General features: G+C 37.2%; 1 long non-coding RNA gene across 7 annotated transcripts; it reads left to right on the plus strand.

Annotated features, from left to right (window-relative positions):
- Window positions 1-8,977: 8,977 nt before the first annotated feature.
- LOC110199847 (uncharacterized) lies at window positions 8,978-58,989 on the plus strand. 7 transcript variants are annotated; one of them, XR_013485366.1, is made up of 7 exons: window positions 8,978-9,217; window positions 15,093-15,315; window positions 18,692-18,776; window positions 50,751-50,839; window positions 52,595-52,726; window positions 53,007-53,080; window positions 56,307-58,989. It is a non-coding gene; the product is annotated as an uncharacterized LOC110199847 (long non-coding RNA). The 7 variants fall into 7 exon arrangements; XR_002322071.1 differs by lacking the exon at window positions 15,093-15,315; XR_013485368.1 differs by lacking the exons at window positions 8,978-9,217; window positions 15,093-15,315 and adding an exon at window positions 11,372-11,957.
- Window positions 58,990-72,089: the final 13,100 nt, after the last annotated feature.

The raw sequence follows: 72,089 nt of genomic DNA on the forward strand, positions 1-72,089 counted from the left end.
CCCGAAAAAACAATGAAAACCCTTTTCAGTTTATTTATTCCTCAACTATCAACTGATCATTCACTTTCTATCTAGGAATATTAGGGCCACAGTAGCAAAGATAGGATGCATAAGATAGAACATATTGCTGCATGGACCCCAACAGTGGTGTAAAAAATGAAAATGAAATTTAATGAAGCTAAATGTAAAGTCTTAATCTTGGGTTTAAAAAAAATAAACTTCCCAAGAACAAGATGTTAAGCATGGCTAGACTTTGTTTAATGGAACTTTGCTAATTTACAAAACTCTTCAGATTTTGGTGAAGTAGAAGCTCAACCCGAGTCATCCCTCCAGATGATAATCTGAGATTATCACCCATATTTTTTGTATTCATTATACATGTTTTTAGTTATTTTTATGTTGTCTTCCCCATTAGAATGTAAGCTCGTTGGGGGCAGAGACTATTTTTTACCTTTCTTAGCATCCCCAGCACTTAGCACAAGAACACAGGATTCACCAGGGCTGAGTTTTCAGGACTAGAGAGTTGATAGGTCCACTTTCTGTGGTCATAGTCAGACCACATATAGGGTACTGTATTAAATTCTGAATGCCACACTTTAGACAGAATATTGATAAAAATGGAGAGTGTTCAGAGGACAGTAAGAATCTTAAGATCATGCCATAATTTCAACCTAATGAAATAAATATATTTAGCCTAGAGAAGACTAAGGGAGGCATTATAGCTGTCACAAAGTTTCTGAGGTTCTATTAGGTAGAAGAGAAATTAGGCTTGTTCTGCTTGACCAATGGACAGAACTTAGGAGCAGTGGAAAGAAGTTAAAAAGAGATAAATTTAGATTTGATTTAAAGAAAAACTTCCCAATAATTACCCTATGTCAATCTGGTGAAACAAATGGAACCCTTCTCAGAATGTTTTTCAAATGATGAGAGAAGTGATTATATTAACATAATAAAGATTGAGGTTTTTCTCCTTTCTATTTCCTCATTTAGGTCATTCAGTCCCTGTTGGTCATTCAGCCAGTCTCTGAAGGACAAGGTTAACAGATAAGATTGGCCAAATTTTCTAGGTACGTACTCTGTGATCTTGGGCTGGACCCTACCCCACTAAAAGGCCTTATTTCTGTTTAGAGTGAAATACAGCATCTAATCTAGGTGTATTCCAGCCCTAAAGCACTGAGCCCATGCCCAACACCCCTCCATCACAGTCTAGGGGAAGTCAGCTCACAAAAGGAAATCAACCAGAGTGGTCTGGGTAGAAATGGATTCCTTTGTCCAGATTGCTAGAGGTGGCTGAGTCTCATGATCAAGTCACATTCTCAGCAGGAGAGCTAAGGACTTTTTATGTCTACCCCCTCATTTATTATTCAGCAATGAGGGCTGATTTTCACCTGTCAGAAGCACCTCCTTTTCCAAAGGTATTTGAGCATTCAGGGATCTACATGGTTTTGTAGAAACCACTGACCATCAATTTATTCTCAGCTAGACTAATTAACAAATTGATTATTAACTGCCCAGAAACTTTGTCTCTTAGGCTTTTCATTCAACTCAGAGCATATAATTTTAAAAAAGGTAGGGGGCTGCTAGGTGGCACAATGGATAGAGCACTGGCCCTGGAGTCAGGAGGACCTGAGTTCAAATCCAGTTTCAGACCAGACACTTGACACTTACTAGCTGTGTGACCCTGGGCATCTTATTTAACTCCAACTGCCTTGCCCCCCCCAAAAAAATTTTTTTTAAAGGTAATTACAGAAGAAACCAATTAAAATTAATGCAGTTAGCAAAATTTTACAAAAATAAGTGCACAGACCCCAAATTAAAAACTCCTAAATTAGATATATACCAAAATGAGGCAGCTAGTGGCACAGTGGATAGAGTGCTGGGCTTGGAGTCAGGAGGACCTGGGTTCAAATGTGGCCTCAGACACTTACTAGCTGTGTGACCCTGGGCAAGTCACTTAACACCATCGCCTAGCCAAAAAAAAAAAAAGGAACGTAAACAGTTCAACCTTAATTAGGTCCCTTATGATTTCTCTTTCCTGTTTACCTCTTCATACTTCTCTTGAGTCTTGTATTTGAAAGTCAAATTTTCTATTCAGCTCTGGTCTTTTCATCAAGAATGCTTGAAAGTCCTCTATTTCACTGAATGTCTATTTTTTCCCTTGAAGGATTATACTCAGTTTTGCTGGGTAGGTGATTCTTGGCTATAATCGTATTTCCTTTGCCCTCCGGAATATTATATTCTAAGCCCTCTGGTTCCTTAATGTAGAAGCTGCTAAATCTTGTGTTATCCTGATTGTATTTCCACAATTCTTGAATTGTTTCTTTCTGGCTGTTTGAAATATTTTCTCCTTGACCCGAGAACTCTGGAATTTGGCTACAATATTCCTAGGAGTTTTCCTTTGGGGATCTCTTTCAGGAGGTGATTGGTAGATTCTTTCCATTTCTATTTTGCCCTCTGGTTTTACAATATCAGGGCAGTTTTCCTTGATAATTTCTTGAAAGATAATGTCTTGGATCTTTTTTTGATCATGGCTTTCAGATAGTGCAATAATTTCTAAATTATCTCTCCTGGATCTATTTTCCTGGTCAGTTATTTTTCCAATGAGATATTTCACATTGCCTACTATTTTTTCATTCTTTTGGTTTTGTTTTACAATGTCTTGATTTCTCATAAAATCACTAGCTTCCAATTGCTCCATTCCAATTTTTAAGGAAGTATTTTCTTCAGTGAGCTTTTGAACTTCCTTTTCCATTTGGCCAATTCTGCTTTTTAAGGCATTCTTCTCCTCATTGGATTTTTGGACCTCTTTTGCCATTTGGGTTAGGCTATATGTGTGTGTGTGTGTGTGTGTGTGTGTGTGTGTGTGTGTGTGTGTGTGTGTGTATTTTTTTTTTGTGAGGCAATTGGGGTTAAGTGACTTGCTTAGAGCCACACAGCTAATAAGTGTTATGTGTCTGAGGCCAGATTTGAACTCAGGTCCTCCTTAATCCAGGACCAGTGCTCTATCCACTGCACCACCTAGCTGCCCCTAAGCTATTTTTTAAGGTGTTATTTTCTTCAGTATTTTTTTGGGTCTCCATTAGCAAGCTGTTGGCTTCTTTTTCATGATTTTCTTGCATCACTCTTATTTCTCTTCCCAGTTTTTCCTCTACTTCTTGCTTCTCAAAATCCTTTTTGAGCTCTTCCATGACCTGGGACTGATTCATATTTTTCTTGGAGGCTTTGGATGTAGGAGCTTTGACATTGTTGTCTTCTTCTGGTTGTATGTTTTGATCTTCTTTGTCACCAAAGGAGATTCTATGGTCTGACTTTTTTGGTGCAGTTTGCTCATGATCTCAGCCAATTACTTGAGTTTTAAACTCTTTATTAAGGTAAGAGTCTGCTTCCAATGTGGAGAATGTATTGTCCCAAGCTTTGGGGGTTTTGTACAGCTGTTTTCAGAGATACTTCTAGGGACCTGTAAGTTTTCAGTTCTACCAAGGTGCTATGATCAAGGGTGAGGTGTTTACTCCTTTCCTGGCCTGTGCTCTAGTCTGTGATTGACCACAAGCATTCTTTTCTGCCTTGGAACTGTGAGGGGGATTCCTCCTGCACCACCACTACACGCTGCACCATGCCAGCATTCCTCCTTGCCCCAGGACCACCACCCAGAACTGTGACGCAGATACAAGCACGGGCAAAGCAAGAGAATCCTGCCTCAGCACCAGCAAAGAAATCCCTGCAATCCCACTCAAATCCCCTTCAGTCTGTGGGCCAGAAGCTCTGGAAACAGCCACCACCCCAGGGCTGTGATTGATAAATCTTATAAGGAAAGATCTTCCATGTCCCCTGTATGACTCTAAACATTGGGCTATAAGCCCGAGTGTGGTTATCTATGTTGACCTGAGAAGTTAGCCAGTTGTCAGGAAAAGATGTGCTCTGGGAACCTGACCAGTTCATCAGAACATAACAAGTTAATTAATATTCTAGGATGTTTTGCTTGCGTTCCTGGACCAAGTGAAAACATCTACTAGAATCATGGACACCTCTGGCACAGGGCCTTCTTTTTGGTAGAGGCCCTATTTAAATCCTACTTGGGAAAGCCATCTTTGAATTCTCACCCATGGAGAGGACGCTCTGCCTGGGACTTTCCCAATGGGGCCCTGAAAGCTGTACCCCGGGAATCCCCAGCTTGGACTTCAGATGTTGGTGCTTCCCTGAATTGGTAAGGTTTTCTTATATTATTGCTATCCTTCATATTCTTAGCCTGACTATAGTCGTATTGCTAATTGTATGTTGCTGTAAATCTACCTTTTCTATACCTATATTATAATCTTAATTAAAGCTACCTTCACTTCTTTCTCTAGGAGTGTGTCTTACTGTAGGAGCGAACCTGAACCACATTTTTCTTCCTTAATCACACAGGCTGCACCAGGACTGGGGCTGGGACGGAGCTTCTCTCTCACCTCGGTCACAGACTTTTCCTACTGACCTTCTAAGTTGTCTCCAGTTCACGGATTGAGAAGTCTGGAAACTGCCACAGCTGCCTGTCCTTCAGTCCTATGAGGGCTGCTCCAGGTTCACTGAGGCCTGATCTTTCCCTGTGCACCTGCTCACGCTGAACTGCATTTCTCTCCCAGCCCAGTGCTATAGACTTTTCTAATCAACCATCCAAGTTGTCTTAGACTAGAAATTTGTTTCACTCTGTCTTTTTGTGGGTTCTGCTGCTCTAGAATTTGTTTAGAGCCATTTTTTACAGGTATTTGGAGGGGTTGGGGGAAGAGCTCAAGCCAGTCACTGCTTTCACTCCTCTATCTTGGCTCTGCCCCTCCCTTGACTCACTTCTTAAAGAGGCCTATTTACTGATGGGAATTACCTCACCTAAAGTGAGAACCTGAAAAGACTTTAGCTTAAAAGGGCCAAGGTCTCCCATTGCATCCTGAGTCATCTCTAGTCGTCCTGATGAGTATCTGGCCATTGGACCCAGATGGCTCTGGAGGAGAAAATAAAGCTGGTGACCTTGCACAGCCCTCCCTCACTCAAATCAAAGTCAATTGCAAGTCATGGTATCATCTCCCTGATGTCATGGTCCTCCTGAAGGACTAAAGACAAACACAACATATAATAGTATTGAAATCTGTAATGACCAAATACTTCATGAAATGTTCTTGTTGTCTCTGGGCACATAATAAAATTCCAGCTCCCAACTCCAAGGAATATCCTTGAGAAAGCTATCTATCTCATTATAACTTCCTTCTTTCTTCAGGGTCAAGTAAATGAAGAATGTTAGATTGATGTGATTTACCTCTTCTAGCAATGTGTTTCCTCATTGGCCATTGGATAAGGACATCACATTTAGGGTTCCAATAGTCAAACAGAGGTTGCAAGTGATCTAAAATGATAATTTTTGGCATCCTCTGTACTTTCCCCACCACTCTGCTTCTGCTGATTTTGCGTCTACAATATCTATTGAGGGGGAAAAAATGTTTTCATAAAGTTTGTCATGAAATTGCTGTCAGATTGTCCAAGTGCATTTAATTAAGGAAGACAAAGGAAATAAAACATGAAAAAAAGTAGAAAAGGTCTGTTGATATTTCTATAACAAACTAAATGACTATGGCAGAATCATATTTGCACTTTAACATCACTGCCTTCCCCCACCCCTGTGTGTTACATCAGGTAGAAGTAACAATTAAGAAAGTATGAGAAAGAAACACAGATTTTTGTAAAAGATATTGCTAACAAAACTTCTTTACAGTCACACAGTTGACCGAATGGAACAGAAGACACAAGAAATGCTTGAGAACCATTGCAAGAACTAGAATTCCCATTCCTACACATTTTATATCATATTTCAGAATGTACAATCCCTCATAAATTTTTACCTGTCATTTTTCACATCCAATGAGCAGCATCATAAGCACTGGTATATCCATTCAATACACAAGCTTCAAAGGAGAATTCTAGTGTCTTGTTTTAATACAAGCTTAGGATAAATCTGATTGAAATTCATATTTCAAATGTGGACTGACAAGCCAGATAGAATGAATTGACAGAAAGTGGCATTGAATAAAGCTACTCACTGTGCCTGAGTAAAAGGAACTTTCAGAGATAATGGTAATAATAGTAATCATTGCCATAATAACAATAATAATAACATATGTAATTCAGTGCTTGGGGGACAGCAAGCTAAAATCTGGATAAGCTATATTCACAACAATCCCCTGATCTACACTTAACTAAACCTGTCAAAAAAAAGTAAAGTTAGTCTGATAAGACTTCTTCTTAATGAAGTCATGCTGGCTTTTTTGTAATCACTGCTTCTTCTCCTGGACATTCACTTTTGCATGTGCTCTAGAATTCTGCTAGGAATCAAGTCCATTGACTTTCAGCTCCATTCTCCTTTTTTATTAAAATTGGGACAACATTTGAATTTCTTCAATCCTACAGAACTTCTCCTTTTTCCTTTGCTATGATTTTTCAAAAATTACAGATAGTTTATTGATTAATCAATAAACACTGAAATCACCTGGTCTCATTCTTTCAGTACCAAAGAATTTAATTTATCAGAGTAAGGTGACAGGAACTCATCAAGTACACCTTATTAACCTTCTTACTTTTTTTTTGGGGGGGGAGCATACTAACTCCTGGCCAAGCTGGAGTGCACCTTACAATTCAAGGCAACAAACATTTATTAAGTACCTACTTTGTGCCCAGGCAATGTGGTAAGTAAGAAGAGTTGGTTAAAAAAGGATTGCCTGGTATCTTGCAAATCAAATCAAAAGAACTTGTATATGAAAAAGAAAAAGGGAGGAAGAAAATTGCCTCTGTATATCTAACAGGCTAGATAGAAAGAGAAACTACAATTTAGGAAGAATGGTGGTTAAAAAAGTCAGAAGTTCACAAGAGACAAAAATCCAAGGAAGCGGCCTGTAATGAAAACCACAAATGTCTGCACATGAATGCATGATATGTTACAAGCAAGACGAACAGGAAATCTTATTTCAGGGAGGCAATTTTTTTTAAATTAATAGATGTCCTTAAGAATGTGGCTCCTGCCTGAAATACCTGACAGAGTATAAGAAATAAAAAAGAAACAAGTGAATGTGTGTGTGTGTGTGTGTGTGTGTGTGTGTGTGCATGTGTGTGTGTGTGTGTGTGTGTGTGTTGGGTGGAGGGGTGGTAGAGCGGAGAAGGGAGGAAACATAGAAACCAAAGTTGAAAAGCATATTGGAGCACACCTGGGTAAAATCAACGGAAGAAGAGGCAGAAGTGATATCATCATTTACAATAGCTACCATTTATATAACTTTTCAAGGTTTGCAAAGTGCTATACATATATATTTCATTTGCTTCTCAAAATGATCTTGGGTTTTTGTTGTTCAGTCATGTCAAGACTCTATTTGGGATTTTCTTGGCAAAGATACTGGAGTCGTTTGCCATTTCCTTTTCCAGCTTATTTTCCAGATGAGGAAACTGAGGAAAACTGGTTTAAGTGACTTGCCCAGGGTCACACAGCTAGTAAGTGTCTAAGGCCAAATTTGAACTCAGGAAGATGAATTTTCCTGACTACAGGCATTGCACTCCACAAACAGTGGCAGGTAGCTGGCCCAACCACCTTAGGAGGTAGGTGCTATTATTATCATCCCTATTTTACAGATAAGGAAACTGAGGCTGAGAGGTTAAGTCACACACTACTATCAGAGCAGGATTTGAACACAGGTTCTCAGGATTCCCAAGTCAAGCATTACTCTCTATGGAGGCCTATTGTTATCGAACCAAATAGTACACATCACAGGGACCTCCCAAAACTAGAGCAGCAAGCTGACACCCCTCCATCTCTTATTGGGTTCATCTCTAAGTATCTGATACCTCTAAGGTACCAATGAGGGCAGCCACTGTTGATGGGGTACTTGGGTGCTTGTGCTTGTACTTGTACCCCAATTTCTCCCTAGTCTCAGAAACACTATCCCTGACAGTTTCTCCCCAGCCTAAGGACACTATGCCTAGCAATTATTCATGCATGGGCCTCAGCACAACCCTTATCTCTCTCCCTGGTACAGCTATACAGAGCTGGACTGCTCAGGCCCTAGCCCTCAGATCATGTCTCTGGAAACCTCCCAATTCCTTAGTAGTTCCTGTATCGCAAGAAAGCTTTCCCTTGTTGCAGAACATTCTCTCATCAAGACAGAGGGAGAGGGGTGCCTTGCACAGCCCAAGGAGTTTTGTCCTTAGCCAGCCCAAGGACTTTTCCTCCTGCCAGACTCCAAAGATCCATACCTCTGTCATCTCCCTCCCTGTCCAGTATACTCCCTGTACTTTCCCATTATTGCCCCCAAAGACACCTGCACCTTTGGATTACCTCATCAGTGTCCCTGGCATTTCTTTGCCATGCTCTTTTCCATATAAACCCTAGCTGCATTCTCAGTCTCTTGCAGGATCCTTTAAGAATCCTTGCCCGCTGAAAGCGTAACAATAAATCTTTGCTACCTTGAATTAAAGAATGCTTGAGTCTGTGAATTCATTCCAGAGGATTTGTCCTGTATTCTGGTCTTTGAGGGGTCACAACCTCTCAACCTCTCACACCGCAACACGGTCACTGCACACACTTAAAGAGATCTGAAGCAGTTCCCCACGTGGGACTGTAATGAAGCAGGCCAAGTTTTTGGGATAATAAGGAGGGCAGGATCTTTAATGTCGCAGTAAGTGGGAATGAGAGTAGCATGACAGAAAGGATGGAACTTTCTAGAGCGGAAGATTTCAGCATGGGAGGCTCCCCAGTGGATGATTCCAAGAAAGGGAGAAGGGGTGGGGAAGTCAGGAGGAAAGAAGCACATCTAGGGCAGATCCAGCCTTATCACGTAGGGGTGAGGCAAGAGGAAGGGGTGGGCCTAAGGCAGAGGTAGCCAATCACGTGGATGTGGTAAGAGGAAGGGGCGGGTCAAGGGCAGAGACAGCCTATCCTGTGAAAGGAGAAGCCTAGAGACCAGCTGCACCTGTTTGCTTTCGCTTCAGTCTGCCAAAAGGCTGTACAGAAGTTCTTTGGGTATCTGTTGCCTGTGTCTTTTTTGGGGGGAGGGGGGGATGGATTGGGAATCTGATGTTGGTTTTCCCAAGATCTTCCTGATCTGGAGACACATTCCGCTTGGAGCCATGAGGGCAGCATTTGCAGAGCAGCCTCTCAGCCTCGAGAGCCTTTGAAATACCGCCCCTTTTGCCCCTTCCACCCCCATTTGAGGTAAGAGACTAGAGGAGGGGAGGGAAGAGATGGGAGGGGGACTCTTTCCTAGGGGTCCCAGTGTCCCCCCCTCCCCCCTTCACGGAGAAAGGAACGAAATCTAGGTGCCATGACGAACACGTGCCATTCCCGTGGTATCCAGACTCTGGACGCTGAGGTTAATGATAGTCGGCCTGGAGCAAACGTTTATTGATTGATTTCTCCATTCCTTCTGTTATTTATTCCACAACCACTGACCCAAGAACAGGATGGACCTTGAAGCACACCCAGCCTGGCCATTGGGCCGCCCTCTGAGAGCTTATAACTACAGGGCAGCCTAATAAATGGTAATAGTGTAGCCTTTGAGGTGACCAGAAAAGAGAGATGACGTCTAGTTGGTGGGATCAGGGGAGCCTTCCTGGAGGAAGGGACCTGTGAGAAGGTTCACTCTCCTAACCTGTGTTGAGTAGCTTCTTAAACAATGAGGGGGGGGGAAGCGTTTGATGATAAGAGTAGGGTCATTCCCCTGGGCTTCTTAAGGCATCACTGTCAAAGACTCACTGTCCAGGGCCCCAACTCTGAGAACTGAGCTTTAACGAACCCCTTTCATCTCTCCTTACTTTATAACCTCCCAGACTTGTATGTGCCTTGTACAAAGTAGGTACAAAGTAGGTAAATGTTTGTTGAGTTCTTTGTTGACTGAATCCCAGCTGGAGGCAGCCGATCTTCTTGGTTTTTAGAGGTGTGCCACACTCAAGTGCTCATTGCCTCCTTTCCACTCTGCTGCTGACCCCCATCTTGGTAAGGTATTCAGAAATCATTTCTTTCTTTCATTGCATTCTAGCAACTGCAGTGTTCCAGATCACAAAAATAGAGGGTGCTTTCTGAAGCTTTATTTTTAAGTTTATCTTTAATTTAATAACCATCAAACAGTTAAGATAGACAAAAAAATAAAAATCAATCATGCATTTTGACATAAATTTATTTACTTTTGGCTTTAAATGTATATATTGATTTTTTTCAAGATAGTATTAAAATCTGAAGTCTCATTTTATTTTTAGAGGTGTTTCTTGCTGTCATTGTTTTTATTTGGAATAGTTGTTAACATAAGCATTGTTATTACTATGTTCTTTTTATTTTGCATCATATTTGCTTTACTATATTTATTCATGTTCTTCTGTATTTGTCATTTGCTGTGATTACAGAAATCTATTCATATTCTACAATTTGTTTAGCCAGTCTCCAGTCATTGAACACATAGGATGTTTCCATTTTTTTGCTGTTATGAATAAAAGTGATTTTTTTGTGTAGATTAATTTTTTCCCACTAACCTAGTTGGTGTATATTCCTAATACAGTATGATTACCGTGTAGGTAGGAATAGTTTTGTTGCTTATTGTTTAATGCCCTATTGCTGTTCAAAAAGGTTACACCAGTTCGTACTTTTACCAGCTATGTAATGTCCTAGAGTTCACTTAATTTTTATCATTTTCAGCTATCATTGCTAGTTTACAGGGCATAATGTAATATCTCAGAATTGCTTTGATTTACACTTCTCATTAGGGCGTTTGAAAATGCTTCAGCTATTTATTGATAATTTGTGTTTTTTCTTTAGAAAATTGCTTGTTCATACTTTAAGCACTTATCTATTGGGATCTGTATCTTCTAGAAATTTTTGTCTGTTATGTAGTTGCATTATCAAATTGTTACCAGAATCTTTTATTTTTAAATCCCCAATCTGTTTATTTCCCATTTTTCCTTGATTCATTGCTTTTTTTGTAGGAAAAAAAAATTTTATATCACTAAATCTGACTTCTTTTCCTCCTATAATTTTTTCTGTTTACTGGATTAGAATATCTTTCATCTTTAGAATTTTCTTTAATCTTATTTATTTATTTACTTATTTATTTAATCTTATTAAGACTTAAAAGGAAACAGCTTTGGATGATGGGTCCGTATGGAATTTATTGTAAGTACAAATGGTGTGAGATGTAGATCTAATCTCAGTTTTTGCCATATGGCTATCCAATTTTCTTAACAGTTTTTATTGATTAATATATTTCCTAAGTGTTTTGTGATCTTAAATTTATCCAAGGCTAGTCTTTCTTTGCCTTTTGTTCTAATTCTGAGTTATATTTGTTCTATTGTTATGTTTTTCTATTTTGATTTAATATGTGTAACTTTAATAATTACTTCTTAATATGATTTTATATCCAGCAATTCAAGTCGTTCTTCTTCCCCCTCCTCAGTCATTCTTGTTCACTTACTCTTATGTTTAAATTTTATCACCATCAAATTCTGTGAAGTGGCCAACTAGTATTTTGTTTGTTTTAGCTAAAATAATTTAGGTAATATTGTTAATTCAGTTTTGATGAATGTTGCTACTCTTAATAACCTTGTACACAGCCTCAAAAAAGGAAAGCTAAGCAGGGCTCAGTGTAATGAACCAAGGGAGAGACATTGTGTGTAGGGATTGGAGGTGGCACCAAGATAACTTTCACCATTATTTTTTTCAGTGAAATGGTTGAGGAGTTTCTTTTGCTTTTGCTTTTAGTTCCTGTTTGTACATATCAGGAAGATCTAGGACAGCATCAGCCAGAGTGACTAGGAGCCACACTGAAATAGACAGTGTGCGGCTTGTGGGTGTGGAGCATGTTCACTGAAGGCTTCTGTTCATGATCTGTCCAAGATTTAAGGAGTCACTAAGCCAGACTGTTTACTTATGAGCCTCTGAGGAAATCATTTTCCAAACCACTCTGCAGGTGAAGTGAAAGGATACATACATATGTGGGAACATGGCTGATACTTTTTGTTACTTTGTTATTCATTTCTGTCTCCAAATATTTGTTTACCATTTTTTCATTGCTTTGTATTAGAATGGTGAGCCACTGAGTATATTTGACTTGAATTGGCTTCATATGGTTGCAGTTTTGGGGGGATGAAAGAGGACAAATAAGTTGGAGAGGTAAGATAAGTTACCATAGAAAAATTTTAAATAGAGCCCATAACAATGATGAGCAAGTGGGACCTAAAAGGTTTACTTAAACATTTCAGGAATCTGTGATTTCATTACTATGAGTACTTACTCAACCAATTCAAATTACAACCCCTGTCACTTAGTAGATGGTCTTTGAGAGTTGTTGTAGTTTGAGAGAAAGAAGGAATGAAGGGAGGAAGAAAAGAATCACCCTGCAGGTAACCTGGCAACTAGGTAGGCACTTTTTACTCAGTGTGGTCCTTTGGGGGGCAGCTAGGTGGCACAGTGGATAGAATGCCAGGCCTGGAGTTATGAAGCCTTATCATCCTGATTTCAAAGCTGTCTCCAGATATTTAGTAGCTGTGTGATCATAGGCAAGTCATTTAATCCCGTTTGCCTCAGTTTCCTTATCTGTAAAATGAACTGGAGAAGGAAATGGCAAACCACTTCAGTATCTTTGTTAAGAAAACCCCAAGTGGGGTCATGAAGAGTTGGACACGACTGAAACAGCAGTTCTTGAACAATAGATAAGTCTATCTTTGAGCCTATATTCAAAATCTTTCTAGCTTGGTAGGGTCTACTAGAAATGTTATCTTCTGGCATTGTCTTTAAGAGCTAAGCATAGCACAGAAAGCATTTTAGCAGGTGTTGGGGGTAGATGGGACATACATGTGTAATATGTACCTATGTGTAGTTCATGTCATAAGCTTAGTTTTGAAGGTAGCTAGTGGCGCAGTGGATAAAATGCTGCACTTAGAGTCAGGAAAACTTGAGTTCAGATTCCGCCTCAGACACTATCTGTGACCCAAGAAAATTTACTTAACCTCTGTCTCCTTTTCCTCAACAGGGTTGTTGTGAGGATCAAGGGGAATAAATAACTATCTTTAAAGAGCTATATAAATGCAAGCTTTCATTACATAGCTACATTTATCAGAATCTGGTCTTTTATTTGTTTGTTTCACATCTCCCCTCCCCTTTTTTTTTGGTAATTTGTTTTTTCATATGCATCCTACGTGATTACATTTGTGAATGTTTTAGCAATTCTGTTGGTTGTTTCAAAAGCACTGGATCTTTATTTTATGTACCAAGTTAATTTGCTTATATTTTATTGACTTATTTTAATGACTTCCCTTCCTGATTTTGGCTTGCTTTTGCTGTAGCCAGAGGTATTAAATTTGCTACAAGGCTGCCTGAATCAGATTAAAATATAATTGGGAAACGTTTAACAAAATAAGTAAAAATATAATACAACATAAATAATATTAATTTGAGGTTTTCTAAATCAATATGCAGTTTTCTATTTGAGTTTGACACCACTGCTCGAATCTATTAAACCAGGAATTTTATTTTCTGTTTTTCTCCCTTGTTAATGTAGGTGTTCAGGAATATAATGTTGGTTCTCAGTATTGTTTTGGCTGAATTGCTATATATTTTGACATGGTGTATTTCTTATTGTTTGTTCTATTTCATAGAATTTATTATTTTCAAAAGAAGGCAAAGTATAATAAGTTGATAGTCTGATTGCTCTGTAGCACAGGGAAATGTTGTTAAAAAAAGACTTAGAAAGGGCCTTATAGTACAATGGGTTGATGCTCTGTGTAGGATTTTTGTGAGAACATGGATGAGAAATATCACAGTGGGAAAGCAAGGCTGTGTTATGATCTGTACTAATAAAGGAAATAACCATATCAATGACGCTTTGAATAGTCCATCAAGAAAAATGAACTTGTTCTTTTGTCTAAAATTCATTAAATAAGTCATTTTAAAAATTTTATAAAGGTTTGTATTTTTCTATCATATTTTCCTTACAATGCAGTTTTAATCCATAAAGGAATTGTTTCCAGTGCGTGATTTTATACATTCATAAGTAATTTATTTGTGTCCTAGGATTTGATCAAGTTTTATAAACATGCCCTATCTTTTTTTTTTTCCATTAGTGCTTCAGATTTTTGCAAAGCTCTTTGCTGTTAACAGCTCTGTTGGGTAATAAGCTAAAGTATAGTTATTCTTATTGTACAGATAAGTAAATGGCCTCTTCTGAAGTTTAAATACCTTGAATAGGGTCATGCAGCTAGTGTTGGAAGCAAACTTTAAACCAAGACTTTCAGTCTAAATAATAGGATTGAAAGACAATCAATTCAAGAATGTTTAAAGTACAAAAGAAAGATCACTGATCATGGAGTCTTAAGACCTGCATTCCTATCCTTGCTGTGGTGCTCACAAGCTATTTATGGCCTTGACCTACTCACTTAACCTGAATGAGCTGCAGTGTCTTCACATGTAGAATAAGAAAAATAACATTGAAACCTACAGAAGTTCCTTGTCTATTTAAAAAAGAAAGTATATCCTATTTTAATTTTTCTTTATATATTCATCCAATCTATAGTCTTCAGCATTCTGACCAAATATATTATAAATTCTTTCTTAGATTTATTTTGATTTATAACAGTTCTACTGCATTGGAATATTTAAATCTCTCATTCTTATTGATTTTCTATTTAATTATTGTATCTGATTAACTTTTTTTTATTTTTAGTGAGAGCAGTTGGGGTTAAGTGACTTGCCCAGTTTGTGGTATGAGGGTTTGTGTGATACTATGAACTAATAAGTAATCTTAGCTATACATTAAAAATAACAATTATTACATTATTAGTTTGAATATAAATGTAGCTATTAATCTCCTTTTCGTGTTATTTACTGTTTTCCTTATTTTACACAAATAATTTTCTTTTAAAATCTCATTTTCAAAAAAATAGAAAGGTATCTCATTGCAGAGCTTTTATATAACAAACTATTCTCATGCCTCAACGAATGGCTCATACTAATAGTGGTTTATTGATTTGATTATGATAAACTAATGTTTTCTCTTACTCCCACTCTATTATGCAAAAAGAAAACAACTGATTTTTCACATGATCAGTTTCAGAATCGGAAAGGACTTCAGGGGCTACCTAATTCAACCCATACTCAACAAAAATCTTCTCTACAAGACACTTGTCATTTGGTCATCCAGTCACTATTTGATGATTTCCAGTAAAGGGAGATCTGCCTCCCTTCATCAGCACTACATCCTGAGCCAGCCCATGCCACTTTGTTGTTCAGTTGTGTACATCTCTTTGTGGACTCCATTTGGGGTTTTCTTGGTAAAGATACTGAAGTGGTTTGCTAATTCTTTCTCCAGCTCATTTTATAGTTGAGGTGCTGAGGCAGACAGGGTTAAGTGACTTGCCCAGGGTCACACAGCTAGTAAGTGTCTGAGGCCACATTTGAACCCAGGTCCTCCTGACTCCAAGCCCAGCACTCTATCCACTGTGCCACTAGCTGCCTCATTTTGGTATATATCTAATTTAGGAGTTTTTAATTTGGGGTCTGTGCACTTATTTTTGTAAAATTTTGCTAACTGCATTAATTTTAATTGGTTTCTTCTGTAATTACCTTTAAAAAAAATTTTTTTGGGGGGGGCAAGGCAGTTGGAGTTAAATAAGATGCCCAGGGTCACACAGCTAGTAAGTGTCAAGTGTCTGGTCTGAAACTGGATTTGAACTCAGGTCCTCCTGACTCCAGGGCCAGTGCTCTATCCATTGTGCCACCTAGCAGCCCCCTACCTTTTTTAAAATTATATGCTCTGAGTTGAATGAAAAGCCTAAGAGACAAAGTTTCTGGGCAGTTAATAATCAATTTGTTAATTAGTCTAGCTGAGAATAAATTGATGGTCAGTGGTTTCTACAAAACCATGTAGATCCCTGAATGCTCAAATACCTTTGGAAAAGGAGGTGCTTCTGACAGGTGAAAATCAGCCCTCATTGCTGAATAATAAATGAGGGGGTAGACATAAAAAGTCCTTAGCTCTCCTGCTGAGAATGTGACTTGATCATGAGACTCAGCCACCTCTAGCAATCTGGACAAAGGAATCCATTTCTACCCAGACCACTCTGGTTGATTTCCTTTTGTGAGCTGACTTCCCCTAGACTGTGATGGAGGGGTGTTGGGGCATGGGCTCAGTGCTTTAGGGCTGGAATACACCTAGATTAGATGCTGTATTTCACTCTAAACAGAAATAAGGCCTTTTAGTGGGGTAGGGTCCAGCCCAAGATCACAGAGTACGTACCTAGAAAATTTGGCCAATCTTATCTGTTAACCTTGTCCTTCAGAGACTGGCTGAATGACCAACAGGGACTGAATGACCTAAATGAGGAAATAGAAAGGAGAAAAACCTCAATCTTTATTATGTTAATATAATCACTTCTCTCATCATTTGAAAAACATTCTGAGAAGGGTTCCATTTGTTTCACCAGATTGACATAGGGTAATTATTGGGAAGTTTTTCTTTAAATCAAATCTAAATTTATCTCTTTTTAACTTCTTTCCACTGCTCCTAAGTTCTGTCCATTGGTCAAGCAGAACAAGCCTAATTTCTCTTCTACCTAATAGAACCTCAGAAACTTTGTGACAGCTATAATGCCTCCCTTAGTCTTCTCTAGGCTAAATATATTTATTTCATTAGGTTGAAATTATGGCATGATCTTAAGATTCTTACTGTCCTCTGAACACTCTCCATTTTTATCAATATTCTGTCTAAAGTGTGGCATTCAGAATTTAATACAGTACCCTATATGTGGTCTGACTATGACCACAGAAAGTGGACCTATCAACTCTCTAGTCCTGAAAACTCAGCCCTGGTGAATCCTGTGTTCTTGTGCTAAGTGCTGGGGATGCTAAGAAAGGTAAAAAATAGTCTCTGCCCCCAACGAGCTTACATTCTAATGGGGAAGACAACATAAAAATAACTAAAAACATGTATAATGAATACAAAAAATATGGGTGATAATCTCAGATTATCATCTGGAGGGATGACTCGGGTTGAGCTTCTACTTCACCAAAATCTGAAGAGTTTTGTAAATTAGCAAAGTTCCATTAAACAAAGTCTAGCCATGCTTAACATCTTGTTCTTGGGAAGTTTATTTTTTTTTAAACCCAAGATTAAGACTTTACATTTAGCTTCATTAAATTTCATTTTCATTTTTTACACCACTGTTGGGGTCCATGCAGCAATATGTTCTATCTTATGCATCCTATCTTTGCTACTGTGGCCCTAATATTCCTAGATAGAAAGTGAATGATCAGTTGATAGTTGAGGAATAAATAAACTGAAAAGGGTTTTCATTGTTTTTTCGGGGGGAAAAAGAAGAAACTTCACCCTAGCCTGCCCAGAGAAATCACGTAGACCCAGAACTGCAGCGTCACGTTTGTCCCTTCTGTACTCCTTTAACTTCCCCTAATTAAATCTAAAAGAGGAATCATTGAGTCTCCTGCAATCCCAGATTCAGAAAAAGAAAATGAGTTAGTTGTGCATACTATGCCCATGACCAAACTGTGAAAGTATAAAGGGTCATTTGGAGACTTGGGATGGATTTTGGCATATTTTAAAATAACTGTGGTCACTTGGGTAGAACTGCAAGAATATAGTACTATTGCTTTTAATCTGAGCAGCACTGTAACAGTTGTGCCTCAAGATAATGACAAAATATCCATTGAGGAGCCAGCCCTGCAAGGAGCCCAAAGATGATGAAACATACCTGGAATCTGCCAAAAGAAGAAAAAGACAGAAACATGTAGCATCTAGACTCTTAACTGCATGTCCTGCTGTGGGACATTTGTGGTATGAGGTAAAGAAAGTTTTCAATATCTTAGTGAGAACAAGATAGAGAATGTGAAACAAGTAAGAAAAAAGGACGATGGACTTCTCATGTGGAGGCCTCCAACACATTGTGAGGCTGCTATGCTTTTGCTTGCTCTGCAGGGGGGAGGTGCCAGAGCAACAAAATCAGGGAAATACAGGGTCTTTTCTCTGGACAGATTGTATGGTGAACACAGTACTTCTATATTACCTTTCACTCATGTTATCCCATGAGCCACAAAGAGGGTCTATCACAAGAATCAACATAAGAACAAAGGAAAGAGTCTTTGTGCATAAGAGAATTTGAGGACATAAAGAACGTGTTTGAGATATCATACGTGCTCATTGGCCTCACTGAAAGGTTTGTTTGGCTGGGTTTTTTTTTTTTAAAAGAAAATCATCAAATTGCTATTCTAGCAAGTGCCTAATGCTGTGTGAGATAACAAAGAAATGATTAGAGTAACAAGAAACAGTTCTTATCAATAGAACTTCCCCTTCTCCATATATGAATTTGGCTTTCCAGGCCCATTGGTGTATTCATTTAATACCTGAATACCATGAACACTGCCACATCTTGCTTTCCAGTTATGCTCCCTCTTCTCCTGCCTGTAATTGCTTTTGCTGCCCTTTCTGGACACCTGAATTCCAGTTTCTGGTCATGACTGAAAATAAATTCAGCTTCCTTCATATACCATACATAATCCAAATTTCCTTTAGGGCATGAGACCCCCTTCATTTCTTAGAGATAAGAATAGAAATGCACCAGTGGGGGATGAGTAGGGTTAACAAACATCTAGAAGAGTATGACTTTTACTTTTTATTCGTACCTTTCCTCCCTCTAGCTGTGTACTGCTTTGCTTAATGAGACTGAGACTGTCAGCAACAAAAGAGTAGTGATGAGCCAAACAAGTCTTCTTGGAACCTATGGTAAGTCCGTTCTTCAACCTCAAGAAACCTAGCAGAATCTGATAACTAGTCTGGCAATTCTAAGAATAGAGTAAATAAAAAACTACAACCAACATTTATTATGCATTTATTTTGTGTCAAGCACTGTGTTAAGCACTGGGGATACAGAAAGAAAAGTGGGCAAGAGGGGTCAGCCGCAGGGTAGATGGTAATATATTTTATTTAGTATAATTTTTATTAATTAAAAATCATGTCTATTTCCAACACTGAACTATTCAAAAGAGCAGTAGACTTGAAGAACTTGCTTTCAAGTCCCAGCTAAAATTCGGCTTTCTGCAAGAAGCCTTTCCTGATCCTTTTTAATCCTAGTGATTTTCTTCCTCTGTTGGTCATTTCCAATTTATTCTGTGTATATAGATAAGATAGTTTGTATAGTTGTTTGCATATTTTCCCACCCACTAGACTGTGAGCTTCTTGAGAGCCTCTCTTTGTATCCCCAGTGCTTAGCATATGGTAGGCACTTAATAAATTCTTATTGACTGCCCATCAGTGGCAGTGATTGGTAGATTGGCAGATAGTATTGAGGATAATGGCAGTCCTTTTTCCAAAGGGGTTGCTCCATTGGGCAGTAGCTTTAATCCAGGAAAAGCGGTGAGTTCTCCATTGGAGGATGTTATTTAAGGGTGACTCAAGACATCAGCAGTGTGCCTAAGGGATTTAGTGTGATCTTGCTGAGTGCAAAGTAAGATCCACTGATTGCCCTTTGGCCTGAGCTTGGTGCTTTGACAACGATTCTGTGTAAAGGGGATCACTACTAGAGTATGAACTGGCAGAGTTGGCTAGCTGGAGTCAACAACTTCTAAGACAGGAAGTTGGCTTCTAAGTTAAACTTACTTTGCATATCTTTAGAGAACATATCTGAAAACAGTTCTTTTCTTTAGGTGTAACAAGAAAGATGAAGGGTCAGAGCTTGTAGCTAGCACAGTATTACGAAAATTAGTGTATTAGATATGCTGAGTGATGAGCAAGGGACAATGCATGTCAACTCAGGAAAAAAAAATAATTCTTCTGTAGTCAGAACTGTGGCTTTTTAGTGCAAAAGTGAGAGAGAATTGAACATCAGTCGGCCTCAAATAAGGTCATATATTAGCAATATATCTTAGTCAGCCTCTTAGAAATCCTTCAGAGGAAGCTCTCAGGCTTCGGGTACTTTCCAAAGACAATGAGCTTTTTTTAACAAGGACCTTGTCTATCTGGGCAGAAATATTTTTTTCCTACTTGAAGTCATAAGAAAGGTGGGCAGTGGCTTCCGTGTTAGGGATTTTTTCCTCCCACTGTAAATTCTCTCACTTTCTTTCACTGAACAGTTTGTTTGCTGTTTATAGCTGAGGGTCTCCAGCTTTACCTTTTAGAAGAGACTGCAAATCTCTTTCCAGCAAGTACAACCAAAGTGGGTAGAGTAGTGTCAACATCAAGGTAGGGGTTCTTAACCGTTTTTATATGTCATCAACCTCTTTGGTAGCCTGGTGAAACCTGGAAATAATGTTTGTTGTTGACTATGATAATTGAATTTTTTTTTTTTTGGCTAGGCAGTGGGATTTAAGTGACTTGCCCAGGGTCACACAGCTAGTAAGTATTATGTGTCTGAGGCTGGATTTGAACTCAGGTCCTCCTGAAACCAAGACCTGTGCTCTATCCACTGCGCCATCTAGCTGCCCCCTGACTATGGTAATTGAAGAAAGTGATAAATTTCAGTTAGAAGATGTAATTTTTTTGTTCAGAGACTTCCAGAAATCTATCTGACAAGGTCTCCCTTGCTATCAGTAGCACTGTAATCTGTCAGCCAGACTGGAAACCTCTGTCTTTTTTTTTTTAACTTTTTTTTTTTGTCACCATAGTCAATCTATTGAGGAATCTTTGGTTTTTTATTCATTTTGTCCCCCATCTTACCTTAACTCTTCTTTCCTATTTTTTCTATGTTAATATTTGTCCTGATGACCCCAAGCTTAGAATGTTATTAAACATGCTGATAATTTACACTTTTGTATGGTGCTTTAAAATGTTCAAAGCTCTTTTACATTGATACCTTTACTGCTCACAATACCTTTGTATAGCATGAACAGTATTTATTATTCCCACCATTTTACAGTGTTTTATTTAGTGACAAAATTTCTAGAAGTATTGAATATCCAACTATAAGCCATTTCTTTAAGTTGAAATAGAAAAAAAATTGTGGACCAATTTCCTTAATGAGCATTGATGCAAAAATTTTGAACAAAATGCTAGCAAGGAGATTACGACAATATAGCCCCAAAGATTATATACATGCCTGGGTGGGATTTCTATCAGGAATGCGGGTTGGGTCAGTATTAAGAAAACTATCAATATATAGTTGACCATATCAATTTAAGAAAACCACAACAGAAATCATATCATTATCGCAATAGATGCTGAAAAACTTTTGACAAAATAATGTACCCATTCCTATTAAAACCACTAGAGAGTTTAGGAATAAAGGGAGCATTCCTTAAAATAATAAGTAGCATCTATCTAAAACCATCAGCAAGCATCATCTGTAATGAGGATAAGCTAGAAGCCTTCCCAATAAGATCAGGATGCCCATTATCACCACTATTCAAAATAATACTTGAAATGGTAGCTATAACAATAAGAGAAGAAAAAGAAATTGAAGGAATTAGAATAGGTAATGAGGAAACCAAACTTTGCAGATGACATGATGATATACTTGGAGAACCCTACAGCTTGAAATAATTAACAACTTTAGCAAAGTTGTAGGATATAAAATAATCCCACATAAATCATCAGCATTTCTTTATATGACCAGTAAAGCCCAGCACCTAGAGATAGAAAGAGAAATTCTATTTAAAATAACTGTAAACAATATAAAATACTTGGGAGTCTACTTGCCAAGATAAACCCAGGAAACTATATGAAAACAATTATGAAACACTTTTTACACAAATAAAGTCATATCTAAACAACTGGAAAAATATCAGTTGTTCATGGGTAGGCTGAGCTAATATAATAAAAATGACAATTCTGCTTAAATTGATTCAGTGCCATATCAATCAAAATACCAAAAAATTATTTTATAGAGCTAGAAAAAAATAACAAAATTCACCTGGAAGAACAAAAGGTCAAGAACATCAAGGGAATTAATGAAAAAAAAAATTCAAAAGAAAGGGGCCTATCAGATCTCAAACTATATTATAAAGCAGTAATCATCAAAGCTGTCTAGTACTGGCTAGGAAACAAAGTGATGAATCACTGGAATAGATTAGGTATACAAAACACAGTAATCAATGACCATAATGACCTACTGTTTGATAAACCCAAAGACCCCAGCTTTTGGGATAAGAACTCACCATTTGACAAAAACTGGGAAAACTGGAAAACAATAGGACACAAAGTAGGTGTAGACCAACATCTCACACTGTATACCAAGATAAGGTCAAAATGGGTGCACGATTGAGACATAAAGGGTGACACCATAAGCAAATTAGAAGAGCAGAATAGTCTATCCATAGAATTATGGGGAGGAGAAGCATTACAAATGTAAAATAGATTATTTTGATTATATTAAATTAAAAAGCGTTTGTACAAACAAAACCAATGCAAGAAAGATTAAAAGGAAAGCAGAAAGCTGGGAAACAGTATCTACAGCAAATGTCTCCAATAACGGTCTCATTTCTGAAATATATAGAGAGCTGAGTCAAATTTATAAGAATACAAGCCATTCCCCAATTGATAAATGGTCAAAGGATATGAACAGGCAGTTTTCAGATGAAGAAATCAAAGCTATCTATAGGCATATGAAGATGTGCTCTAAATGACTTTTGATTAAAGAAATGCACATTAAAACAACTCTGAGAATACCGCCTTACATCTGTCAAATTGGTTAATATGGCAAAGAAGGAAAATGATAAATGTTGCATAGCATGTGGGAAAATTGGGATACTGATGCACTGTTGATGGAGTTGGAAACTGATCCAACCCTTCTGCAGAGCAATTTGGAACTATGCCCAAAGGGCAACCAAGCTCTGTATACCTTTTGATCCAGCAATACCAGTACTGGATCTGTATTCCAAAGATACCATAAAAAAGGGAAAGGGACCTGCATGTGCAAAAATATTTACAGTAGCCTTTTTTGTGATGGCAAAATATTGGAAATTGAGGAGATGCCCCATCAGTTGGGGAAAGGCTAAACAAGCTGTGGTATATGAATATCATAGAATGCTATTGTGCAATAAGAAATGATGAACAGGCAGATTTCAGAAAAACCTGGAAAGAATTGTGCAAACTGTTGCAAAGTGAAATGAGCAGAATCAGGAAAATGTCCACAGTATCAGCAACACTGTGTGGTGATCAACTATGAATGACTCAGCTCTTCTCAGTGACACAATGATCCAAGATAAGTACAAAAGACTCAGGAAGGAAAGTGCTATGCATATCCAGATAAAGAACTGATGGACTCTGAATGCAGACTGAAGCATATTTTTTTTCAGTTTGTTCTTTCTCATTTTTTTTGTTCTTTCACAGCTGTGATTAATAGGAAATATTTTTGCATGATGGCACATGTATGAGCTATATCAAACTGCTTACTATTTTCAGAATAGGAGTGGGGAGGAGAGGAGGGAGGGAGAAAAATTTGAAACTTAAAATCTTACAAAAAATTAATGCAAAAAATTTTCTTGACATGTAACTGGGAAAAAAAATAAAATACCATTAAAACATTTAAAAAATAAATTGAAGCCTCATTTGCATGGTGAAGTACCATGTCACTAACAAGCAATATAGTGAAGTTCATAAGGAAATAAGCAAGTGAGAGACTTATATCTGAGAAAGTAAGAGAAGTGAAAGTGCTAAGTGTGGGGCAGCCCTTCCTATACTCCATTTGCTGTTTTCTTCATAGCATGGTCTGTCTTTCTTTGTACCATGTGGGAGTGCCTACTGTGTTTTGAAATTTCTTTTGCCTAGTGGGAGAAAGCTTCATGCTACCCATGCAAGTAAATTTTGCCCTTACAGTTCTTTAAGTATAGTTCATGCACTTGATCTATACTTTTGATCCATGTACCGTTCAGATCCATTCTGTGTTAAATGGTATGCAAGACACACTATGTTTTATTGCTTCCATGTTGAATGAGTTTTTAGTTAAAAGAGGTTAAGAGAAAGGAGTCTTTATCATAGCTTATATAAGGTAAGAAAATTATACATTTTTAACTAGAAATATAAAATTATAAATAATTTTTTAAAACTTATTTCATAGGAAAAGCATAAATCATGTCACATTCTAAGAGTAGAAAAAAATATACAAGAACAGAATTTTCAGACAATGTGGGAGCTAGATTTCTTCTTTTCTGAAGTAAAAGACAAAATTTTATGTTTTATTTGTAAACACAGTATTAGTGTCCCCAAGGAATATAATTTAAAATGCCATTATGAAATATACTGTTTTGATACAATACTTAGGAATAAGGTAAATTAAGAAATTTGAAATAACTTAAAAAAACCCAAAAGTAATAACAAAAATCTATAAAGACAGCGAAAATGTAGTGAAAGCTAGTTACACTGTTTCAAAACTTGTAGCTAAACATTCAGTGTTTTAGTGAAGGTGAATTTGTGGAGTGTATAGTGAAAGCCATTGAAATTCCTTTCCTGAAAAAGTTAAAACTTTTCAGAATATTTCATCATGGAACACTATTGTAGAATTAACAAAATTTTCACTGATGTCAATGGAAAACAAATTAAAATTGGAAAATTTCTGACTCTGACTCCTCCTCCTCTTAACACCAATTGCCTCATGAAAAAAAAAAGTTTAGTCACTTTATTTGTATAATTCCAGATTGCTTTCCAAATGGTTATGCCATTTCACAGCTCTACCAACAGTGTGTTAGTGTGCCTGTCTTTCTGAGATCTCTCCAACATTGACTATTGCCATTTTTTTTGTCATTTTTGCCAATTTGCTGAATATGAAGTGAACCCTTAGGATTGTTTTAATTTGTATTTCTCTTATTGTTAGTGATTTGAAGCATTTTTAATGTGTTGTGAATGCTTTGCAATTCTTTTGAGAACTGTTTGTTTACATCTTTTGGTCATTTATTTATTGAGGAATGTCTTTTAGTCATAACAGATATAACTAGATATCTGTGGATAAATAGATATCTTGGACACCAAATCCTTATAAGAGAAATTTGATATAAAGATTGTTTCCCATTTGACTGCTTCCTTCTTATCCAAGATGCATTAATGTTATCTGTGCAGCAACTTTTTAGTTTACAATAATCAAAGTTGTCTCTTTACCTTTTGCAATTGCTTCTGTGTCTTGGTTGGTTAAAAATACATCTCCTACCCATAGTTATAAGAGTTATATAATCTGTTTCTCTTCTTTTTTATAGTATGATATTTAATATTATCATGTATCTATTTAAAATGTATTATAGAGTGACATGTAAGATGTTGGTCTAAGCCTAATTCCTGCCAGATTACCTTTTAGTTTTCTCAGATATTTTCTCTATATTTTTATCAAATAGGGAGTTTTTCCTATTATTTTGTTTCCTATTTATCAAACACTGAGTTATTGAGTTCTATTATTTTTAAGTCTCCTTTTTCCCTCTAATCTATCCATTTTGTAATCTATCCATTGATCTACCTCTCTATTCTTTAACCAGTGCCTGCTGGTTTTTTTAACTGCTCTATTACAATATTGAATTCTGGAAATGCCATTATTCTTTAGTCCTGACTTTTTTCATCATTTATCTTGATATTCTAGATCTTTTGGTTTTTTTTTTCTCATATGAATTTTGTTATTATTTTTTCAAATTTTCAAAATTTGATTGAGATAGCAGTAAAATTATAAATAAATTTTGGTAATGTTATTTTTATCATGTTGGTATACTCTAGCCATGAACATTGAATAATTTATTTTTTTAGCTATTTAATTTCTTCCATTTTTTTTTTAAATTTCTTTAAGGAACAATTTGGATCAGATCCTTACAAGTCTTTTGTGTGCTTTAGGAAGTTGATCACCAGATATTTTATGCATTTACAGTTATATAGAATGAGATTTTCCTTTCTAGCATTGTTCCTTGTGTTTTCCTATTATTATTTAGAAATGCTGTTGATTTTTGAGAATTTATTTCATAGTTTGCAACTTTGATGAAGCTATTAACTCATTTAGGACTTTTGCATATTCCCTAGGATGTCCAAGTAAACCATCATATATGTTCAGCAGACAGGGATAGTAGTGTATATTTTGTTTTAACCTTTACCTACCTTTGTTCCTTTAATTTTTTTTCTCTTATTGCTATTGCTAGCATTTCCAGAACTATATCAAATAATAATGGAGAGAAAAGGCATTCTTGCTTTACTCTCTCTATATTGACAAAAGTTTTAGTGTATCCCTATTGCATATGATAACTTACTTTTGGTTTTATCTAGGTACTTTTTATTGTATTTAAAGTTCTTTCTATGCCTATACTTTGTAGGATTTATAGTATAAAAGAGTGTTTGTACTTTGTCACAGGCTTTTTCTGCATCTGTTGAAATGATCATGTGGTTTTAGAAGTTTTGGTTTTTAATATGATTAATTATGTTAATTGTTTTCCTATGTTGAAGCATCTTTGCATCTCTGATATAAATTCTACTTGATCAAAATAAATGTTTTTGGGGGCAGCTAGGTGGCTCAGTGCATAGAGCACCAGCCCTGAAGTCAGGAGGACCTGAGTTCAAATGCGGCCTCAGACCAGACACAGTTGACACTTACTAGCTATGTGACCCTGGGCAAGTCACTTAACCCCAATTGCTTAAAACAAAAAACAAAAAATAAAATAAATGTTTTCTTGGATAAATCACCATAGTCTGATAGGATTTTGGTTTTTGAGTCAATGTTTATTAATAATACTGGCCTATAACTTTCTTTCTAACAGATCATCCCCTGATATCAGGAGCGTGTAAGTCTTGTAAAAGGATTTTTGTGGGGTGTTTTCCTTTCTCAGTTTTGGAGAGTATTTTGTGAAGTCTGAATAGTATCTATTCCTTCAAAATTTGATTCTCCTGTGAATCCATGAGAAGCAGGAGGTTTGTTGTTTGGTTTTTAGTAGTTCCTTTATGGCTATTACTATTTTCTTTACTTTCATTAATTTATTTCAGAGGTCTAGGTATTCTTCTGATAGTTTGGGTATTTTACATTTTTGAATATGTTGTTCCATGCTATTATGTTATTGGTTTTGTTAGCAAATAATTGAATAATATGCTCTGATTATTTGTTTTCTTTCTTTTTATTTTTACTTATGTTTTTTCAGTGTTTTCACTTTACTCATTTACTATTTTATTGGTGTGATTTTTCTGTTCTCTTTTTTAATCAGATTAGCTACGGTTTTTTTTTTAAATCACTTTAGTCTTTTCAGAGATCCAGCTTTTAGTTTTATTTAGTATTTCTCTGTGTTTTTTATTTCTAATTTTACTGTTTCCCCTCAAATTTTTAATACATCCTCTTTTGTGCTTATTTTAGGTTTATTTGTTGGTTTTCTAAATTTTAAAATTACTATTCAGTTCATCAATGCTCTCTTTTTCTATATTGTTAAGTCCTCATTTGGATTTGTAGCTTTTATTTGTGATCCCTGAACCAATTTCTACTTTTATTGCATTATGGTCTATAGAGGATATATTAACTATTTCTGCCTTTTTACATTTGTTTGTAATATCCATCATGGTATATAGTCATTTTTTGTAAAAGTTCCATGTGATGCTGAGAAATATGTATATTCTTTTGCTGTCTCAGAAGACTCTAAATCTTCTAACTCTAGTTTCTTAAGCCATTTGTTCAGTTCCATATTTATCTTTTGTTTATCTTTGTTAGATTTATCCAAAACTATGAGAGATATTGAAGTCTTCTGTCACTATTATGTTACTGTTATGAATTCTTAAAGCTCAGATAATGTTTCCTTTAAGAATTTGGATGTTAAGGCATTGGAAGGATATAAATTTGTTACTGATATTGATTTTTTTGTCTACAGTTCTCTTCAGCATAATACAGTCTCCTTTTTTTATCTCTATTTTTTGAAGGCTTGTTTTTGCTTTTTCACATAACATGTTTGCAACTTCTACTATTTGGGATTTACTTGATGCATAGTGATTTTTTTCCCATTTCCTCAGGGTTTTTTTTTGTGTATGTCTTTGTTTTTTAAATGTGTTTCTTATAAACAGTAGATTGTATAGTTTTGTTTTCTTTCTCAATGCCACTCTTTTTCATTTTATTGGATTGTTTAATCCATGCACTTTTACGCTTACAAGACTATTACCCCCACCCATTCTGCTATAAAAACAGTCTCATGTTCCTTTAATTTCTTTAATCTTTTTTTAAAGGTGGTCCCCTTCCCACTGGCTCTTTTTGCTTCACCCTGATCCCCTCTTCTCATTTGTTATACCTTTCTTTATGGGGTTTTGCTCTTTAGTTCATTTTTCTCTTGCTTTTATCTGGTTATATAATTTTCCCATTTTCCACCTTTTCCTTTTAGTTAAGCAAGTCGATTCTCCCTTCCTCTACTCTCCTTCAACTAGTCTTATTCATTAGCTTTTTAAATTTATTGTTGGTGATTCTTTTCATAAAGTATTTCTCTCTCTATTACCCATCCTCACTTTCTGTCTATTCTAGACCTTCATTCTCTGATTCATAGCCCCTGTAATTATCTGGCCCTCTTTTTTCTCTGTATTCCACATTTAATCAAAGCTTCTAAGGTATATGTTCTAGTCCCTCCCCTCTAAGCACTTTATGTCACTGACTTGAAGGGCTTGTCCTGTGGAGTCTCTCTTTACACTTTGTCTCACTCTTGGAACAATGCCAGTTAGTGTAGGTGTCAGGACACTGCCCCATTGTAGAGCCCCTCACCCTTTATGTGCCTGATAAAGCAGCTCACCACTGAGCTATACCTTTCCTGGTTACCTTTTTCTCCCATTTGCCTCAAAATCTCTTTCTTGGGTCCATGGTCTCCCCGAGGTGCCTGTTATCCCCAGGAATTCCAACTCCCCCCTTTCCCAATGTAGGAAAAACACACTTTTCAAGCACTAAATCTCACAGGCCTCACCGAGTGTAAGGTCCTTATTCCCCTTCACATACCATCTCTCTTCACCCATAGAAACATTCATCAGTGGAACCCCCTCCTACTTCCAAAGTAAAGCCTCATTCCTTTTCCCTTCTTTTCCCTTTTTGCCTTCTTACCTGCTAACCTGTAGGCTGTCTTTCTGAGGTCCAGGGGTGACCTTTCCCTCATTGCTAGCCCTTGATTTGACCCTGGTGCTTCAGAGTCTCTTCTGTCCTCTTGCTCTCTGCTCCCTCCCCTCATACATACCCTCTCATGTTATAATGTCCCACCAAAAATAGAAGCATTGATTCATGGGTAGGCAAGATATCCCGTTCGGTCCACGATGCCCCTGTCTGCCTCTTCAGTGTTAACCTTTACCAGATTTCCACCTTCACCTCTGTCTCCTTGTGTACATTTAGAAAGAAATCTCTTACTATTCTCTCTGTTGTCACTTTGTGGTGGTTGTCACCTTTGCCTGCTGCATTTGTTCCCTTCTGCACTTTGTTGTTTGAGATGTTCTAGAAGCAAGTAATCTCTTCAGTTCTTGTTTTATTTCTAACAGTGTTTCTAACTCTTCTTTATTACTGAACGTCCATCTTTTGTGCTGTATGGTTAAGCTCTGATCTGCATCCTAAAATCTGGTGCTCTTTGAAATACGTTATTTCACTGTGCCCAAAAGGCTATAAAAATGTGCATACCCTTTGACCCAGCAAGACCACTACTAGATCTGTATCCCAAAGTGATCATCAGAAAGGGAAAAGGACCTACATATACAAAAGTACGTGTAGTAGCTCTTTTTGGGGTAGCCAAGAATTGGAAATTGAGGGGTTGCCCATCACTTGGGGCACGGCTGAACAAGTTGTGGTATATGAATATCATGGGATGCTTCTGTTCCATAAGTGATGAGCAGGCAGATTTCAGAAAAACCTGGAGAGACTTGCACAGACTGGTGCTGAGTGAAGTGAGCAGGACCAGAGCATTGTACACAGTAATAGCAACATTATGTGATGACCAACTTTGATAGACTTGGCTCTTCTCTGCAATGCAATGATCTAAGACAGTTCCAAAAGATTCATGACAGAAAATACTATCCACATCCAGAGAAAGAACTATGGCGTCTGAATGCAGATTGAAGGATACTATTTTCTTTTTCATTTTCTTTCTCATGGTTTTTCCCTTTTGTTCTGATTCTTCTTTGACAACATGACTAATGTGGAAATATGTTTAATATAATTGTACGTGTATACCCTATATCTGATTGCGGGCTGTCTTGGGGAGGAGGGAGGGAGGAAAATTTAGAACTCAAAAACTTATAAAAGTGAATGTTGAAAACTAAAAATAAATAAATAAATTTTAAAAAGAAATACATTATTCCATTCCTTCGTATGTTTTCTAGTGAGTCCATAATACTCTTGTGTTATTTGAGTTAACTTTCATTTGTATTTGAATGTCTTTCTTCTGATTGCTTGCTGAACATGTTGTTTCTGAATTGAACTATTAAATTTAACCACTGTGTCTTAGAGTTTGCAGCCATGTATCTTTTTTTTTTTTCCCTGGGGGCAGTCTTTTAATTCTTTTGATTAGAATTTCATTTTCTGTGTTTGGAAGGTCTGAACCATTTTCTTCTGTTATTTACTTCATTATGGTAGTAAGGTTTTTTTTTTTATCCTGTCATGTTCTTTTGGGAGACCTAGAATCCTTAGCTTGTCTATGCATCCTGTCTGCAAAATCAGTATGTTGTACTTGTAGAGTGAGTATATTTTTAAAATTTTTTTTTACTCCTCTTCTAGATTATTCTTCACTTCTGGGTTTTTGCATTCCAAATTTGTTGTGCTCTCTTTTGTGTCTTTGGTGAAGCTCATGGAAGAAAATGATTCTTTAAAAATTAGAATGGAGGAAATGGAAGCTAATGATTTTATGAGAAATCAAGAAATAATAAAATAAAACCAAAAGAATGAAAAAATAGAAGATAACATGAAATATCTCAAAAACAACTGACCTGGAAAACATACTTTGTTTTCTCACCATGTTACACTGAATTTCAACGAGTTCCATTTGAATACTACTTTATAATCTTATCAACATAAAAAAAATGGGACAGTGAATAGTAAAAAATTATTTTCACACATTTTAAATCCTTAAAATGAACTTTCAAGTTCAAATTATAATTCCTGAGCATTTGAGGCAAACCTGCTGAAATCAGAAGAACCAAATGGCTTTTGGTAATTTTTACAATTAGGAAAATGAGTCAAAAAAAATTGTAGTTGCCTTTCCTAAAGGTAAAGTTTTATATCAAATGATTTCAGACAGTCGTATGTAGAAATGTTACAAACTGATTTTGACCCCTGAAATTTTAAATTCAACTCATATTTAAATACTCTATAATATTTACAATGAAAGCCAAATCCTGAAATCAGTTCTTATTATTAAGTTGTTCCAGTGACTCGTATTTCTCAAAGCATTTTGCTTTTATGGCGAAGTCACCAAAATCTCTGCAAAACCTTATGACAGGGAATCACTGGCAGCAGTGGTAGTTTCCAGATCTCTCAGCCCACAGATAGCAGACAAAAGGTCAGCAGGAAGAGGCTGGTGCACCTGGGTGAGAGTGGAACACTGTCCAGTGTAAGCCAATCCAGCACAGCCTCACCTACAGCAAACCAGGAGCAGCCTTGGGAGTGAGTGAATCAGCAGTGGCAGCAGCTACTTCTGGAGCACTCAGCCCACAGATACTAAGGGGGTTGAACAGCTGGTCAGAGGGAGATCATAGGGTTGGGTTTTTTTGGGTTGTTTTTTTTTTTGCTAGCTCTGGGGCAGCACTTTGTTGCTTAGCTTATCCTTGGATCTGGGTAGTAGTTTTGAGTGGCAGCCCTATGGCAAGGAGGAGCATTAGCACAGCAGAGTTCGTGGCAGCAGTGGACAGGGAACCCTCCTCACAGTTCCAGGGCAGAAAAGAGTGCTTGTGGTCACTCACAGGCCAGAGCACAGGCCAAGAAAGTAGTAAACACCTCTTCTTAGATCATACCACCTTGAAAGAACTGAATAGTCCCCACAAGTATCTCTAAAAACAGCTGCACAAAACCCCTGAAGCTTGGTACAGTGTGCCCTCCATCCTGGAAGCAGAGCCCTACTTTAACAAAGAGTTAAAAAAAATAGGCTGGGAAAATGAACAAACAACAGAAAAAAAAACTGGAAAATTACTATGGTGGCAAGGGAGATCAAAACATACATTCAGAAGATGACAACAAAGTCAAAGCTCCTACATCCAAAGCCTCCATGAAAAAATATGAATTGGTCTCAGGCCATGGAAAAGCTCAAAAAGGAATTTGAAAATCAAGTAAGAGAAGTAGATGAAAAATTAGGAAGAGAATTGAGAGTGATGCAAGAAAATCATGAGAAAAGAGTCAGCAGCTTGGTAAAGGAAACAAAAAAATACTGAAGAAAATAATACCTTAAAAACAGACTAGGCAAAATGGCAAAAAGAGATCCAAAAAGTCAGTGAGGAGAAGAATGCCTTAAAAAGCAGAGTTGGCCAAATGGAAAAAGAAGCTAATCCACAACTCTTATTTCTCAGTCAGTACCAGATTGTTTTGATGACTTACGGCTTTATAATACCGTTTGAGATCTGCTGTGGATAGGCCACCTTCCTTCATGTTTTTTTATATTCTTGACCTTTTGTTCTTACGGATGAGTTGTGTTATTCTTTTTTTCTAGCTCTATAAAAAATAATTTTTGGTAATTTGATTGGTATGGCATTGAATAAGTGGATCAATTTAGGTAGAGTTGTCATTTTTACTATGTTGGCTTAATATAATGAGCAATTAATATTTTTCCAGTTGTTTAGATCTGACTTTATTTGCGTGAAAAATGTTTTGTAGTTGTGTTCATATGGTTCTTGGGTTTGTCTTGTCAGGTAGACTCTGAAGTATTTTATATTGCCTACAATTATTTTAAATGGGATTTCTTTTTCCATTTCTTGCTGCTGAACTTTCTTGGTAATATATAGAAATGATGATTTATGTGGGTTTATTTTGTATCTTGCAAATTTGCTAAAGTTGTCAATTGTTTCAACTAGTATTTACTTGATGTTCTAGAATTCTTTAAGTGTACTATCATATCCTCTGTAAGGAGTGATAGTTTTGTTTCCTCATGGCATATTCTAATTCTTTCGATTTCTTTTTCTTCTCTTATTGTTGTAACTATAGTACAATATTCAATAATAGTTATGATAATGGGCATCCTTATTTCACCCCTGATTTTATTGGGAAGGCTTCTACCTTATTCCCATTACATATATGCTTGCTGATGGCTTTAGATAAATACTACTTATCACTTAAAGGTAAACTCCATTTATTCCTATGATCTCTAAGTGTTTTTTAATGTGGATGGGTGTTTGTCAAAGCATTTTTTCTGTATCTATTGAGATCATCATAGGATTGCTGTTAGTTTTGTTATTGATATGGTCAATTATGTTGTTAGTTTTCATAATATTGGTATATATCCTGCCTGGTCATAGTGTATGATCCTCGTGATATAATGCTGTAATCTCTTTACTAGTATTTTATTTAAAATTTTTGCATCAATATTCATTAGGGAAATTTGTCTATAGTTGTCTTTCTCTGTTTTGGCTCTTTCTGGTTTGGGTATCAGCACCACATTTGTATCATAAAAGGATTTGGTAGAACTCCCTTGCCTCTTTTTCCAAAAAGTTTATGTAGTATTGGGAGTAATTATTCTTTAAATGTTTGGTAGAATTCACTTGTGAATCCATCTGGCCCTGGGAATTTTTTCTTAGGGAATTCATTGATGGCTTGTTTAATTTGTTTTTCCAAGACTGGGTTATTTAAGTATTCTGTTTCCTCTTCTGTTAATCCAGGCAATTTATATTTTTGTAAATAGTCATCCATTTCATTTAGATTGTCAGATTTATTGGCATGTAATTGGGCAAAATATCTCCTAATAATTGTTTTAATTTCCTCTTCTTTGGTGGTGAATTCACACCTTTCATTTTTGATACTGATAATTTGGTTTTCTTTTTTTAATCAAATTAACCATTGGTTTATCTATTTTATTGGGTTTTTTTTTCATAAAACTAGCTTCTAGTTTTATTTATCAGTTAAGTGATTTTCTTATTCTCAATTTTAGCAGTATCTCCTTTGAATTCATTATTCCTAATTTGTATTTAATTGTGATTTTCAGTTTGTTCTTTTTACAGTTTTTTTAGTTGCATGTTCAGTTTATTGATTTGTTCTTTCTCTGTTTTATTAATAAGTGATTACAGATACAAATTTTCCTCTAAGTACTGCTTTCGTTGCATGCCATCAATTTTGATGTGTTGACTCATTGTTGTCATTCTCTTTATTAAAATTATTGATGGTTTCTATGATTTGTTCTTTGACTCACTTATTCTTTAGGATTAGCTTATTTAGTTTCCAGTTTATTTCTAATGTCTTTCCACTGCCCTTTATTGAATGTAATTTTTATTGCATTATGGCCTGAAAAGGATGCATTTAATATTTCTGTTTTTCTGTGTTTGTTTGTGAGGTTTTTATGCTCTAATACATGGTCAGTTTTTGTGTAGGTGCCGTATACTGCTAAGAAAAAGGCATATTACTTTATTCCCTTTCAGTTTTCTTCAGAGATTTATCACATCTAACTTTTCTAGAATTCTATTCACCCCCTTAACTTCTTTCCTGTTTATTTTTTTAGTCAGATTTATCTAGTTCAAGAAGAGTAGTGTTTTGTACACCTAATTTTGCTCTCTATCTCTTGTTTATTCATTTTTTTTTACCTATCCATAAGTGTGATAAGTGATATGTTTCATGTACTTCTAATTTTCTTGTGAAGTCTCTCTTTATTTGCAAGTCATTTTGATTTATCTTGGGAAATGGTGTAAGTTATTGGTCTATGCTCACTTTCTTCCATACTGCTTTCCAGTTTTCCCAATAATTTTTACCAAATAATGAATCCATATTCCAAAATCTTAAGTCTTTACACTTGTCAAATATAAGTTTATTATGTTTATTTGCTGGTGTAAATTGTATGTCTGTTCCATTGATCTACCTTTCTATTTCTTAGCTAGTACCAGATAGTTTTGATAATTACTGCCTTATAATATAGTTTAAGATCTGGTACTGCTAAACCTCCTTCCTTTACTTTTTTTTCATTATTTCCTTTGATATTTTTGACTTCTTGTTTTTCCAGATGAATTTTGTTATTTTTCTAATTCATTTAAAAAAACTTTTTGCTAATTTAATTCAGATGGTGTTGAAAAAAAATTATTTTGGGTAAAATTGTTGTTTTTATTATATTTCACTGCCCATGCATGAACAATTAATATTTCTCCAGTTATTTAAATTTGATTTTATTTGTATAAAAAGTTTTTCATAATTTTGTTTATATAGTTCCTGGGTTTGTTTTAGCAGGTGTAGTCCCAGGTATTTTATAGTGTCGAGAGTTATTTTAAATGGGATATTTTTTACTATCTCTTCTTGCAGAATTTTGTCTGTGAGATATAGGAATGCTGATGATTTATATGGATTTACTTTATATCCTGCTGCTTTGTTAAAAGTATTAATTGCTTTGCAGACTTTTTGGCTGAGTCTTTGGGATCTTCCAAGTATATCATCACACCATCTGCAAAAAAACAATAGTGTTATTACCTTATTACCTATTGTGATTCCTTCCATTTCTTCTCTGCTATTGCTAGGATTTCTAATACAATATTGAATAATGTTGGTGACAATGGGCATCTTTGTTTCACACCTGATATTACTAGGAAGGCTTCTAGATTATCCCCATTGCAAATAATGCTTGCTGATGGTTTTAGATAAATCCTTTTTATCAATTTAAGGAAAAACCCATTTATACCAATATTTTCTATTTTTTTTTAATAAAAATGAATGTTGAACTTTATCAAAAGCTTTTTCTGTACCTGTTGATATAATTATATGATTATTTTTACTTTTATTATTGATGTAGTCAATTATGTTAATAGTTTCCGTGTGTTAAACCATCTCTATATTCCTGGCATAAATCCTACTTGCTTTTAATGTATAATTTTTATAATATTTTGTTGTAATATTTTAGCTAGTATTTTGTTTAGAATTTTTGCATCCATATTCATTAATGGAATTGGTCTATAATTTTATTTTTCTGTTTTTACTCTTCCAGGTTAGGTATCAGTATTCTATTTTTTTTTCCATACAATTTTGGTAAGATTTCTTCTTTACCAATTACTCCCAATAATTTATTTAATATTGGAATCAGTTGATACTTAAATGTTTGATAGAATTCACTTGCAAATCCATCTGGTTCTGGTGCTTTTCTCTTAGAAAGCTCATTTATGACATGTTCAATTTATTTTTCTAAAATATGTCTAGATATTTTATTTCCTCTTCTGCTAATCTAGGCAATTTATATTTTTATAAATATTCTTCCATTTCACTTAAATTGTTAAACTATTGGCATATAATTAGGCAAAATAACTCTTTATAATTGCTTCAATTTAATCTTCATCAGTGGTTGGTTTTTTGGTTGCTTTTTGCTTAGAATAATGGTTTTGCTACATAAATAGAACATTTGTTTGTGAGGAAATAAAATTAAATTTTGCCCCAAATACCAAAATGATTTTAAGCTATTTTTCAGATTACCTTATTATATTTTTCTCTAATTCTCTAAAAACATGAGATATTTTCAATTTCAATCCATTTCAAGGTTGTTGTTGAACAGATACTCAACTAGAAAATCGACAGGGATCATCTGGCCTGATCTTACGACATTCATTCAGGCCTCGCATGAGTGTTGGCATCATATTTGTCATCAAATAGTTCCTAAGTGGAAAAGACTATGCCTTATGTAATTCTCTTTCTTTTCTTTTTGCTTCCTCTAGTTTTTTATTCCACTTCTCCCAACACGCTATCTTCTCTGTTGTTTCAGTAGCCTCCTTATGCTCCCAGCTCTGCTTTCTCTGTAGCTTCCTTTGTTAGACATTCTTCTGCAGCTTTATACTCTTCTGAGTTTTCTTCATCTGTTAAGCCATGCTTTCAGGGCTTTCCAATATCTTTGATAATTTGATTAATGGCAAGTTTTTTCTGAGGATAGTCAAGTTTTCCTATATCAAGATAGTGTGGGTGGTTTTCAAGTTCATCAAAATAGTTATAAACAGTCTCATCTTCAGTATTTATGTCATGATAGTTACTAAGAGATCTCAATAATCTGTCCTGGCCATAATGGATTCCAACTACAATAGCCTCAGAAAGATTAAGAATTCATCAGATGCATCCAAAGCAAAAACAAATTCAGACTTGGTTAATTTATCAAATGGAGGAATTTTGCTTCTAGATTCTTCTTCCTCTTCTTCTTGATTAAACTAATCTTTTGCTTGATCATAAGTCTTTGGGCATCCTTCCAAAATGTAACCTTGGTTTTTGCATGGCATAGACTTAGGTATAAAATGGATAATTTTTATTGCATTGAATTGAAAAGTTTTTGTATAAATAAAACAAATGTAGCCAAGATCAGAAGGAAAGCAGAAAATTCGGGAAAAAATTGTATAGTTTATTGGATAAAGGCCTCATATCTAAGATATATAAAGAATTTTGTCTAATCTGTAAAAATATGAGTCATTCCACATTGATAAATATGAACAGGCAGTTTTCCAATGAAGACATCCAAACAATTTATAGTCATGTGAAAAAATGCTCTAAAATCATTATTGATTAGACATATTCAATTTAAAACAACCTTGAGGTATCCTTTCTCATCTCCCAGATTGACTAAAATGATAGAAGGAGAAAGTGATAAATATTGGAGGGTATGTGGGAAAATTGGGACACTAATTCATTGTTGGTTTAATTGTGAACTGATCCAACCGTTTTGGAGAGCAATCTGGAATTATGTCCAAAGAATTATTAAACTACCTTTGACCTGTCAATATCACTGAAGGTCTGTTTCCAAAGATGATTGGGGAAAAAGGAAATGAACCTATGTGTTCTAAAATATTTCTAGCTGCTGTCTTTGTGGTGTCAAAGAACTGGAAATTACAGGGTTACCTGTCAGCTGGGTAATGACTGAGGAAGTTGTGGTATATGATTGTGGTAGAGTACTGCTGTGCTATAAGAAATGATGATCTCAGTGATTTTAGAAAAACATGGAAAGATTTGCATGAGATAATGAACGAAATGAACAGAACCAAGAGAACATTGTAGACAATAACAACAATATTGTTTTAAGAATGACTTTCAGTGAATAAGTTATTTTGACTATTATACCCAAATTAACTACAAAGGACATATGAATAAAGAAACTATCTGCATCTAGAGAAAGAACTGATAAATAGAAGTATGTATAGAACAATTTTACATAAGTACATATATATGTGTTTATATATATATATATATATATATATATACATACACACACATACACACATATATATATGTATACACACACGCCAATTTATGTCTAATGCTAGCCATCACTAGGGTGGGGGAAAGGAGAGAGAGAAGGAAAAAAAAGGAAAGGAAAGAAAATTTACAAATGAAAGTTACATGATTGTATATTAGAAAGGAAAGCATATTGTGAATAGTAGACTTCAGTTTCATATGCAGTCATCTTTTTTATTGTACTATGTTATGGAAATGCTTGTTTTATTCCATAAATTAAAAAAAAGAGGTACTCTTGATCAACCTTGTCATGAAGGATGAGGATTGAGAAATAGCTATTTAGATTATACATTAAATCATGCATACGTACATGCATAATATAATTTGTGTGCATATATAATATATGAATGTGTACACATTTGCTGTGTACATATATGTTAGTAAATACAGATGCCTTTACTCTTTAGCATTTAAGGGATATATACATTCAGTGTTGTGGGTATTCTCAGTATTGGGGCGGATCAGATCTTTCCACTATTATGTTGATTGTCTTCAGGAGTTGTAGCTGAGAAAAACTCTTAACATGGAAGCCATATTGTGGGAATAAATCTCTCAGAAATTAACTAGGCTGTTCCTTTATCTATATAGATTTCTAGTCTGTCACCAGTCAATACAGTAATAGTTTAGTAGAGACTCCTAGCTCTTGTGATCCACTGTAAGCTATGGTGGAGTATTAAAGTAGGATTTTTGTGGATAATACACATGTACACATCTATACATGTAAGGCTAGGCACAGAGACAGAATAAAAGAAATATAATGAATAGCATAATTATCCTGATTATCATTTTTGGTCATTTTCAGGTATGGAGACTAGGATGAGATCAGTCCATAGAAATTTGTGTAGTATTCAACACCAGTGTCAAGCAAAGAAACTAGATTCAACCAGTCCATCTCCATGAAGCATCTCTTAATTCTCTCTCCCCCTTCTTATTCTGCTCTACCTCCACCAATTATGTTGTATGTACTTAGCTTTGTACCTGTTAAAGGTCTAATCCTCAGGGTACTTTCCAAAGACAATGAGCTTTTTTTAACAAGGACCTTGTCTATCTGGGCAGAAATACTTTTTTCCTACTTGAAGTCATAAGAAAGGTGGGCAGTGGCTTCCGTGTTAGGGATTTTTTCCTCCCACTGTAAATTCTCTCACTTTCTTTCACTGAACAGTTTGTTTGCTGTTTATAGCTGAGGGTCTCCAGCTTTACCTTTTAGAAGAGACTGCAAATCTCTTTCCAGCAAGTACAACCAAAGTGGGTAGAGTAGTGTCAACATCAAGGTAGGGGTTCTTAACCGTTTTTATATGTCATCAACCTCTTTGGTAGCCTGGTGAAACCTGGAAATAATGTTTGTTGTTGACTATGATAATTGAATTTTTTTTTTTTTGGCTAGGCAGTGGGATTTAAGTGACTTGCCCAGGGTCACACAGCTAGTAAGTATTATGTGTCTGAGGCTGGATTTGAACTCAGGTCCTCCTGAATCCAAGGCCAGTGCTCTATCCACTGCACCACCTAGCTGCCCCAAACTCTTTACGTTCCTACATGGAAAGATGATATTTGTAACACATGAGCCCTTTATCAGTATTAGAGTAGTTGGAAAGGAAAAAAAATTACATGGATAGATTGATAGAAGGCACAGAATGAGTTGAAGATTAATGGGTGATAGCTGGAGAATAAAATTAAGGAGTGAGAGAGGATTATACCGGGAGAAAGAGAAACACAAGAAAAGGCTTTTACAATGGAAGGGAAGTGGGAGAAAGTGAGAGGGAATGAGTGAATCTTATTCTCATCAGATTTAGCTTAAGGAGGGAATAACATATACATTCAATTGGGTATGGAAAGCTATCTTACCCTACAGGAAAATAGGTGGGAAGGGAATAAGAAAGCAGGGGGATGATAGAGAGGAGGGTAGATTGGGGGAGGAGGTAATCAGAAGCAAACACCTCTGGGAAGGGACAGGGTCAAAAGAGAGAATGGAATAAACCAGGGAGGGGGGATTGGAGCAGGATTAGATGAAGGGAAATATACTTAGTTTTTACAACATGACTACTATGGAAATGTTTTGCATGAGTATACATGTATAACCTGTATCGAGTTGCTTGCCTTCTCAATGACGGTGGGTGGGGAGGGAGGAAGGGAGAAAAGTTGGAACCCCAAATTTTAAAAACAAATGTTAAAAATAATTTTGTTTTCACATGCAACTGGGAAATAAAATATACAGGCAACGGGGTATAGAAATCTATCCTGCCTTACAGGAAAATAGAAGAGGAAGGGGATAAGAGAAGGAGGAGGGGCAGATATAAGGGAGGGGAGATTAGGGGAAAGTGTATTCAGAATGCATGCTAACAAAATAAAATTTAAAAAAATAAAGAAATGAGTCAAGGGATGGCCTCTTTAATTTAAAAAAAAAAAAGCTGGGAAGGGAAGACCCTCAGGGTTGTTGGCCAAAAGAGAAACAGATACTATTTACACTCACTTTGAGTGAGGAGATCCCAAAGAATAACTATCAAGTGGTGCTTGGGCAGGGACCTATTGTTGTTCAATGTATGAGCTCCAGAGTGAATTGGGTTTAAGGCTTGCTCTTTGAGAGAGAAATTTAGCCAGTAAACCCCAAGTTTAACTAGGCAGCTTTCAGCCATCAAAATTTATCTTCCTTTGGGCAGAACACCTTCAGGTAAGAGGAGAGGGAGAGGGAAAAGGAGACAAATAAGTCATTAGAATCTGTGTCCAGTATGTGGCACATACCTGATATCCCTTGTTTCTGGGGAGGCTGAAGCTGGTAAACTGAGTTCAGGAGTTCTGAGATGCAGTAGGGCTAAAGCTGAAGGGGTATTCTCCCTAAATGTGGCACCAATATGGTGGGCCCCTAGCAGCACAAGCTGCCAGGCTGCCTAAAGAGGAGTGACCTAACCTAATCCTTTTTATTTTAAAAAAATTTTTTTTTGGCTAGGCAATGGGGTTAAGTGACTTGCCCAGGGTCACACTGCTAGTAAGCATCAAATGTCTGAGGCTGGATTTAAACCCAGGTGTTGCTGACTCCAGGGCAGGTGCTCTATTCACTCTGCTACCTAGCTGCCCCTCCTAATCCTTTTTAGAAAAAAAAAATAGCAGCTTAAAGCTTCCATGCTGATCCATGTTGGTGTTGGACCCATGAATGGTCACTGTATTTTCAGCCTAAGCAAGATAAGAAGACCCAGTCTAAAAGAAAAAAAAGAAGGAATCTGCAAAATAAATGAAAATAATTGAGGTATATGGGCCACTTAATAATAATAAAATTTATATAATACTCTTAAGGTTACAAAGCACTTTATAAATATTTTATCTTCACAGTAACCGTAAGAGGTAAGTGGTATTATTATTCCCATTTTACAAACAAGGAAACTAAGGTTAAGAGGGGTTAAATGACTTTCCCAGGGTTACACTGCCAGTGAGTGTCAGAGGCCATATTTGAACTAATGTCTTCTTGATTCTAGGTCCAGTGCTCTATCCACTGTACCACCTGATAGCCAGCACTTCTATAATGCTTCAAAGTTTGTAAAACACACACACACACACACACACACACACACACACACATATTTATATAATATAGTATAATTATATTTTACAAATATATAATTATATAAGCTATAATAATATATAATTATATTATCGGCCAAGGTTACATTATATGAACATATAATATATAAATATATGTGTACTATATACAATTATAAATATGATTGCATATAACATAGAATATAATACATTATGTTTTGCTCATTTTGCGGAGAAAGTAGAGAAAGTCTGAAGAACTTAATAAGTCCTTCCTGGCCAAATCAACAGATTCTCTGATAATTAATGACTTCATTAAAAAGGTAGAAGGTAACAATAGTAAGAAATGTATGGGAAAGCATGGTTCAGGATGAAAGAATGAAAGAAGCTAAAAACTTATTGCCTCACACCTTTATGTCATGAACACTTTCTTTGTAAAAAGAATCTATAGGCATTTGATATGATGAACATGAAATAGTACCATAAAGAATAGATTATATTTTAACAGAAAAAGAAAAGACCCATTCTGGAAATTATCCCTGAGTCACCAAGTATAGTCATGAAAGACAAGATTAGAATTAATAAAACCACAATAACAACGATGAGGATTAGAAAAAAGTTGACTAGCATGTACTGAATGCCTACACCATGCCACTCAAAACTAAGTGTTGGGAATAAAAAGGTCTCTGATCTCAAGAAGCTCATAGTCTAATGGGGGAGGAAACATGCAAAAAGGAAGAATAACAACATGAAAAATATATAGGGAAGAGAAAGTACAGTTGGATCCAAGCACAGAATAATAAAAATTAACAAAACATTGTACTTGTTAGAAGTTCACAGTTCTCACCCCTATCTTCATATTTTGAGACTGGTTGTTGATGACTGTTAGATTCACAATAAAAAAGACAATAAGGAAGTAGATATGATATAGAGTTAAAATTATTTAAACAAGTAATTGAAAATTTAAAATGGGACATGTACAACAGAAACGATATCCACACCAACAATAATAATTTAATACAGAAGTTCTTGGATAAAGTTCTGCAGACCTGGGAATGAAGTCTTGGCTTTCCCTGCCAGGGCCCCCAAAGCACCCAAGTAACTTTAATACTTCAGAGCAGACCAAGTATTACGATGTATTTTATAGACAGGGAAAATGAGGTTATAGAGAGTGAAATTATTATGGGCCAAAGTTTCAACTAGAAACTAGCAGGGCCAATACTCAAAACAAGGTCAGTTTACCCTAAAAAACATGTGAGAGCACAAGACACTAGGAATCTTCCTCGGCAGGCTGGCTGAGTGAATAAATTCGTGATTTTTAGAGTCACTGAAATATTAAGAGCGAAGAAAGGTGGAAATTAAAATAAGAAGATATGTAGAGAAGGAGAATTGTGGAGGTTTTGGGGGGAATCTAGGTAGGAGAAAAGCTGAAACTACAGTTAGCTAAGGCAGGCACATCATGCAGGGGAATACAAGTTATACATTTTAACTTAAATGTTCATAAGCATATGTGTTCTCCTCACTTCCCCACTCGCTCCCCTCCCCATGCCAAGCAATGACCCCACTGGTCTGGGCACATGAACTAGGATAACCCCCACCCCACGCCCCAACACGAACTAAGGGAGCCAAAGGGCTCACCTACTGAACTACAATTGCACCGAGGTTTTATGGGGAGGGGTCTCTTTCAGCTACATCTGACAGTGTCCCCCTTCTCATGTCACAAGCCACTGGGTGGTCATTTTAAGCGTAGCGTGGGTCATGGAAGTTTCTAGGCTGGAAGATTCCAGCATGGAAATTTACACCCATGGCTGCTTTCAGAAAAGGGGCGGGTGTGTCAGGCAGGAGGAGGAGGAGGCGGTGCCAGGACAGAAACAGCCTCTCCCACGGGGTTAAATAAGAGGAGGGGGAGGGTCTAGAACGGAGACAGCCTATCACGTAAAAAAGGTAAGCCCAGAAAACCAGAGAGAGTTCCTGGAGGGCGCTTCAGACAGCCCACCTCTCCCAGGGACCTTCCTTAGGGGCCCTTGCCGGCTCCTGTGTTGTTCCTGGATGCAGAGTTTTGCAATAAGAGTGGCCTTCATCTACTAGTTTGTAGGAGAACTCACTGATAGAGAGCTGCCTGCAAGAGCTAACGAGAACCTGACCTCGGCCCTTGGTACAAAGTTGACCTGAGGACGGTAGGTGCCAAGTAGAGGGAGGGTCCTTTTCTAGACTCCTTTCTCTCTGGCTCATCATTCTATCAGAAGGATGTAAGAACCAGCCACCTCCCCACCTTCCATGATTCTTCCACAAGCTGCCGGTGGGGAAGGGGTGGGCTAGGTGGTCACAACCGACAGGAGCCAGATGGGGCGAACCTGGGAAGGACAAAGGACTAACTTTAGGTGCCATATTGTGGAGAGTTTCTGTATTTGACAATGGGTTTGCCAAGTACCAGAAGGGCTTTGTAGAGCAATGATTAATGTTTGCATTTATCTATTCCTTTGCTCAGTAACTACTCTGGGGTGGCGGCGGAGGAACCACATGCATACATAAGCAATAACTGTGTGCCATGTAGTTGTGTAATAACTGCAGGGTAGGTAGAGAAGAAAATGATAATTCAGTGTATGAGAAAGGAATGTTTTTGAGGGGGTACGGTCAGCTTGGCCTCAAAGCCTTCAGTTTCCCGAGATCCTAGGTCCTAACCAGCCTGTTTTCAGGGACCACTTTCACGATAAGAAAATTCACAATAGTAAAAATAAGCATTGGCCTCCCTTTCCTGGGAACCTCCTCTTCTGAATGGATAGCAATGCATTGTGCCTTGTGTATAATAGCTGCCTAGTGAGTGTTTTCTGCATTGGATTGAGTTCCCCGTTGACAAAATTTCTCCGCTAGACATGGAGTCTCCTGGACATTCCTCAGTCCTCCAGCCAGCTTGGCTTTCTTAGTCTCGCCCCCACACTCAAACCCTTATTGTATGTCCCATTTCTGCTGGTCATCCCAAGACATTTCACTCTTGGCTTTCTATCTCCTGCCTTTACATACTCAAAGACCACAAGCCTGTTTTCTAGGCTTATTTGGTCTAAACTTACTGTCACCATCTTCAAAACAAAACAGAACCAAAACCCAAATAATCACATACCCAGACGAAAATAAAAAGCAATTGCGTGTATTATTTACTGGTTGTTAAAATGTGTATATGAACTACGCAGGATAGTGACAGAAACATCCTGTTTATTTCCATGCTTGCTTCTGAAGGCTCTATCATCCATGCATTTTTTCCCTTAATTTTAGTGCTAAAGTTTTTCCTCATTATTACTGTTAATATTTTAAGTTGTTATAGTCAAAATGTTCATTGTCATTATGATTCTGTTTTCATTTTCCATCATTCCTAAATGTTTTCCCAAGTATTTTGCCTGTTTCTGATGCTGTTGCATTGGTGCATTACATCCCCATCCCACAATTTGTTTAACTATTCCCCAGTCGTGGATATCTTAGCGTCGTTGTTTTAGAACTGAAAGAAGTCTTACAGACGTCAAGTTCAGCATCCTTACTTTACTTATGAGAAAACTGAGTCACAGAGAAATTAAGTGACTTGCCCAGGATCATATAATTAGTTCAGATCTGAGGAAGAATTTGATCCCAGGTCTTTCTGACACAATGTCCAGGGCCCTACTTCAAATGCCATATTGCTTTTCCATGAGCTGTTCCCACTCACTTGCTGTTATTATTTTTGTTATAAATACAGTTGTCTTCTCCTTTTGATAATATCATTGCAGTATAGTATATATTCACTGAATCAAAATGTAGAAATGGCTTTCTAGTTATTATTGTTCAAATCTCCATTTGCTTTCCAAAAAGATTATACCAGTTCCCATCTCTCCATACATCACAGTTCCACCACCTTTCTGAATTTTATAATTTTTCAATTATCTTTGACAATTTAATGTAAGACTTCAGTTGTTTTTGTTTGCAGTTATCTTATTTATTAGAATGTTAGAATAACTTTTCAGTTTTTTTTTAATACGTTGTGTTCCTTCTTTTTAAAACTGTTGTGTTTGTATTCTCTGAGTCCTTATGTACCTACCAAAGGGTTCTTCCTCCTGGAAATTTGTGTAATATGTATTTGGAATTGTCAGATTTTTGACAGAATCATTTAAAAGAACAATTTCCCAAACCTGTTGGGATTTTTTTTTTTGCCTTTTATTCTGGAGGAATTAACTCTTATACAAAACTATTTTATATTCTCCAGTTCATCTATTTTCTTATGAAAGAACTTCTATTTGTTAAATGGATAAGAATATTTTTAATTCTATAATTAAAAGATTCCTTTTTGTTATAACTTCTAAAACATTGGAGGATGGATCAATATGGAATTTATGATGAGTATATGGTGTGAAAATTGGATCTTATCCTGGTTTTTGCCATATGGCTTTCCTGATTTTCTCAACTTTTTATTGAGTAATACAATCCTTCCCCAATATTTTTTTGATCTTCAGTTTATCTAATCCTTGCCCATTGCATGCCAGTTGTTCTAATTCAGAAATATCTTTTCCGTTCTAGTGATTTATCTAATAACAGCAGCTTTAAAAATTACTTTTTAGTAGTATACTTTTATATCTAGCAATTCAAGTCACTTTTCCTCTCCCCCTAATGTTTTAAATAATGTATTATTTCATAATAAGAATTTTATTATTTAATTCTGTGAAGTAACATACTGAGATTTCAATTTGGTATTGCATCAGATATGTAAGGTAATTTGTCTAGTATTGCCAACTTTGATTTAGAATGTCTCTAAAATTACTTAACTTTTTCCTTTATTTCTGTTAAAATTGTATTATAGTTGATTTTTACATAAGCCACTTGTATATGCTATTGATTGATATACAAGTATTTTCTATATTTTTATCTTAACTGTACACAGCATTTTCTCAGCAAGTCGACAAGCATTTTAAAAATTTTATTATTTATGGTAAACATTTTTTCTTTTTAAATTTTGATTTCTACATTCTCTCCCTCCCACTCAATGAGAAGGTAAACAATATGACATCAGTTATACATGTGAGAGCATACAAAACATTTCCGTATTAGTCATATATAACAAAAAAAATAAAGTGAGAAAATTACATGTCAGTTTGCACTCAGAGTTCTTCAGTTCTCTCTCTCTGGAGGTGAATAGTGTTTTTTCGTCAGGAGTCCTTTGGAATTGTCTTGGATCAGAGTAGATGTCATTGGTCAGAGCACCCAAGCTTTTCACAGTTGATCATCATTACAACATTGCTGATACTGTGCAGAATGATCTCCCAATTCTTCAGACTTCGCTTTGCATTAGTTCTTATGGGTCTTAAACCACCCTTTTTCATTTCTTATAACACAACTCTATCACAATCATGTGCCCCAGTTTTTTCAACCATTCCCCAACTGATAAGCATTCCCTCAATTTCCAATTCTTTGCCACCACAAAAAGAGCTGCTATCAATATTTTTGTACATATAGGTCATTTTCCTTTTTCTTTGATTTCTTTGGGGTACAGACCTAGTAGTGCTATTGCTGGATCAAAGGGTATGCACAGTTTTATGGCCCTTTGGGCATAGTTCCATAGTGTTCTCTGGAATTGTTGGACTCCACCAAAAGTTCATTAATGTACCTATTGTCCCCCATCCTCTCCAGCATTTGTGATTTCTGATACATGCGAGGTGTTGTAACTTACCATTCTCTAATCAATAGTGATTTAGACCATTTGTCTGACCTCTTACCATCTCTGGGCTGAGAGCTCCCACTGCTGCTGCTGCTGTTGTCATGACTGCCTTAAGGCACACTGCTGGTGCCTCACTCCTGGGCTGCATCTACCCCAGGGTCACCAACCTCTCCCGTGAAACTCTGAAGTTGTCTTAGGCTGGATAAATGTTTCCCTCTGACCTGTTGCTGGCTCTGCTGCTCCAGAATTTAATTTGAGGCATTATATTAAAGTTGTTTGGAGGGGACTGTTGGGAGAGTCCAACTGGGTCCCAGGCTGTACTCTGCCATCTTGGATGCGCTCCCCGCCACCTCCCCAGCAAGCATTTATTAAATACTTATTATGTGCTTGACACTGTGCACAGTTTTAGCAATAGAAACAAAGGCAAAAATATATTCCCTGCTTCCAAGGAGCTCACAGTCTGATTGAGGAGGCAACATGTAAACAACTGTGTTCATACGAGATATGTGCTAATGAATGGGAGGCAATGGAAGTTGGAGGTGGGGATCAGTAGGAAATGTCTGTTGTAGAAGGTAGGATTTGATGTGAGGCTTGAAGTAAGCCAGGGAGCACTGTTGAACATGCAGTGAAAAAGGTACAGACTCAGACACTGAATTGTAATATGTGAAGAATAGCAAGAAGGCCAGTGTCACTGGGTCAGAGAGTACACAGAGAGGAGTAAAGTTTAAGAAGCCTGGAAAAACAGAAAAAGAACTAAATTATGAAGAAGTTTTAAAGACAGAGACTTTTATATGTGATCCTGGAGGTAATAGGGAGCCACTGGTGTTTATTGGGTAGTGAGGGTAACATGGTTAGACCAGAGGGCTATTGCAGTAGGCCAGGTATGAGGTGACATTTCACCACCCATTCAGTCTTCTCCCATACACCGGCCTACACTAATACAGATAAAACATTATATAAACCTTTTAAAATGAATATGGCAATATATTTTTAAAATTTCATGACATGGTGGCATGGGACCCTGGATTTAGGGCTATGTTGTTGTTCAGTTTAGTGTCCAACTCTTCATGAACCCATTTGGGGTTTTCTTGGCAAAGACACTGGAGTGGTTTGCTATTTCTCTCTCCAGCTCATTTTACAGATGAGCAACTGAGGCAGACAGGGTTAAGTGACTTGCCCAGGTTCATGTAGCTAGTTAGTATCTGAAGCCAGATTTTAATTCAGGAAGATGAATCTTTCTGACTTCAAGCCTAGCACCTTATCCACCCCATACCTAGCTTGCTGGGTTTAAATCCTAGCTTTGTCACTTAGTATCTGTGTGACCTTAAATACGTTAAATGAGGTCTCAGTTTCTTCCTCTGTAAAATGAGGGTGAACTAGATGAGCTCTAAGTTCCTTTTTATCTCTGAATTCTTAATTGCATGATCATATGGAATTTATAACAATAATGCAAAAATAATTCAATATTAGGAAAACAACTTACATGATTAATGAAACAATATAATTAGTAATGATAAGGAAAACCACAAAATCATTTGATAAGATCTATGGATGAAGAGTACATATAATGAAGAATTTTTCCTTAATATGATAAAAAAGAATTTATCTATACCCTGGAATAAACATATATGAAAGAAGAAAGATTAGAAGTTTTCCCACCATAAACTGTGGGAAAAACACAATTAGGTCCCTTTTATCAGTATAGTTAGGTCCATTTTATCTGACATAGTTTTAAAACTGGTAGCAATAACAGGTAAAGCAAGAAAAAGAAATTAAGGTATCGTTGTCAGAGAAGTCAAGATAAAATGGCAAATGATAGGATTCTCCATGGGTAGGAGCCTCAGCATTTCACCGAAAATAGATCATATCTGTATTCAGCAAAGCAAAAGATAAGGCCACAAAAGCATCAGTATTTATAAATATATATGTGTGTGTGTGTGTGTGTGTGTGTACACACACACACACACACACACACACACGTAACGGATAACATCTGCTAACTGTATGTCCAAGAGTCCGTTCTGGGCCCTCATCTCTTCTCTCTGTAATTATACTCTTTCAAATGGTGATCTCAAGAGCTCCCATGGATTCTCAGATCTGCTTATCCAGACCTAACCTCTAAGATCTCCATTTTTATGGGACCAGCTTCCTGTTGGATGTCTCGTACCGAAGGACCCCTTAGACATTTCAGAGTCAACATATTCATCTCTCTCCCTGTCCCATCTGCTTCCAGTCTTCTGAACTTTACGACTACTGTTGAGGGCACCACCCAGTCACTCAGGCTTCATTCACACTTATGCTACACATTCTGTCTCTTGCCAAGTCTTGTGATTCCTAACTGTATAACATTTCTTGTGTGTGTCCCCTTCTCCCTACTCATACAACTTCAACTCTGGGACAGATGCTCACCTTGATGTAGGGTAAATCCTGCTATCAACTGAGGCCCTTGAACAGGTTGCATGCAAGAGGCCTATCATCTCTTAGCTATTTTGATACAGATGATTCAGACTTGTAAGGACTGGTCTGGTGGTGGCTTCTAAGCTAGCAACATTTATGCTGTTGACATCTTGTAGCTGATGTTACTCCTGGCCATCATGACTTAGAATTCATAGTAACTCATAGCTCTTAACATTCTTCTTTCCCCTTTAAAATACTATTCATAGTGTTTTATGTTTGTATTTTGTATAATAAGCCCCTCATCCACTTGCTAAAGTTGTTTTGAGATTATTTTAGTGGAGGGGTGTCCTCTAGAAAACTTATGGGACTTTGTTATGAAGCTAGAAAGGATGTGTGTGGTAGGAGCTTTGTTCTGCTTTGTGGATGAGTAAGGTACAGAAGATCAGTCAGGCTGCCCTGCCCAAGTACTGCTGAGAGTGAGTTCATGTTTCCATGTCCATCATGGCCAGGCTTTCTTCTCCTTTCCTATTAGCTCTTGTTCTCCCCTGTTCTTTTTCATCAGCAGCTATGCCCAGTATCCTACAATACTGAACAGTATCTCTGGATCATTTATACTGAGATCATTTTTGAAGGGTGGCTTTCTTGCCACTTAAAGTGTAAGAGGTTTAGCCTGGGGGTGTGGAGGAAATTATTGTCCAAAGTTTTATCAGAGCTTACTTATTTTTTTGGAAAATGTCGTCCTATTTGATATGACTTTGGAGGGAAAAGGGAAGAAATATTTTGTATACTTTTAAAAAGAAGTCTTTCCATTTTATTGCTTGTAATTAATACAGTCTTTAAATTTTTTATTTTATAGTCCATGAGCAACTCATTGCACTTTAACCCCAGAGCCTGAATCAACAGACCTGATCTCAGTGATGCTTGGCCAAGAATATAGGCATTATGGTATATTGTATTCTAAGCTTTCTTCTCCTTTATAATAAAACTAAATAAGCCTGTGTGATCTGTCCATGGTTCCTTAGTACTTGGATTTATTCTGGATGTTTAGAATATTTTTGTCTTTCAGAATTCTGGATTTCAGCTGTCATATTTCAGATATGTTGGCATGTTCAATTTGAAGTTTCAGGTAGTAACTTGTAGATTTTTTTTACTAATGCTTTTGTAAGGGAAAAATTGAAAGTGTAATCATTTTACAGCATCTTGATGGAATAGTAATGTAGAAATCCCCAAACCACTTGGTGGCTTAAAAGTGAAAAGTTAGGGAAAATAACCAAATATATATATAAATATATATCTGTTTAGCCAAAATAAAACCAATAAGGTAAATAGTCTCAATCACTATTTTAACAGCTGTTTGTTGTCCTTGGATCAGAGACATCTGAAATGTTGTCTAAATGGTTACCTCAACCTAGGGTGGGCTAAAGCCGAGGTTTTATTTTAAATTTAATTAATTTTATTTAAATTTTCACTGTTAGCACTTATAACTTGGAAATCTACAAAGGGCTACAAATTAGGGCTTGATTTATTGTTTTGTTGATTGTCTGGACCAGAAGTTTCAAATTGGGCCCAATCTTGCCCAACCAGATAAAAAATATAATTGGAAAATGTTTAACAAAATAAATAACAATACAAAGCAGCATAGACAATGTTAAAGTGTGATTTTCTAAGTTAATGAGTGACCACAGGGATGTTTTTATTTTATTTTGTCACTACTAGTCTAGACTTGATAGCAGAAAATGTTAGTAATTCAGATTAAACGTAAAAGTGTGTCATGTATACATTTTTTTTCCAGAGAGCCAATTTTTAATCACTTACAAGCATACCCTCGATCTCAACCTTGCAGTTTTGTTTAAAAGATGTTCCACAGCTAAATAATTGGGCCAGCGACTCTTCCCTCCTGCCCTTGAACATGGAATGTAGCCGCTTCTATCAGCAGTTTCCTTAGAATGATAACACTTTTTTTTTTTGCTTTCACTTTGGCTTCTTTTCTTTGACTCACCAGTCATTGAATTCCCATTGATAGGTGTCCCTCACCCAAGATGTCCCATCCTTCTCTGTTGATACCTTTAACCTTGGTTCCTGGATTGGGACTAGGCTCTCCTTTCTTCTCTCTAAATCTGAGTGAGATGGCTAGGCCCAGGTTGTGTTGCCTGCTTCAGTTCCAGAGTGGGCCATCGCTGTACTAGGGATGGATCTTGTTCCTGTCACAATTTTGGATGGGGTGACCGAGTCCTATTCCCGTCTCCCCTGTGGTAGCTTCCATGAGCTTGTAAGTCCTGCTGCAGTCTAGGCCTGGAACCTGGAGTTCCTTCCCATGCTATATTCCTTGAGAAGTTTGAGGCTTTAGCTAGCCTTGCCTCGTCTTGGCTCTAAGCCATGAGGTAGCCAGCTTAATTCCCATCTTCTGGCGTGGTTGTGGATTGCATGGAGGAGTTCCCTACTGCTTTTGTTTGGTTTAATTAAGTCTTGCTTTCATCCGTCACTCTTCTTTGTTGTTGCTGATGTGGTTTTTCTGGGGAGCTGGACTTGGCTGAAACTTTTTATGTTACCATCTGTTTGTAAAGCTGATTTTTTAAAAACCAAAAGGTAAAACTTTGCAACTCTGTCTAGTAAGTGTCATCTTATTAAATTAAAAAAATTGGCAGTCATTGGTTTTTATATTGCCTTCATTTTCAAATATTTCTCTCATTTCTCTGCTAGAGTGCTTCCTTCCCTTTACTACAATGACAAAAGAAAGAGGTAAAAGAAAACTGTTCAACACAACTAATGAATACATCATCTTAGTCTGACAGTACATGCTGTGTTCCACACTCCTGCAAAGAAGGGAGAGAGGTGTGATTTTCTCTTTCGTTCTTTAGGGCCAAACTTGGACATTGTAATTACACAGTGTTCATTTTGGCATGTTGTCGCTCCTCTTTTCATTGTCATTGTTGTAGTCGTTGCATATTTAATTTCCCGGTTCTCCATACTTCATTTTGCATCAGTTTGGTTTTTTTTTATAATTCTTGTATTTGGTTCAGAGAAGGGTAAAAGTGATGAATCAATCAATTTAGGTTTCTTATTCTGATATTATAGAGTAACTAACTTTATTTTTTTATTATGAACTTTACAGACAGCAACAAAGTTGATCATTTCCATAGATGATGATGAATAGAAAAAAGAATTGCATGTGAAACTAAATCTCAGGTACGTATAGATTATTTATAAGGACATAGTAAACTTAACACTGTTAATTCCATTTTTGTCTTGATAGTTGTTTGTGTCTCTTCCTACTTTCCTCCTGCTGTCTTCTAGGTATTTTTGGTAAATACCCCGTCAATGATTCAGTGCTCTTTTATTTGCTCATTTCTTTTTTGAGATCACTGTTAATAATTTCATTTTTTTCCCCTACTGGAATGTAATGATGTGACTTTCTATTAATATGGCCTATTTTAAAATTTTCATGATATTGAATTAATCTTGCATTCCTGAAATTAATCTAACCTTGTGATGGTGTATAATCTTTTTTTTATATTTTAAGCTTCTTTTCTTTCTTTTTTTTTTTTTTTTTTTGGCTAGGCAGTGGGGTTAAGTGACTTGCCTGGGGTCACACAGCTAGTCAGTGTCAAGTGGCCGAGGCCAGATTTGAACTCGTCTTCCTGATTCCAGAGCCGGTACTCTATCCACTGCACCACTTAGCTGCCCTTTTAAGCCTCTTTTCTGAAATTTTATTAAACATTTTTGCACTGATATATATTAGAGATACTAGTATATAGTTTTCTTTCAGTACTTTATCTCTTCCTGGCATACGTATCAAGACCATATTTGTTTCATAGAAAAAGGTTGGTAGGAACCTTTTTTTACATTTTTTTCAAACATTTTATGTAATATTAGAATTGATTGTTCCTTAAAATTTTGGTAGAATTCACTTGTGAATTCATGAGGTTTTTTTTTTTCCTTTTGGAGTTCCTTAATGGATTTTCACATTTTTTCTCCCTGAGATTGGGTTATTGTTAAGGTTTTCTACTCTGTTAATCTTAGCATTTGATATTTATAAATGTTCATCCATTTGATTTAAATTATCATTTAATAATGATTAAATTATCCATTAAATTTAAATTACCAAGCAAAATGATTTTTAATTATTTCCTTTATTTGCTTTTTTTGGGTGAATTCTTCTTTTTTCATTGTTGACAAAGATAGTTTATTTTTCTTTTATCACATTATTTAATTTATTAATTTTATTCATTTTTTTCAAGAAAATCTAGTATTTTATTGATTTAGTTTTTCTATGTTATATCTGATTTGCAGAATTACTGTGTGTTTTGTTATGGTTTTAAAGTTTATTATTTTGCTAGTTTGGTTTTTTTTTTTAGTTGCATGCCAGATTGATTGATTTGTCCTTTTTTTTCTTTTTGGGGATGAAAGTGGTTACAGAAATACATTTACCCTTAAGGACTGCTTTGACTGCATTTCCAAAATTTTGGCACCTTGTCTCATTGTTCCCAATTTTCCTTGTAATTCAGTTAACTTTTTCTTCGAGTACTTAGATGTTATGTCATTTGCGGCATACACACACACACACACACACACATACATGTTAAAGCACTGGCATTTCATTATCTACAGTGTGATTCAAATGAGGGTCATGAGATGGCTGCTCCTCCTTTCTTTCATATTTATATATTCTATATATTTATATATTCTTCTTTTCATGTACTCCAATTTTGTAGCATAGTAAGTTTTTTATCCTTCTTTCTTATTTTTTCCCTTGCACATTCCCTTGTTTGGCCCTTTTATTTCCTTAAATCTTAGAAAGAACATAACTGCACCCAGTCCTTGTGTTAATATGTTTCTTAACTCTGTTTGAGATCCTTGAAAACCCTTAATTTGTAGAGACCTTAATCTTTTCTTACATTATTGTAATTTTAGCCCCTGACAGTTACTTACATTTAAATACTTTTCTAGTTTTCTCTTGACTTCTATGCTTATGTTTCAAAATTTCCCTTTGGTTCTTTTTTCTTTTTTTTTTTTTAAATGGAATACTTAAGTCCTCTATTCTATTAAAAAGCCATTTCCAATCTGCCCCAGTCAGAGGATTTGTGCTTTTGCTGAGTTAGTTATTCTTGGATGTATGCCTTTACTTTTTGCCTTTTAGAATATTATATTCCAAGATTTTCTTTTCTTGTGTTTAGTTATGTCAGAGTCTTGAGTTATCCCGGCTAAAGTTTCTTGGTACTCCAACTCTTTCTGGCTTTTTGCAGTATTTTTCTTTAGTCTAGAAACTTTGGGATGACTGTAACATTACTGGGTTTTTAATTTGGGTTCCTTCCAAGAGATGAACAGTGGATCCTTTTTAGTTTTATTTTGCTCTCTGGTTCTAATAGATCTGGGCAAATCTCTTTATAAGTTCTTAAAATGAGTTTTCTGGATGTTTTGGTTTGATCTTAGTTTTAATGGAGTCTGATATTTTTTAGATTGGCCCTCCTGAACTTATTTTCTATGTCACTCACTGATTTTTAATAGTAGATAGTTTATGTTTTTCTTTTTTCCCTAAATCTTTTGATCTTGTTTCTATTTTTTGTTTCCTAGAGTCATTGAATTCTCATTGTTAAGTTCTATTTTTCTTTTTTTATGGAGTCTGTTAGTTGGGTAAGACTTTCTACATTCTGTTCTAAGTTATTTATTGTCCTTTCATTTTTTACCCAGAGCTCTTATTTCAGTTCTAATTTGATTTTTTCAAACTTGCTTTATCTCTTCTAATCATCCACATAGACCTTCTGATAAAACCATTTTTGGCTTAGGGCTGTATTTATGCTTGTCATTCATCTACTTTTGAGGCAAGGGAGTTGGAGTACTCCCTGAACCCTATTGCTGCTTCCATGATCATTCTCCGCCCCACCCCCATTTCCATCCATCAGTAACCTCCCTTCCTTTGAGATTTATGTTATTCGTATCTACCACCCAATAAAAATCCTGGTTGCTGTTATCTCTAGACCCCCAGGTCACTCTCCTTTTCTTAATGAGTTTGTTACCTGGCTCACTATTTTTCCTTCCTCCCCAACTCCTGCTCTCATATTGGGGGACTTCAACATACAAATTGACTCTTACTTCAAACACCCTAAAAACCCTTTCCTTAACCTACTCACTTCTGATAAACTGCTAATCCATTCCATCTCAGCCACACACAAAGATGGTCGTACCTTTGCTCTTGCCATCGCCTACAGAGGTATTACTTGCATGTTCAAGAATTCCAAAATCCCCTTATGTGACTGTAACATATTGACTTCTTACCTTTCCTTTTGCCTTCCTTTACAAAACCTACTCTTCATCCACATTGTGACCGCCAGTCCCTTGATCTCTCTATTCTTTCCCAGGCCATGTCCCCTGTACTAACTGCTCTTTTCTCTCCTGATTTGGCTCTTTTTTTTAGCTCTTGCAAGCTTCAGGTTCTGAAGGACTTAGACAAGGATGGAACTACCTGACATATACTTCTGGTACCTGTCCAGTGCTACTAGAAGAGCTGTGGAGGCCTCAGATGGGAACCGATCTGACCAACCCATGCTTCTGTCTCCTGTCCCACCCTCTGTCCCCCAAAAGTCTACTGGAGATCTGAGATTTGGATAGAGCTGTCTACTTCTAGCCTTCCAGACTCCTTTGCACCATCTCCCTCTAGAAAGCCCTCCATCCAGTCAAGATCTGGAAAAAAAAAGAGAGAGAACCAGACCTTAGTACTTCTTAAACTATGGGTTGTGAACCTTGTGTGGGGGTTGTGAAAGATTTGGCAACAGTAAAAGGTTTCTGAGTGTGCAACACCCAAAAATTAATTCAAAATCAAACATGCAGTGAATCTAAGGTGTTTCTGGCAGCACTTGCCCACGTTGCATCTCACAGCTTCACTTGGTTATGAACACAAAGCATTCACATTTTGCACTGTACATCCTGTCACGCCCATGCAGCCTGGCCAGTGGATGCTTCTGAAATGCAAAAAGGGGTCATGAGTGAAAAAAGTTTAAGGAGCCCTGACCTAGTAGATGTTTGGAGAGACTTTGCGCCCAGAAACATATCAAGGAATTAATTTCTACTTATCTCTACAAAATGGTATTTTTTAAAAATCCCTTGCTGATTAGAGGGGGAGTGGAAGGAGATAGGTCAGCAGAACGGGACTTTGTCTCCTCTGACAGGGCACCCACATAAAATAATTGCCTGCTTTGCCTTCTGCATTCTTTGCTGTGATTCTAACATTTCTAGGCAAAAGGAGAATGAGAAACTGGTGAGGAACCAACAAGCTTATGAGGATTGCTGTGCTTTTTAGGGGGCATCTGAAAGAGATGAGACTTAATCCAAGCTCTCTAGAGAAATCATCTGCCCTCAGGGTTGCCAACCTCACTCTTGCTCTTGCCAGCATCCTTAACCTCTCCTCCCTGCCCTAATGGAAGGTATAAGAGAAAGCAAGGAATCTTCTCCAATTTTAAGACTGGCTCCAAAGAGGAAAATGAGTTAGCTGTGCATACTACATCCGTGTCAGAACCGTGAAGGTACAAAGGCACATTTGGAGACTCCAACTGAATTGGGCCTGTTCTGAAGTAAAAACCTTTGGATTCCTCAGGCAGAGCTCCAAGCGTGAAGTACAATTTGAAGTACAAATTCTAGCAGAACTGCCATAATTCTGGGCAGGATCCATTGAGGGAGAAGAGAATGAAACACATTCGAACCCTGCCAGAAGGTAGGGGAGAGAGGTAGTGAAAGACCTTTCCACCTTGTCCTGTTACCCATGTGATCTTCACTCTAGACGTCCTGTGGGGCATTGCAGTGTGATCTAATGGAAGATTTTAAAAGGGTTTTATTTGATAAGAACATGGTGGACATGAGATGTAAGTAAAAAGAGGAAAAAAAAGATGCAGTTTCCCCATGTACAAGTCAAGAATCTTCAACAAGCTGAAGGCCTGCTAGTTAAACCTCTGATTTATGGGTACTCTGAGCTAGCTCTGCTCTGCATAAGTTACCCAAACGAAAACTGAGAGATAAATGTAATTTGTTTTTCCAGACAGACTGACCATATCTGCGAGCACCGGGTCCCTTATCCTGATCTCTGTGGGTGGACCCAAGTCTCTGAAACAGGGAGTATTCCACTCCCCTATCATGATCAGAGGAGCTGCTCCCATCCTCTACTACTCTGACCAGGCACATTTCCCATGCCTAGAAAATTCTCACCACCTCTTACTGTCCTAATCCTTGTGATACTGAATTGCCAGCCGCCCGAGTAAGCCACTCTTGCTCTGCAGCCCCTTCTAGTCTGCATCCACCTCAACCCCTCTCCTTTGTTATTATCCGCCTCCATCCTCTCTTTACATTGTGTCCTTCAAAATTCTGGTGTCATCATTTTAAAAATTCTCTTTATTTCTGATCCTTTCCCTTTGCATTCCTCCCTTCTTCTGGTGCTGGCAGAAGCCTAACTCACCCAACCCTGCCCCCACCTCCCCAGCTGACACTGGCCATGCCTGACTTTCCTCCTGGCACTGATGGCACTTTGTCTCGTGCTCCTCGACGCACTACGTTTGGAGGACGGATTGGAATACTCCTTTCCCTGAACTACTGCTCGCAGATGCTCCCTTTGTTGTCATCATTCAGCAAGGATGACTATCCAAAAATATCATCCAGTTCAGATATTAATGGTAGCAATCTGCTGGTGTCCAAGTCGTTCTCCTTCTGTTCCTGAACAGTTACGCGTTTGGCTCACAGTCTTCCTGTCCACCCTGATTCCTGCCCTGTACTATGGGACTTCAGCATACATGTTAGTGGTCCTGGCTCCCACTTCTTCAGTCTCTTCAGCTCCCATAGCATATTTCTGTACCCAGCATCTCAGATAGACACAGTACAGACATGCTCACAACTTCCTTGATCTCATCCTCACCCACAAGTGTTCCACGTCCATGATCAAAAATCTGTAACTTTCCTCTGTCTGATCATGACTTATTTTTCCATACCTTCTTTTGTCTTAATCCTTCTCAACTCTTCTTTTTCAAGACATTGACAGCCAGTGCAAAGGTGCAGAGACAGAAGGATTGTCGTGTATACGTGTTCTGTCCTCCAATAAAATGTAAGGTGCTTGAGAATTTTTTTGTATGTTGTTTTGATATATTTCATTTTTGTTTCATTTTAGTATTCATGTACTATTTGACAGGTTGCAGGTAACACCAACAGTGTGCTTAACGAGGTGGGGTTCAATGTGGTCTTTACTGAGTGCGCTGCAGATTTGACTCCCTTTTGGCCTGAGCTCAGTCTCGTATTTAAAATGTTTCTGATACTCTGGAGTTGAGACTCTGTGTCCACTGGCTAATATTAGAGTCTGCATAGCAGAATTTTGAAGACAGAGATTTCTAGGTGACAGCCTCACCACCTTGCACACTATTAGAGAGAACATTTGAATACAGGGATTTTTTTTTCTCAAGATAAACAGAAGAAGGGGGAAGAGTCAAAGCCTGGAACTAGGGCATGTGATTGAATGAACAAAGAGGGAATATATTTTACTTTAAGAAAAATGATCAATTGAGGAAGAAAAATTACACTCATCTTTGTAACAGGGAGAAATAATGGAGCATCATCACTCTCAGATGAGGTCATGTCGGCAGTCCAAAAACCTCTATGGAATGAGCAGTTAGGCCCTGGCACTAGACAAAGATGATATTTTTAGAGAGAGCTTGCTCCTCTGTGAAATAACCCTTCCTGTACTTAAGTCATCATCACAAGAATGGACAGTGGGTTTCCTGCTTTCCTTTTCCCCATGTCGGGTATTCTCTAGACCATTTTATCCAAGGTGCCAGGAACTCTAGATGTACCCTTTATAAGAGACTGCTAATTTCATCTCAACAAAGACCTACCCATTAGATACTTCTGGGAAATGCAATCTTCAACATTAGGCCTTTCCCGATTCCTTCTCAGTGTTACCTCCTATCTATATTATATATACCTAAATGTAGCACCCTTTCTGGGAACTTTCTTCAACTTGTCCATGAAAATTGCATTCCTTGCGGGACATGTACCCATATCAAGATGCTCTGGATCTAAAATCCTAAAAATAGCTCACAAGTCCCCACGGATGCATTCTCCTTTCAGTAGTGAGGCAATCTGTTCAAAATGAGGCATTTACTAGACTAGCACAACAGGAAACATAATATTTGTAAGTGGCATCACCTCTCATACTTAAACCTCTCAAGCCTGCTATATTACAGATGCCTTCATGCTGCTGTCATTGATCTTGATCTTACCTTTTCTGGATGCTGCTGGACCCTGCTCCCATGAATGCTACTGGGCACTGATCTTCTGATATCCTAGGCTAGGGTTCTGCTATCCCCTTTAAAAGTTAGCTGTTTTAGAAAAAGCCAACATTCTTCCTCTAGGACCAGAAGAACTTTTCCTGCTTTGCTCCCTTAGAATCTTAACCTATAGAGATTCCCAGTCCTAGGAACAAATCCTTTTATGATAAAGAATAATGTCATTCTAGTATTACCTTTGGGCTTATTTTTTCCCCACTTTCCCCACTCTACTTTTCCTGGCATAGCAAATGCAAGATCTCACTGTAACTTTGGATATAATCGATGGAGTTTCTGAATTTGTACATCTACAGGCCAGCCTTAGGTACCAAGCCCTTCATAACAAAAAGCAGCAGCTTCTCAGAAAGCTGTTGCCCTCAGGCCTAGTCTTCCCCTTCTTTCCCTAACCCTCATCCCCTTTCCTGCTATAGGCAAACCCAAGATCTTACCCTAACACTAAGTGATTAACCAACGTATTTCCTAAATGTGTACATGTGCAGGCCAGGCCATAATCTAGGCAATGGTATAATTTTTTCAATAACCACAAGAAGGCTCTGATACTCACTGTTCTCCCAATTTCTACTTGTGAATTTCTCCCACTTATATACATATATGTATGGACAGAAAAAGGTACAGTGGGAAACTATGTTTAGGCGGCAAGGTCATTGTCTCCACTAACTAACTGAAACCTAGGTCTCTCCATATGCAAATGCTACCGGATGAAATCTGAAATAACTGAGGAAATGATTCAAACTTCTGAGCATATCAGTTTATTAAGTAATGCATGCCAATTACATGACAAATTGGTACCAGTCCTTGGCTTGGTACTGGACCCTGGATAAAGGGGGAGACAGATTTTTATGCATTAAAAGAAAACAACAGGATAAAAACAGTATGAAATAAGGTCATGTGACTTCTAATTGGAGGAAAAATTAGTGGCTTTCTGAGTTGGGAGGGGGATGAGTGAGTTTTGAGAGCTAGAAGGGGGGAAAGTAAACAAGTGGACTTTTCCAGATATGAAACAGGATGTCACTCAATTCCCATGAACAGCAAACAGGTAGAATTTACAGGAAAATGAAACTTGGGTCTCAAAATTGAGTCAGTTTTACAACACAGAGTGAGCTTGGTTCACACAGTTTTCTTAATTTTCCCCTTTCTTTCACAAGGGGGGAGGAGGTGACCAGGAACTAGGAATGTCTTTTGGAAAAACTGAAGTAGAATTTTCTAAGCCATATGTATAGCAGAATTAATTGTTTAGGTATATTAGAAGCAAAGCCACCAAAGAAAACTCAAAAGAAACTTTGCATTTAGAAACTTTTAGAAACCCAAAAGGGTAACTATTATAATTAATTAGGATTGTATAAAATTTCATGCTAAATTGATTTAAATATAAAGGCTGATACTATAAGGAAACTGGGAGAGCAAGGAATAGCTTACCTGTCAGATTTATGGAAAACTGAAGAATTTATGACCAAACAAGAGATAGAGAACATTATGAAATGCAAAGTAGATAATTTTGATTACATTAAATTGAAAAGTTTTTGCACAAACAAAGCCAATGCAACCAAGATTAAAAGGGAAACAGAAACTGGGAAACAGTTTTTACCAGTGTCTCTGATAAAGGCCTCATTTCAAAAATATGTAGAGAACTGAGTCAAATTTATAAGAATACACGTCATTTGATAAATGGTCAAAGGATATGAATGGGCAATTTTCAGATGATGAAATTAAGCTATAGTTATATGAAAAATGCTCTAAATCACTATTGATTAGAGAAATGTAAATCAAAACAACTCTGAGGTACCACATTATACCTATCAGACTGGTTAACATGGCAAAACAAGAAAATGATAAATGTTGGAGAAGATGTGGGAAAATTGGAACATAAATGCATTGTTGGTGGAGTTGTGAACGGATCCAACCATTTTAGAGAACAATTTGGACCTATGCCCAAAAGGCCACAAAACTCTGCATACCTTTTGACCCAGCAGTACCACTTCTAGGTCTGTATCCCAAAAAGATCACAAAAAGGGGAAAAGGACCCACATGTACAAAAATATTTATAGCAGTTCTTTTTGTGTTGGCCAAAAATTGGAAGTTGAAGGGATGCCCACCAATTGGGGAATGCCTGAACAAGTTGTGGTGTATGAATGTAATAGAATACTATTGTTCCATAAGAAATGATGAGCAGGTGGACTTCAGAAAAACCTAGAAAGACTTACATGAACTGATGCTGAGTGAAGTGAGCAGAACCAGAAGAACATTGTACACAGTAACAGCAACATTGTGCGCTGACTAACTTTGATAAACTTACCTCTTTTAGCAATGCAAAGATCTAAGACAACTCCAAAGGAATCATGATGGAAAATATTATTCACATCTAGAAAAAGAAGTATCAAGTCTGAATGCAAATCGAAGCATACCATTTGCTCTTTTTTTGTTTGTTTCTTCTTTCTTGTGGTTCCTCCTATTGGTTCTAAGTCTTCCTTACAACATGACTAATGTGAAAATATGTTTAATAGGAATGTATATATACAGCCTATAGCAAATTGCACACCATCTTGGGGAAGGAGGGAGAGAAAATTTGGAACTCAAAATCTTATGGAAGTGAATGTTGAAAACTAAAAATTAATTTAAAAAATTGCATGCTAAATTGCAAAAGATAAATTCTATGGAATAAAGATTTGTTAGATAGTTTGGAAGATAATTAGGAAATTCAGTATTCTGCCCTTGAAAGACCATTCCAGGAGCACATTCCCTAGTCTTTAGAATCACCCCCAATCATTAGAACCTTGTGAGCTCCAGAACAAGGGAATGGGAATGAGAGCCTGCCACTTGGAATCTCTTCCTTTTGCCCAGAGTTAAAACTGAAAAATGGGCAGCTGGGGGTGCAGTCATGAAGTCTTATCTTCCTAAGTTCAAATCTGGCCTCGGACATTTCCTGTGTGCCCCTGAGCAAGTCACTTAACTCTCTCTGCCTCAGTTTCCTCATCTGTAAAATCAGCTAGAGAAGGAAATGGCAAACCACTCCAGTGTCTTTGCCAAGGAAATCCCAAATATGGTCATGAAGAGTCAGGTGTGACTGCAATGACTCGACAACAGCAACGTAAACTGAAAAGCCTTGGGGTAAGAGGGGGTGGGCCTAGGTTACTCACATGAATGGACTTGATTGGGCTCTTTGGGTGATTTTTGAAAGAAAATAAATAAAAAGTTTAAGGAAAGGTGAAAATGCTACTGTGAATCTTTGAAAATGATCTAATTGTTAACTCTGGGCTCTAAATTTTAAAGCATAGGTGCCTAATAGCCCTTGAAAATCGAGATTTTGTTTTGTGGTTGTGAATCCAGATTTGATGTGGTTGAGGTTTGTCCTGTAACTAAATTATGACATGATGAAATGTTTTTTATTAACTGTGGCATCAAATGCAAAAAAAAATGTTGGAAAAATGCATGGATCGGAGAAACCTGAGAAACACTCTGGTTTCAGAAATTTATTAGATGTGTGATCTTAAACAAGCTGTCTTATTTCTGTTTCCTGATCTGTGAAAAGAAAATGATAATGATACCCATCTCTCTGGGTTATTGTAAGGATCAAAATGACGTGATTGTGAAGTGCCCACAATTCTCTCAACCACATACAAAACTTGAAAAGGGCAAAGTCTGAAAGGGGCTTTGCCTAAACCCTACTTTTGTTCTTATATCCCAGGACCTAGAATAGTATCTGTGTCCTGAGGAAAATCTGGAAGATTTTTTCATGTGAAAACTTCACACTTTAGACTGATGCTTTGGCAAGGAGTTTATTAATGGGGAACGGTTAGGGGAGAAAAAAAAGGAGTGCTGACATGTGTGCCCCAGGGCAGCCTCAGGGGAAATAAGAAAGTAAAGACAGAAATAACAAAGTTACATGATCACATACTCATGGGGAGAGAGGTGCAGTCAGGCTCAATGCCATCTCCCTGTCTGAGGATGGCTGTTATACCCATTATGGCTATGTGTGGGTGGGCCGCTTTTGGAAAAGAGCTTCCCTAGGGCTTCTCAGTAAGGCTGGGAATAGCTCAGTCCCTTTGGGCACCTGCAAGGGGGTGCTGTCTAGCAGGGCTAAGAATAGCTGAGACCCTCTTGAGGAGTAGGTACAAACATGCCAAGAATATTCCTTTATGCAAAAATAAAGGGATTTACAGGAACCAGGGAAGGGATGCAGAAGGGTGCCAGAAAAACTCAGTTCTACAAAGGTCAAAAGGTTTAAGATGTCTAGTAACTGAGAGTAGCTTGATATGCAAAGACTGCTTTTCAAAAGGCGCAGCAAGTAGACACCAGAGACCTGTAGGTGAGTGTTTCAAGATCTTCTAATAATTTTTACATTATAACTTGACATAATAGACACTTAGTAAATGCTTGCTGATTGGTTCATTGGTACAGTTAGACAAGGGGAATTTATTAAGTGCTTACCATGTATCCCACACTGTGCTAAGAGCTTGGGATATAAAGAAATAAAAAAATATGAGCCCTGCCTTTAAGGAACTTGCAGTCTAATAGAAGAGAAACCATGCAAACAATATACAAGATCTATACCAAATAAATGCGAGATAATCTCAGAGAGAAGGCTGTAGTGGGGACCAGGAAAGGCATCTTGAGGAAAGTGGGATTTGAGCCACATCTTGGGATAGGGAAATGAGGGGGAATAAGTTTCCAGTCATGGGGAACAATGAAAAAGATCAGGAGGTAGAAGATGGAATGTCATATGTGAGGAATGACAAGTCTCCTGTGTCATTGGTTCATAGAATACATGTAGAGGAATAAGAAGACTGAAAAAGTAGGAAGGCACCAGGTTTTGAAGGGCTTTTAAAAAGGCAAAAAGAGTTTACATTTGGTCTTGGAGGTAGTAGGGAGCCTCTGAAGTTTACTGAGTAGTGAGGGTGACATTGTCAGACTTCTGCTTTGGGGAGATCACTTTTGGAATGGGCTGGAGTGGGGAGAGACCTGAGACAGAGAAGCCAACCAAAAAGCGGTGACAGTATTTACGCTGTGAAGTATAAGGGCGTACCATGGTGGCTGTGGTGTGAGTAGAGAGAAAGGATTATAAACAAGACACAGAGAGGTCAAATCAACAAGCCAACATGTGGGGTGACTATGGGTCGGAAGTCGAGAATATCATTTAAATTGTGAACCTTGACTGATGGAAATATTTTGTGAGGTTTTAAATAAGTACTGAAAAAACCAATTTAAAGGGTCATCCTATGCGTAGAGATGTGGTGGTCTCAGTTAATATCATCATACAACTGAGAAAAATGATTCTTTCCCTCTTGTATTAATAACTGATTACTGAATGAGGACCAAGGCTTTTCCCCTTTTCTACTTCCTCATCCAGAAATCAACCAGTATGGGAAATCTTTCTCAAAGACTGACCCAGACTAAAGACCTAATCAAAGACAGCTAATGGGCAGATTCCTACTCATTGTGTTTGCTCAGATAGGTCTGGGAAAATGTGGATTCTCCCTTTTGTCAGACAAGTGATATGGAAATTGATAAGTCTACTTAACCAATACATAGGTGATCCAAGACCTTCACTGGAATATAACCCACCTTTCATTGTAATACTCATCTTTTCATTAATCGTTAACCAGAGCTGATTGCTACCCTCAGATACACCCACTCTCAAAGGGCATTAGAAACTGTGAGCCCACCACCATGAGGTGTCTTTGGCATTTGAGAGGGCCACTGACCTCTTTTATTAATAAACATGCTAGCCTTATTAATAAAATTATTAAATTACTCAGAAATTATGCCCCTTAAACTTTTTAAATGTCATGCAACTTAATGATCTAAGCTGATGGAGCCATTGTTGCGGGTGGAAACTAAAATGCTGAGGGTGGATAGTCAGAAGTTGTGGTCTCCTAAGGGGATGCAGCAGTACTAGGTTTGCTATGGGTTGTACCTTCGATCTGACACTCTATTGGGAAACCAACTATGCCAACAGAACCAGTAATTCTGTCCTTTAGGAATATAGAGGAGGCCCATGACTGGAAGAGGGATGACCATGTAAAGACCATCTAGTGGTTTAAGCTATGACCATGTCAAGTTTTCCTGGTCTATATTTTCTCACTAAATGGCCCTTGTTACCTAGTCAAGAAATAAGTAACTGAAGGAGGTGGCCTGCCCGGGGCAAGGGAAAAGTTTCTGGTGTATGACAAAAATTTCTTCCGTAATTATGCTTAAGAGCATATTTTTAACTGGAACCAGGGCGCAGGGAAGATTGGATGGCCTGTAGCCAGCCTATTTTCACAGATTAAGCATAGGAATCCATGACAGCATTTTAGTTTTATTAAAAATTTTTTAATTCATGTGTTTTGTTTTCATGTTACCTTTTACCCCAGATACATCCATTCGTTATTCTTTACCCAGTGAACCATTTCTTGGAATAAAGATTTTGAATGGGAAAAAAACAATTTGGCAAAATTAGTCAACACAAAGAATAAGTCTGACCATCTTATTTGGTCTTCCAGGTCCATAATCCTTCACCTCTTCACAGAAAGGAAGAAGTTGCCTTCTCCAATCTCTTCCTTGGGGTTGGGTAGGAGCAGGGTTTGTCTGGTGCTGGGAACTGTTGTCAGGGATACCACAGCTGGGATAGTATGCTTGTTTATGCCCTATTAAGGGTGAGGTTACATATGCAGCTCCTGGCCATTATGATAATTTTTTATCTCAAAAGACTTTTAGAAACTGCTCTGATGTCACTATTTTAGAAAGATTGTCCATATTCTTTTATGTTTTTAAAATTTACATTAAAGATATTCCCCCTAATGTTGCTAGGGTAATTTTAAGAGTATTTTAATTGTTGGGGGACCCCTAGAAACAATTATATAAATCTTTCTGCCTAGAAATGAGATTTGATATGAATTATGTTTTTTTACAGGGGGGGGTCCCATCAGTGAGATACAGCCAGTCTTCCCTGTTTGTGCACTGTTAAGAGCAAAGTGGCATCTGTAGTTCTACAATGGCCACGGCCAGAACTTCTTACTATTCCTTAGGCCTTCATCCCTTCCCCCATCTTCTCAGTTTTTCAATGGGTGGCCTTGCCTAGCCTTCTATATACTAAACAGTTGCTCTAGAACAGGGAATCAACCTTCTTTGTGCTATTGACCCCTATGGCAGCCTGGTGAAGCCTATGGACTCCTTCTCAGAATAGTGTTTTTAAATGCATAACATAAAACAAAAGTATTGCAAAGAAAACTAAATACATTGAAATGTTATAAAAAAATTAAAACAAGTTCTTGGACCCTAGGTCCTCTGACCTAGAGGAAGGTGAACTAGAATCATCATTTAAGAAGGTGGAGGGGTTTTTTTCCCTTGCCATTTGAAGTATTAGAGATTTAGCCTGCGGGGAAATCGCATCAACATCTCACTTGAGCATTTGCTACCCTCTGGGAGGTGACACCTTTCTGTTAGCTGTACTGATTCTACAGGAGAAGGGAAATACTGTTTTTGTATCCTTTTAAGAAGTTTCATTAAAATTTTTTTCCTATTAGTAAAAGTAGTGTTTGTTTGAATTTTATAATCCATAATTGCTTATTGCATCTTAAGCCTCAGACCTGAATCATAAGGCTGGCATAATTAGGCCTGACCAAGAATAGTAGCCAGTCTAAAATAGGGACATTATAATTTCACATCATTGCTTCCACCCTCGGGGCCACTTCTCCTGATTGGTGAGTCATTAACTCTGACTACCATAGCCATTCTTCACTTCTAGCTCAAATCTCTGAAATCATCTACCTTTTCACCAGCTTCCTTGCCCCCAGTGGATATTTTTTCTATGCCCAACTCCTGTTTCCCTGCACCAATTTCCAGCTCCCCTTTCTGTGTTGTTTTCCCTCTTTAGAATATAAGTACCTTGAGGGTAAGAACTGGCTTGTTTGCTTGTATTTGTATCCCCAGAACTTAGCATAGTGCCTGGCTTTTTTATTCAATTTTCAATTATTTTGTTGTCTTTTTGTTGTAGCCATTGTGTATAATTTTCCTGGTTCTGTTTATTTACTCATATCACTTCATGTAAGTCTTTCCATTCTTTTCTATATTCTTTGGGTCTTACTGGCACAGTGAAAATTCCATTATATTCAAGTACCACAACTTAGCCATTATGCACTCAAAGGACATTCGCTTTGCTTCCAGTTCTTTGTTCTAAACCTGCTGCTGTACTTTGGAGTATATGAGACCTTTCTTTTTATCATTGACCTCCCTGAGGTATTTGCCTCATTGGTATCTTTGGGTCAAAGGGCATATGAAGCAGTATTTTTATACTTGCCTTGACAGTGGAACATTCACTCATCAGGAGCAAGATGAAGACTGACACCAAGAAAGAACCTCTGTGACAGCCATCTAGCTCTTGGGAATCTGGTTTCTTGGGGTTGTGTCTCTGACAGAAGAGTTTGACGTAGTAGGATAAAATGTAAGTTTCTGCAGGTCTTAAGAACACAGCCAACAGGCTTTGACAGTGATGGCTCTGCATCACTACATTAATGATCCTTGGCTCCTTGTCGACATCTCAGGCCTTCCTCATTCTGTCAGAATCGCAGAATCTCAGTTAGAAGAGACCACAAAGGCCATCTAGCTGAATACATGCTTTGCTGACCTTCTCCTCAACAACACATTCCACGAGTGGTCATCCAGTTTTGTGTGAAGACCTCTAGTGGGGGCAAGTCAACTACCTCCTGAGATAGCCCATTCTATTTTTAGCTGGTTGTAATTGTTAGATGATTTTTCTTTAAATGAAGACTAATGTTGTCTCATTGCAATTTCCACCCATTGCTGCTATACCAGTATCTCTGGTTGAGCAGAACATGCCCAGTCCCTGTTTCATATTATAGCCCTTCAAGTACTTGGAGACATGTTGAAGGTTGGACCACCTTGACATCTTTTCTTCTGCAGGCTAAAGTAATCAAATAATCTTTAATTTGTTATGAAGTTCAGACCCTCTTGCTTCCTTTCTTCTAGTTTTGTTAGTTATCTTCCAAGAATTTTTCATGAAGAACTGAACACAATATGCTACATGTGGCCTTTCACTGTGACAGTGGACATATCACTTTCTAAGTCTTAGATCTTATGCTTCTCAACCCAGCCTAATACTTGGTTAACTTTCCTTAATGCCATGATTCACTGTTGACTAATACTAAATGTATGAGTCTTTGAAAACTTGAAAATGCTACGCAAGTATCAGTTGTAATTATTATCATATTGTTTTTGAATTCCTCTCAAACTCCAAGATCTTTTTCAGATTAATTTCTGCCTAACCACACTGTCCTATTTTGTACTTATATAGGCTCTCAAAAATTCATGTAAATCTTCTATCTACCTACTGCATTTAAATTTTACTTTGTTAGATTTGGTCCAGTGTTCTAGACCAGTAATATCAAACTCAAATAGAAACAGGGGCCACTAAACACATATTAAACACAATTGTGTTCTATTGTGTTTTTATTTTATTAAGTATTTCACAGTTAAATTTGATCTACTCTGTCCACACTGGGCCAGTGGGCTGCCCTAAACCATGAAAATCTTCTGGAATCCCAAGTTTGTCATCCCATGTGTTAGCTCTCCTCAAGCTTTGTATAATCTGCAATTTGACAAATGGGCTCTATCTTTGCCTTCAGCCAAGCCATTGATAAAAATTGTTTAACAGTATCAAGTAAACCACAGATCTTTGGTTTATTCCATTGAAGAAGCCAACATCATCATCATCATCATCATCATCATGAACAACAATAATAGCTAACATTTATATAGCACCTACTATGTTCCAAGAACTGTGCTATGCACTTTTACAAATATTATTATTAACAATTTTTAGGCCCATTCAATCAGTTCTTAATGCATATGCTTTCATTTAGCACCCGTCTCTACACCATTTCCTCAAGAAATAAATGAGAGACTTTGTTGAATGGTTTGCTAATGATCTACCACTCTATCAATGGTCAAAAAAGAAAAGGGGAAAAAACATGCTAATCACTGCTTCCTTTTCTAGAAGTCCAATAACCCTTTAATACTTGCTTTAATAACATTTTATAATTTTTCAAATAATCAAGCTAGATTATAGTTTTAATATTTAATAAGAAGGATCCTTATGGCTGTAGGTGAGGAAACACTAGGCATTCCCGAAGATTAGGATAAGATACCACGGGGGGCGTCTCCCTTCACCCACAAAAGACAACCTGGCTTACTGCTTTGTAGCTTTTCCTTTTGTTGAGTGTGTGAATTGGAAGTGAATTGGGTTTTCAGCTGCTCCCTTCTTATGAGCAGGTACAGAAGATGAGACATGACTAGGAGAAAAATAAAGCCAAAGTTTTGGCATCATCAAGTTCAACACTGGCAGCACCAAACTCAGGCCCAACGTCCTCACAGTCAGATCCTTTGTGAATGAGGATCCTGGCATCACAGACAGAGTGAAAGAGAAAAGTGCTGCTGAATCCTCAATGTGGACCTTGTGGTCAAGTCCCCCCACTTGAGGGCACAGGTGCCTCCAGAAAAGCACCAGGAGTTGCCCTGTGATTTACCTTCAAAAGAAGAAGCTATGAAATGTGAGAGCCATATCCAGCCTAGGGACTGGTTCAGCCCCTTTCACAACAATATATACCGCAGTTCACCACCACCACCACCCCCCAACACTACCACTGAAAGTAAATGGATAGTACAGGGCCCAGCAACTACTGTGTCAGGAAGAGAATCAAGAGATGGTCTTAGTCAGTCTGAAGTCCAGGGGGGCAAGAGACTCTTGGCATCATCATCCTCTAAGGAGGATTGAGGAGAGTCAGGAGATTCAGAGTGACAGAGAGAGGGAAAGGGGGTCTGTATTTATGAGAAGTAAAGAGAACATGGCCCATTAAATAAGTGTGACTTTAAATAAAATCATCTCTCTCCCTCTGCTTGTTTCTTCACCTGTAAAATGATGGATTTGGACAAGATGCCATATGTGATGGCTTTCAGTTCTGAAAGCTGGAGATCTAAACATGTGGCTAAGAACAAGTAGTTGAAGATTCTCTGTTTCACGGGAAGGGGAAGGAGGGAACCACTGAGAACTTGAGAGGCTTACCATTCTCATCCAGTCTTATACCCCCAGGACTGGTCCTGCCACTGATAGAATTAGAAGAGGTTTATAGAACAGCTAGCTACCTTAGTTATGCTCTGGTAGCACCTCTAATATTGCACACTCTATATGCTTTAATTCCTGTTCCTATTTTAATCCTCCTTTATCCTTATTATATTGTTCTTATCTTTTCTCATTAATTTTCCTTCTTCCCATTTTTTTCCATCTTTGTCCTTGGTTCACTTGGTAACATTAATGGGATTGTGAGATTGCAGCCCTTTGCTTTTAAGTAATGAAGGGAAGACAGACAAAGTAAGCTAGAAAAAAACAGACATGATGCAAAGGACCAGCACCTACTAAGGTTGTGTTCTGTACTAAGTCAACCAGACATGTGATATACCCATATTTTATATGCCAGGGGCTGTTTTCCCAGCATCAGATCACTCCACTCTCCAGCAGTGGGCATTTGGTTCACAACCATTCCTAATAACCCATCACAAAGAAGAGAGTATTGATCCATTCCCATTCTTATTGTTTCTCTGTGTCATTAGGCTCAGTAGTGAGGAGAGAAACCCACAAGACTCATTTGAACTCAACATAGAAAGCCAACATGAGCCGATCACCTGCTCTGGTTCAAAGTAGGCACTTAATAAAGGCTTACTGATTTATTGATGAAAGAAAGAAGAGTGAAGGTTATTTCTAGTCTGGGGCACAGTCTAAGATGACTGTGTATCACCATACTTGTAACCCAACTTCTAAGTGCAAGTTAAGGGTTGAGAGAATAACTTAGAGAGGACACTGCATGTACATTTGTATGTTTATAATGTATGTA

The sequence above is a fragment of the Phascolarctos cinereus genome, unplaced genomic scaffold, assembly GCF_003287225.1.
Source record: "Phascolarctos cinereus isolate Bilbo 61053 unplaced genomic scaffold, phaCin_HiC Scaffold_3;HRSCAF=262, whole genome shotgun sequence".
NCBI classification, from domain to species: domain Eukaryota; kingdom Metazoa; phylum Chordata; class Mammalia; order Diprotodontia; family Phascolarctidae; genus Phascolarctos; species Phascolarctos cinereus.